Here is a 72089-nt window from a genome sequence, read left to right as displayed (position 1 = left end):
ATATATATATATATATATATGGAACCCTCAACCCTATAAGTGGAGGGTTCCTACAAACTCAACCAGAGGTGGTACCCTCTATATATTAATAAAACGGCAAGGCTATGCTAAATCTAGGCAGGGATTGGCTTGGCTAAGCTGGTCAGGGCTTGGCTAGGGTAGGAAGGACTGGTCATGTTTAAAAGCAAGGCAGGGTTAGGCTAGGCAAGACTAGGTAAGGGTATACTGGGATAGGCTTGGCTACGGTAGGCTAGGAAGAGGTAAACTAGGATAAGCAAGGCTGTGCAAGCACTATGCACAGCTAGAATGAACTATGCTAAGATGGTTTAAGCTGGGCTAGGTTAGGATAAGCTGAGTCATGCAGGGCCCCGATTGACCAGTGGAGTCTAATGGTCTAACCTTCTAGCTAGTTTGCTGACCTAAGAGTGTAAATGCCTAGCCCCTAACCTGAGATATATACAAGAGTTGTTACATTCTTGTACAGCCACTAGTACTCGTAGCGTTTCGGGCAGGTCCCTGGAATACGATCCCCGCCGCGAAGAATCGTTTTTTCATCCGAGTACACATTTTACTGTTGCGTTAAACAGAGGCTACAGTTAAGGAATTGCGCCCAGTAAATCCTCCCCGGCCAGGATACGAACCCATGACATAGCGCTCGCGGAACGCCCGGCGAGTGTCCTACCACTACACCACCTGCTGCAATATTATTATAAAAGAAATATTACTTATTATAATCGTAAATACTAAATACCTGTTGTGTTGATTTAGGGGCGACGACGATCGTGGGATCGGATGCGAGCCACAGGTGGCCTACACCATGCTTTCTAAGGCGTCCATCTCGTAACAAAAACAAATCCGTGTATTCATACACAAACAGAGATCCCGTGGTTATGCGAATACTTGCAATTCTTTTACCTAAAATAATAACAATTAGATTAATAATAATTAACTTAATTTTTACTCAAGATTCACAAAAATCATTAATACTATTTTAAAAGAAAATTTATAAGACATCTAAAAACAGATATACAGACTTTGTGTGATATTTATTTCAACATTATATATTAATAGAATGTTGTAACTATTATTTTTAAATATTAGGTAGTTTCCAGCTACGTATATCGCATATAAACGTTGCAAAAATGTTTTAGACTGAATTAACACATTACACATTTATGGAGTAATTAACAACAAAACAATCTTTATTTTCATTGCAGAACATATATCAGAGCATACTAGTGACTCATACATTTAAAATAGTGTGATTTTTAAACAATTCGGTTGTAAACCCGCAGAACCGCCTACCCGCCAAAGACGTAACATAAGAAATGGTATATAATTCATTATTTTAAATTCCATATATAATCATTAATAATTTTCGGCAGCTATCGAGGTTCTCCATAGGTAAATTCCTGTACTCTAACAAGATGCTACTTGCTGTTTAGCTGTTTAAATTCTTGGAAAATCGTAATGACCAGCGACATAAAATATAACAATGAAATAGTAGCTGGTAACTGTAGGTGAACGAAAAATTAAATTCCAAATTGATTAGATGTTTTCCTAAATATAAAGATCGACCTGAAGGAATTTTATGAATTATGGACTAATTAAACAAAAAAATAGGTAATTTTACTTGAAGAACAGATACCAGAGAATAGTTAGTGAGTACATTTATATTGTATAATGGGAGAAAGCCCCTGGTAGCCGCGAATTAAAATAACCACCTACATTAATTGATAACTAGGAAATAGTATCTGGAAACTTTATCTGAACGAAAACACAATACCAATTTGTTTAGATGTTTTTCTTAATATAAAGATCAACAGTAAGGAATCTTATTCAGTATGGACAAATTAACAAAAAAAAAACGATAATTTTCATTGAGGACCATATATTAGAGCATACTTAGTCACTTATATATTAAAAGTATTGTGTATTTTGAACCATTGGGGTTGTAAACAAACAGAACGGCCTACCCGAAATCGTAACATAAAATGTTGCATATTTTTGCTAATTTATTATTTGATAAATGACTATTATTAATTTACGACAACTATAGAGGTTTCCCATTAGTTAAATTACTGTAGTCTGACTAAATGCTACTACGAAATCTATATAAATCCTGGGAAAGTCACAATGACCAGCGACATTAAAGCATAGAGGGTTAAATAGTAACAGGCAACTGTCGGCGAACGAAAAATTCATTTCCAAATTTATTAGATGTTTTCCTAAATATAAAGATCGATAGGATGAAATTTTCTGGATTATGGCCTAATTAAGGCAAAAATATATATATTTTTACTTGAAGAACAAATATCAGAGCATAGTCAGTGAGTTATAGAATAATAAGAGTGTGGTATTTCATTGTATAACAAGAGATAGTCCATGGAAGCGATAATAGACGTAGTTTTACACAAAATAACGTCCAAAAACAGCCGTAGAGTCAAACGGCAAATGTTGACGTTCTTTTTAAGAGGACAGGTTGCAAGAATAACATGTTTATGTGCGAGAAGAGTCAGGTTGGAAACTGTTTATTCCAGTCATCCCCCTTTGGCTTTGCTCCGTTTTCTGTAGCCAAAGTAAAGATTCCATTTTCTGTGGCATTCAGTTGATTATTGGTGAAAAAGGCATGCTTGCATTTGTATGGTTCTAACCTGTTTATAGATTTTATAGATAATAATAATAATAATAATAATAATAATTTTATTTAGGTAAGGTACATACATAAAGAGATTTTACAAAGTTTGTTGGCTTTATAGATAGAGCTAGTACATACAATGCCTAAAGCCAAAGATATATTTGTTGGGCCTCAATTTTGATTTTAATATGAAAAATAGCATCAAATGTATGTCTATCTTTTGTAATAAACGTTACAAGCATTAACAATACCTGTGATATTTCATAGAATACGAAAAGAAGGCTAAATAGTGGGGCCTCAGCCATATTGTGTTGGGGTTGACACTTCAAACATTAATTTGACACTCGTAAATATACTATGAAAAAAAGCAGTTGAGTGGTTTAAGCAATTTATTATATTTTAGGAATCTGTTCATATTCTGTATTAAATTGCATTTTTTAACATAATAGTTTGCAGCTAATGTGGTGGGGGCCCCAATAACTTCATGTAATGCTTCGACTGGCACTATCTGTTGCTATGAAATGCTTTTTGATATCATGTGTAAAAATTTAAAAGTCGACTCCATCAGTTGCCTTTTATGTCAGTGGTGGTATATCAAGCGCAAAGGTTTTCAGAAAATGTTACACCTCCACCTTTCAAAATGTGAAAAGATGAATTCATTTTGGCATTACTGTCATTACTTTGGAAGTTTTTAATGATAGCACATGCCTAAACAAACTCGCTCGCAAAAACAAACTCATTTTTTTTTTTGGTTCAACTTACACAAATAAACCCAGGGCTTTCACGTTCGCACAAAATACTTAGTCCCCCCTAAACTTAAAACAGTTGCACAATCTTACTTAAACACATTGCTAAACTCTTATACACAAACAAGAACTCAATTTTTAACTTACACAAATAAACACGGGCTTTGCACATTCACACAAAAAAATGCTTAGTCCCCCCTAGACTTGAACACTCACAATCTTATGGTGCTTTAATTGCCAAAGCCTTCCAAACCTGCACTGGGTCGTTAGTCATGCTGCATACATAGAATCAGCAAGAGCCCACCCCAGTCGCTCACGCGGGCAATAGACATGTTTTTCGCCCAACTGTATTTATTTAAAATAATACGTCAGATAGAAAGAGTTTCGCATTGCTATTATACTTACCTTATAAAGCCTCTCTATAAAAATGATATGCCACTGCGTATTATGATTGTTTTATAATAAATATTGCATAAATACTTACGCAATTTCATAAACAAAAAATTATTTTAATGAGCCATGTTTGGATGGCATTGTTATTACAATAAATACATACTTTTAAACTAACTAAAAATATATATCTCTGAGGAAGACTTATTCTTCAGGATATATGCTATTGTTTAAGAGTTTCATTCTGTATAAAAAAGTTGCCAGTATTTTTATAACTCTGGTCACAATTTTTTTTTAAAGGTTTTCCAAGGGAGTAAATCTTGCTTCCTCTCTTTCTCCCACATGTTTCCTCATTTAGACTGGATGCAGAGTAACCTTCGTGCAAGTCCTGACTTAGTTCCCCAACGTCCAAACTATTGGACATTGCAAAAATTTCACTAAATGATGTGGTATTTTAGTTGCCCCCTCTAATTATAGAGATTTTAATCTCTAAACATTTGAGTGCCAAGAACAACTCTTGTGCAGGCCCGCGTTCAGTTCGCGACGTTCAAGCTTTTGCTATAGTAAATGTCTAAAATGAGGCCGTATCTCGCCCTGACCAACTGTTTTTGGCTCAATTGTAACCCATCCAGACGCAGTCTGCTGGATAGAAGGGCAGTGGGCCTGATAAAAAAAAAAAAAAAAAAACATAAATTGTTAGACTAGCTCTTTACATATGCTAGTTGTTTAATTTATTAACTGCTACTAATGCGATGATGATGCAAGAGGAGCCAGTACACATCTACGGATCAACCAATAAAAGCAGCAGTCTTCTAGATGTTACTACTGCTCAGCTTAGCCCCCCACTGGATGGGCGGCAGTGCGCAGGAAAAACAGATAAATTATGACACTAGCTTGCCACTTATCCCACTCTTGATTTTAATTTAGAAAACTGCACTTGCGGTCTTTCTCGTGCCCCATTGTTCATGTGTGACAATGACCATTGGATTTTTTCAAAAACAAGCTCATTAAGATTCCGAAAACTTGCTTTAGCAAAATGAATTGTGTAGGTTCTGACTCTGAGGCCCATTATGCATCGCTGCAGCCCTTTCCGCTATTGCCCGCAAGATGGGATTGATTGATTGATGAAGATTAAGCCACCCAAAAGGTGGTATGGGCATGAATAGCCCGTACGTGGTGGCCCTTTTGAGCCATTACCAGTATCAATAGCTGATACTGGAGATCTGTGGAGGTGCGACTGCACCTTGCGTGGCGATAGATGTCTCCCCCCCCCCCCCCGTGGCAAGATGGGTATAGGGGGGCTGCATTAATAAAATGAATTAAAAACTAACATTCAATTATATATTCTCAAACTTATGGAAAAAAAAAAAACTTTACAATCACATTTGCAAACTTGCACAAATTAATTTTGGCAATTTCGTTTACCCATTATTTGTTTGTTTTTCTTGCTTGAGCCAAAAATGAATTGTTGGGTTCATTACCAGAGTCCATTTCCCTCCGTGGTAACCCTTCCCACTACCCGCCCCACAAGATGGGTATGGGATTCATAATAAATGAACTAAACTAGCATTCAATTATATTCTCAACAAACTTATGCAAACCCCATACAATTACATTAGCAAGCTGACACAAATTCATTGAGCAAGTTTAACTATTCGCTTACTTTGCGTCATTATATAATGGAATATGAAAAAGAAATTCGCAGAATTCAGAGATAACACCATCAATGGAGTCCAAGAAATACGCATGTACTTCATTCATAATGATGCGCTGCCAGGAATCTTAGCAAAGTAACCAAAATATTTGCTTACTGAATGTAGGTGAAGGATGTACATGACTCTCCGGTTAGGCGGTTGTGGAGTGAGACCTGCAACTGCAGACTTCCCATAGTCGTAAAAATGCCTTGCATAGAGACCGTTGCAAGCCTCTTGTTGAATCACTTAGTGGTGCATATATGTGTGTGTGTGTGTGTATGTAGTAGTGACAATCGCATAACGAGCTTTCAAGAGATTGTCACTTGCATAGCTAAACAATATGTAGGGTACAGTTTCCAAACCAATTATGCGGCTCTCGAACCCTTTTTCCCCGCTATATGCGGGAGTTCCCTTTTATTTTCAGCTAAAATATGCATTATATTCAGGGGGTTCGCCGTGTCATAGCACAACCAAAGCCCAATATACTCCCCTAAACTTTCCCTATCCCATCTAAATTTAAAAAATGCATTTCCAATACCCAATATACAGCCAACGCATATTATACAACATCCCCAAGACCATTTCATAAGTGTTAGTGCTGCACCCCTTCAGGTAATTTCATCAAATTAAAGACAATTTTACCTAAAATTTGTTGTGTATGGCACAACCAAAAGCCCAATTTCCCAAAGCTTAAAAAAAAAACAGCCCCAGCTAAATATATTTAAATTTACTTCAGTTTAAAGACAAGTCCACCAAAAGTTATCTCAAATTATAAAAAAAAAACTAAAACTGAATTTAAATGTAACTAATCATATAAGAATCAAAAGCTAAATTTCACTGTCCCTCCCCCTCCCCCACCCACTCAACCCCCACCCCACCCCAGGAATAGGCTTGATTTGTTCAAGCCAAAGTCCAATTCACCCGAGTTTTCTCTATCTCATCTAAAATTAACGTTCATTTCCAATGCCCAGTATCCAGCCACCACATATTCCCCATTCCCAAGACCATTTCATAGTGTTAGTGCTGTGGCCATCTACCTAATTTCATCCCAATTAATGACAATTCCCCATTAAATATTGGGAAAAATATGCCAAATCATATCACAGCCAAAGCCCATTTCACCCAAGTTTCACCTATCCCATACAAATATAATGTGCATTTTCAATATTCAATATCTAGTTGCCCCATGTCACGCCCTATTCCCAAGACTATTTCATAGTAATAGCGCATTGTCCTTCCAGCTATTTCCAAATATCCAGATGTGCTTATATATCATCACTCCTAGGAAACCAGTCCTATCCTAATGCAGCCAAGGCCAAATTTAGCCAAATGTATCCCAATTTACGACAATTTCCACCTAATTTATGGCAATTTATCCCAATTTAATCCAATTTCCACCTAATTTTTTGCCCCAATTTATCCTAATTTAATCCAATTTCCACTAAATTTAGCCGAGTTTGTCCATTTCATAGCGCAACCAAAGCCTAATTTGACCAAGTTTCACCTATCCCATATAAATTTAATGTGCATTTTCAATATCTAATATCCAGGTGCCCTATTCCCAAGACCATTTCACAGTAATAGCACAGTGTCCATCCAGCTATTTCCAAATATCCAGATGTGTTTATATATCTTTAATCCTACGAAACCAGACCTAACCTAACACACAGCTAAGGCCAAATTTATCCCAATTTAATCCAATTTCCCCCTAATTTGATCCAATTTATTCTAATTTAATCCAATTCCCACCAAAATTACCCGAGTTTACCATTTCATGCACAACCAAAGCCCCAATTTGACCAAGTTTCACCTATCCCAATTAAATTTAATGTGCATCTTCAATATCAGGTCGCCCCCAATGTCACAGCCTATTCCCAAAGACCATTTCATAGCAATAGTGCAGTGTTCATCCAGCCATTTTCCAGATGTGTTTATATATCATCAAACCTACCAAAAGCAGACCTAACCCAATACGGCTAAGGCCAAATTTTAACCAAATTTTCCCCAATTTAAGATAATTTCCACCTAATTTGCCACAATTTTATCCAATTTCCACCAAATTTTACCATAGTTCACCTTATCATAGCACAGCCAAAGCCCCAGTTTGTCCAAGTTTCACCCATTCCATATAACTTTTATGTGTATTTCCAGTATCCAATATCCAGTGGTCGATGTCATACTCCATTCCCAGAGACCATTTCATAGTGATAGTGTAGGGTCCGACGAGCCATTTCCAAATATACAGATGCGTTTATCAATCCTACCTAAAAACCAGACCCAACCCTAACATGGCTAAGACCAAATTTAACCAAATGTATCACAATTTAAGACAATTTCTACCTAATTTGCCCCAATTTATCCAAATTTAAGACATTTTCTACCAAATTTACCCGATTTTACGTATTATAGCAAGGCCATTGCTCAATTTTCCCCCCAAGTTTCGCCTATTCCATACACTGCAAATTTAAGGCGCATTTTCAATATGCAGTCCAATATTCTCGACTGTTTTTTTTTTTTATTTGTTAGTTATGGATCTTTGTTAAATATTGTATTTTATATTCTTTGAAAAGTATTTGTTTGGATATTAACCCAACTACCCTGTACCCTAACCTGCGTGGATCTTTGCCGAATATTCCTGTCAATGTTGTTTATGGACTCAACAACCCTGAAGCTAACCTGCTTGACCTGACGTTAATTGTTGCACCTTCTTTTTTGGGGGAAAGTGATGTTTTTGCATCAACCCAACCGCCCTTGCCCATACCTCTGATTCCAAGATCTTGGTTCCATATATGGTATCTTATTCTTGGGGCACAGCCAATCCATCCCAACCTGAGAAAGGGTCCGAGAGAGAAAAATGAGAAAAGAAAAAAGAGAGAAAAATGGCCATTAAACTCATAGTTAATAGAGGTTAGGTTGGGATGGATTGGCTGTGTCCCAAGAATAAGATACCATATATGGAACCAAGATCTTGGTATCAGAAGTATGGGCAAGGGCGGTTGGGTTGATGCAAAAACATCACTTTCCCACCAAAAAAGAAGGTGCAACAATTAACGTCAGGTCAAGGCAGGTTAGCTTCAGAGTTGTTGAGTCCATAAACAACATTGACAGGAATATTCGGCAAAGATCCACGCAGATTAGGGTACAGGGTAGTTGGGTTAATATCCAAACAAATACTTTTCTAAGAATATAAAATACAATATTTAACAAAGATCCATAACTAACAAATAAAAAAAAAACCAGTCGAGAATATTGGACTGCATATTGAAAATGCGCCTTAAATTTGCAGTGTATGGAATAGGCGAAACTTGGGGGGAAAATTGGGCAATGGCCTTGCTATAATACGTAAAATTGGGTAAATTTGGTAGAAAATGTCTTAAATTTGGATAAATTGGGGCAAATTAGGTAGAAATTGTCTTAAATTGTGATACATTTAGTTAAATTTGGTCTTAGCCATGTTAGGGTTGGGTCTGGTTTTTAGGTAGGATTGATAAACGCATCTGTATATTGGAAATGGCTCGTCGGACCCTACACTATCACTATGAAATGGTCTCTGGGAATGGAGTATGACATCGACCACTGGATATTGGATACTGGAAATACACATAAAAGTTATATGGAATGGGTGAAACTTGGACAAACTGGGGCTTTGGCTGTGCTATGATAAGGTGAACTATGGTAAAATTTGGTGGAAATTGGATAAAATTGTGGCAAATTAGGTGAAATTATCTTAAATTGGGGAAAATTTGGTTAAAATTTGGCCTTAGCCGTATTGGGTTAGGTCTGCTTTTGGTAGGTTTGATGATATATAAATACATCTGGAACATGGAAAATGGCTGGATGAACACTGCACTATTACTGTGAAATGGTCTTTGGGAATAGGCTGTGACATTGGGGGCGACCTGATATTGAAGATGCACATTAAATTTAATTGGGATAGGTGAAACTTGGTCAAATTGGGGCTTTGGTTGTGCATGAAATGGTAAACTCGGGTAATTTTGGTGGGAATTGGATTAAATTAGAATAAATTGGATCAAATTAGGGGGAAATTGGATTAAATTGGGATAAATTTGGCCTTAGCTGTGTGTTAGGTTAGGTCTGGTTTCGTAGGATTAAAGATATATAAACACATCTGGATATTTGGAAATAGCTGGATGGACACTGTGCTATTACTGTGAAATGGTCTTGGGAATAGGGCACCTGGATATTAGATATTGAAAATGCACATTAAATTTATATGGGATAGGTGAAACTTGGTCAAATTAGGCTTTGGTTGCGCTATGAAATGGACAAACTCGGCTAAATTTAGTGGAAATTGGATTAAATTAGGATAAATTGGGGCAAAAAATTAGGTGGAAATTGGATTAAATTGGGATAAATTGCCATTAATTAGGTGGAAATTGTCGTAAATTGGGATACATTTGGCTAAATTTGGCCTTGGCTGCATTAGGATAGGACTGGTTTCCTAGGAGTGATGATATATAAGCACATCTGGATATTTGGAAATAGCTGGAAGGACAATGCGCTATTACTATGAAATAGTCTTGGGAATAGGGCGTGACATGGGGCAACTAGATATTGAATATTGAAAATGCACATTATATTTGTACGGGATAGGTGAAACATGGGTGAAATGGGCTTTGGCTGTGATATGATTTGGCATATTTTTCCCAATATTTAATGGGGAATTGTCATTAATTGGGATGAAATTAGGTAGATGGCCACAGCACTAACACTATGAAATGGTCTTGGGAATGGGGAATATGTGGTGGCTGGATACTGGGCATTGGAAATGAACGTTATTTTTAGATGAGATAGAGAAAACTCGGGTGAATTGGACTTTGGCTTGAACAAATCAAGCCTATTCCTGGGGTGGGGTGGGGGTTGAGTGGGTGGGGGAGGGGGAGGGACAGTGAAATTTAGCTTTTGATTCTTATATGATTAGTTACATTTAAATTCAGTTTTAGTTTTTTTTTTATAATTTGAGATAACTTTTGGTGGACTTGTCTTTAAACTGAAGTAAATTTAAATAAATTTAGCTGGGGCTGTTTTTTTTTTAAGCTTTGGGAAATTGGGCTTTTGGTTGTGCCATACACAACAAATTTTAGGTAAAATTGTCTTTAATTTGATGAAATTACCTGAAGGGGTGCAGCACTAACACTTATGAAATGGTCTTGGGGATGTTGTATAATATGCGTTGGCTGTATATTGGGTATTGGAAATGCATTTTTTAAATTTAGATGGGATAGGGAAAGTTTAGGGGAGTATATTGGGCTTTGGTTGTGCTATGACACGGCGAACCCCCTGAATATAATGCATATTTTAGCTGAAAATAAAAGGGAACTCCCGCATATAGCGGGGAAAAAGGGTTCGAGAGCCGCATAATTGGTTTGGAAACTGTACCCTACATATTGTTTAGCTATGCAAGTGACAATCTCTTGAAAGCTCGTTATGCGATTGTCACTACTACATACACACACACACACACATATATGCACCACTAAGTGATTCAACAAGAGGCTTGCAACGGTCTCTATGCAAGGCATTTTTACGACTATGGGAAGTCTGCAGTTGCAGGTCTCACTCCACAACCGCCTAACCGGAGAGTCATGTACATCCTTCACCTACATTCAGTAAGCAAATATTTTGGTTACTTTGCTAAGATTCCTGGCAGCGCATCATTATGAATGAAGTACATGCATATTTCTTGGACTCCATTGATGGTGTTATCTCTGAATTCTGCGAATTTCTTTTTCATATTCCATTATATAATGACGCAAAGTAAGCGAATAGTTAAACTTGCTCAATGAATTTGTGTCAGCTTGCTAATGTAATTGTATGGGGTTTGCATAAGTTTGTTGAGAATATAATTGAATGCTAGTTTAGTTCATTTATTATGAATCCCATACCCATCTTGTGGGGCGGGTAGTGGGAAGGGTTACCACGGAGGGAAATGGACTCTGGTAATGAACCCAACAATTCATTTTTGGCTCAAGCAAGAAAAACAAACAAATAATGGGTAAACGAAATTGCCAAAATTAATTTGTGCAAGTTTGCAAATGTGATTGTAAAGTTTTTTTTTTTTCCATAAGTTTGAGAATATATAATTGAATGTTAGTTTTTAATTCATTTTATTAATGCAGCCCCCCTATACCCATCTTGCCACGGGGGGGGGGGGGGGGGGGGGAGACATCTCTCGCCACGCAAGGTGCAGTCGCACCTCCACAGATCTCCAGTATCAGCTATTGATACTGGTAATGGCTCAAAAGGGCCACCACGTACGGGCTATTCATGCCTGTACCACATTTTGGGTGGGTTAACCTTCATCAATCAATCAATCCCATCTTGCGGGCAATAGCGGAAAGGGCTGCAGCGATGCATAATGGGCCTCAGAGCCTACACAATTCATTTAGCTAAAGCAAGTTTTCAGAATCTTAATGAGCTAGTTTTTTAAAAATCCAATGGTCATTGTCACACATCAACAATTGGGCACGAGAAAGACCGCAAGTGCAGTTTTCTAAATATTAACCAAGACTGGGATATGTGGCGAGCTAGTGTCATAATTTATCTGTTTTTCCTGTGCACTGCCGCCCATCCAGTGGGGGGCTAAGCTGAGCAGTAGTAACATCTAGAAGTCTGCTGCTTTTATTGGTTGATCCGTAGATGTGTACTGGCTCCTCTTGCATCATCATCGCATTAGTAGCAGTTAATAAATTAAACAACTAGCATATGTAAAGAGCTAGTCTAACAATTTTTTTTTTTTATAATTTTATCAGGCCCACTGCCCTTCTATCCAGCAGACTGCGGCTGGATGGGTTACAATTGAGCCAAAAACAGTTGGTCAGGGCGAGATACGTCCTCATTTTAGACATTTACTATAGCAAAAGCTTGAACGTCGGGAACTGAACGCGGGCCTGCACGAGAGTTGTTCTTGGCACTCAAATGTTTAGAGATTAAAATCTCTATAATTAGAGGGGGCAACTAAAATACCGCATCATTTAGTGAAATTTTTGCAATGTCAAATAGTTTGACGTTGGGGAACTAAGTCAGGACTTGCACGAAGGTTACTCTGCATCCAGTCCAAATGAGGAAACACATGGGAGAAAGAGAGGAAGCAAGATTTACTCACTTGGTAAACCTTTAAAAAAAAATTGTGGCCAGAGTTATAAAAATATTGGCAACTTTTTTATACAGAATGAAACTCTTAAACAATAACATATATCCAGAAGAATAAGTCTTCCTCTGAGATATATATTTTTAGTTAGTTCAAAAAGTTCGTATTTATTGTAATAATGATGCCTTCCAAACATGGCTCATTAAAATAATTTTTTGTTTATGAAATCGCGTAAGTATTTATGCAATATTTATTATAAAACAATCATAATACGCAGTGGCATATCATTTTTATAGAGAGGCTTTATAAGGTAAATATAATAGCAATGCGAAACTCTTTCTATCTGACGTATTATTTTAAATAAATACAGTTGGGCGAAAAACATGTCTAATGCCCGCGTGAGCGACTGGGGTGGGCTCTTGCTGTTTCTATGTTTGACTAACGACTCAGTGCAGGTTTGGAAGGCTTTGGCAATTAAAGCACCGTAAGATTGTGAGTGTTCAAGTCTAGGGGGGGACTAAGCATTTTTTTGTGTGAATGTGCAAAGCCCGTGTTTATTTGTGTAAGTTAAAAATTGAGTTTTTGTTTGTGTATAAGAGTTTAGCAATGTGTTTAAGTAAGATTGTGCAACTGTTTAAAGTTTAGGAGGGACTAAGTATTTTGCGCGAATGTGAAAGCCCTGGGTTTATTTGTGTAAGTTGAACCAAAAAAAATGAGTTTGTTTTTGCGAGCGAGTTTGTTTAAGCATGTGCTATCATTAAAAACTTTCAGAGTAATGACAGTAATGCCAAAATGAATTCATCTTTTCACTTTTTGAAAGGTGGAGGTGTAACATTTTCTGAAAACCTTTGCGCTTGATATACCACCACTGACATAAAAAGCAACTGATGGAGTCGACTTTTAAATTTTTACACATGATATCAAAAAGCATTTCATAGCAACAGATAGTGCCAGTCGAAGCGTTACATGAAGTTATTGGGGCCCCCACCACAATAGCTACAAACTATTATGTTAAAAAATACAATTTAATACAGAATATGAACAGATTCCTAATATATAATAAATTGCTTAAACCACTCAACTACTTTCTTTCATAGTATATTTAAGAGTGTCAAATTAATGTTTGAAGTGTCAAACCCAACACAATATGGCTGAGGCCCCACTATTTAGCCTTCTTTTCGTATTCTATGAAATATCACAGGTATTGTTAATGCTTGTAACGTTTATTACAAAAGATAGACATACATTTGATGCTATTTTTCATATTAAAAACAAATTTGAGGCCCGACAAATATATCTATAAAATCTATAAACAGGTTAGAACTATACAAATGCAAGCATGCCTTTTTCACCAATAATCAACTGAATGCCACAGAAAATGGAATCTTTACTTTGGCTACAGAAAACGGAGCAAAGCCAAGGGGGGAAGACTGGAATAAACAGTTTCCAACCTGACTCTTCTCGCACATAAACATGTCTTTCTTGACCTCATTTCAAATTATATAGAGTACTGAAAGCTCATTTTCCATAGCAAATATACTAAGGAACTCATTTTACGACTAGAACGCAAACTAGGACCCCTCATTAAGATTCAAAACACGAGAATTATTGGCTGAACATTTACCCACTATCAAGCACACAGGACTCTTTAAAGCTATCTTAACTTCTTTAAAACCCTAATATGACCCATCTCACATGCAGATCCTGTTCTATGACTCGCCCTTCATGTCAATGTACCCCGCAGTATCATGCAAATTCAAGATAAGGCTTACTACACCTAAATATCCAACTTGGTCTTTATAAGGAATCTTGACCCCCCCCCCCCTTCTATGCTTGACCCCACTCGGGTAATCATAGGTCGAGGGTCCCTATTGCTGATGTCATGTCACGTGACACCCCCGCGACAAATAAGGAAAATTTCACCTGATTGGCCCATGACCCCGGGACAGAAAGAAAATTTTTCTACTCAGCTCCTGATTGGTCAAAAAGTCGCGCCCCGTTTTCACCGCTCACCTCTGACCATTACAGAAATGGTGCTGTGCCAAGGGCTCCCTATACTATTCAGTCATAGCATCATTAAAGTACTCCAAAAACTTCTATATTCGCTTTCAACTGTGTTTTTTGGTTTGAATCTATTGAACATTCACCCTCTGATCCATTCAAAAGTAAGGGCCCCCAAATTGATACCGTAGTACTCTCGTAACACCCCTGGGCCAAATCGTGAATTTTTGCTCATGCTATTAAATACTCCAAAAACGTTTATATGCCTTTCACAAGTGTATTTTTTGGTTTGAATCTATTGAACATGCTCCCACTGATCCATTCATAAGTAGGGGACCCCCTTCTTGATGCCTTAGACTCATCTTAAAAGCACGAGAAAAAACAGGTTAGGATAGGGCACCAGTTCCTCAGGTACATCCTGGGTGGTGGGCCCTGGGTACCCCTGGGGGGGGGGGGAACGGACCACCACCCCATCCAGCCAGCCAGCCAGGTGCGCGCCCAGCGCGTCCTGACCCAACTGCTTGAAAAAGATTAAACGATCTGGCCCCCGGGAGTCGAGTCGGCATGGAAGTGCCCAACCGTTTCTGAAAAAATTTATTCCCCATGTGTCTCCTTTTACACTACTGGTATCAACCAGGTAAGAAAAGTTGTGTCGTCAGCCATCCATCAATCAATGTAAAGACACCAATATGGCAGGCAACCCAGCAAAACTCTACCATCTTAAATCTACTGGAGATAAGAAACAGCCAATGTTGAATCTTGATAACTTCCAGAAGGACTAGATTAAAGGACTCCAGAGCCATGAGAGCACTGCTAGAGTCAACTACGACCACAAAGGAGGAGTAACAGTAAGAAAGCAGTAGACGAAGAGCAGAGAGAATAGCAAAAAGTTCTGCCGTGAAGACGCTAGTCTCTAGAGGCAGGCGACACCCTCTGACCGACACCCAGGCGAGAAACAATGGGCAGAGTTTCTTTCACCCTATGCCCCTGTTACCTAGCAGTAAAATCGGTACCTGGGTGTTAGTCAGCTGTCACGGGCTGCTTCCTGGGGGTGGAGGCCTGGTCGAGGACCGGGCCGCGGGGACACTAAAAAAAAAACCCGAAATCATCTCAAGATAACCTGACACATATAGGTGTGGTCAGGAAAAACAACAATAGTCTACACAGTCTGCAGACTTAGACCCATCGGTGAAGATGGAAATGGAGTGGGAGTGTGAAGCAAAGAATTCAAGGAAAATTCGGGGATTTACAAAATTTAGGAAGGGGGACCCTCAATGGGGTCAAGGGCGGAACAACACGAGGAGAAATATTGGTAATACTAACCGAAAGAGAATGTTGCAGGCGAGACAACCAAACAGAAAGAGGGAGGTGGTGAAGGGAGACAGGAACTACAGGAGGGGCAAAAGTCAATGCACGACATAGGCAAGAGTGAGAGTGTTGTAAGGACCGCGCATGATACCAAAGACAGTAGCGACCACGGCGGTTCTGGAGAGACAGGAAGCCACTGTCAACATACAAGTTGAACGAAAGGCATCAGAGCTGAGGCGCAACCCAGTATGGTGCAAAGCATCAAGACGGCAAAGAATAGAGAAACACTCGAGTAAGCTGGGCAACTATAATTGAGTTTAGACAGTACGAGAGAGGAATGTAAAGAGGAGCGTGCGCCTATCCACTCCCCAAGAAATATAGGACAAAACCTCGAGTAGGTTAAGGGACTTAGAGCATTCAATTTGGAGGTAAGAGATATCGGGTGACCAAGACAAACAAGTGTCAAAGATTAACTACAAAAGTTTAGCAGATCTTTGAACACAAGGGGATGACCATAAAGCAATAAAGAGGGACGAATAACAACTTGCTTCCGTGTAAAAGTCATAGCACAAGTCTTAGTCGCAGAGAACTTGAAGCCATGATTGGTGGCCCAAGACGACACAGCATCAATCGCAAGTTGAAGTCGCCGTTGAAGGAGAGGCAAATCATCACCTTGACAGCAAAGGGTAATATCGTTGACATAGAGAGCGGAGAAGATACCAGAAGGGAGGAAATAAGACCATTGAGGGCATCCAGAAAAAGAGTAGTGCTCAGAACACTACCTTGGGGTACACCTTCGTATTGATGAAGAGAGGGAGGGAGAGTGTGGCACCAAGCCTCACTCTAAAGGCGTGAGGGTTCAGGCGAGAGAGGAAGCTTTGGATGAAGAGAGAGAGATTACCACGAAGGCCAAAAGAACGATGTTGGGACAGGATATGATATCTCCAGGTGGTGTTGTAAGCCTTTTCCAGGTCAAAAAGGACAGCAACAACGGAGGTCTTCACAACAAAAGCAGTATGAATATAGACCTCAAAGTTCACTAAGACATCAGTCATGCTGTGGCACTTGCAAAAATCAAATTGAGAAGGGGAAAAGTGGTGAGAGTGTTCCAAGAACCACATCAGATGAACATTGACAATACGCTCAAAGAGTTTGCAGACAACTCATGAGGGCAATAGGGCGAAAGTCCATAGGAGTAGAGAAAATGGGGACATAGACCGTGCCCCACACCTGTGACAGGTGTGCAGTGGGCACACTTGAGCCAGGTGAGTACAGGAGTCCCGTCTCAAGGGGTGTGAGGTATCACGCTCGCACATGGTCTACATCTCCCGGGGCGTTCTATATGTCTCTGTATTCACCTAATTGTGCTTGCAGGGGATGAGCTCTGCTCTTTCGGTCCGCCTCTCAACTGTTACTAACCAACCAGGTGTGTGATGAATAGGGGTGTAAAGATAGGGGGAGTATGTGTAGCATGTGTGTTTATGTTGAAGTGGAAGTAAAGGTGGTTGTTGAAAGTGTATGTATTTGGAGTGTAGAGTTGTACAGGTGTGTATGCTTAGATGTTAAGCATTGTAGGGTTTAGAGTTGAGCATGCTGGCACCACATGGCAGCACCAGGCCTAGGAGACCAGGTGCGGGAAGTGGAAGGTTTGGTTCGGGTTGTCGAGAAGGGGATGCCCCTGCAGCAGCCTTTGAAGATTACCCCGTGGGGAAACTAATGGGAGAGGGAGGGAGAGAGGTGGGGGGGCAGGTGGTCGAGTATCTGGCGCGTGACGATGGGCGGTGCGCACACCTAGTTGTACTTACTGGGTGATAACAGCGGCCCACCTCCCCTCACACAGGCTCGAGGTGTTAAGAGCTTACACTAACCAAAGAAGGTCTGTTAAGGTCTTCCCTTCGTCAGGTCTCCAGCAGATCACAGCAGTTACTGAGTATTACACAAGAGCATAGACTTGTCAATCTGATGGTAAGGAGTATAGTTAGTTTGTTTTAGTTTAGTTCATTTACTATGCACCCCATACCCATCTTGTGGGCGGTAGCGGAAAGGGTTACAGAGGCACATATTGGGCTCAGGGACTGAACCCCACAATTCATTTAGCTAAGCAAGTTACAATCTTGATGAGCTAGTTACAAAATTCAATATAAGTCGTCACATCAACAATGGGTTCGAGATCGACCTCAAGTACAGGTTCTAAATTAAGCAACTGACATATGTGGAGAGCTAGTGTCACAATTTATGTTTGTCCTGCACACCGCCCCCCACCCAGTGGGCAGCGGTGGATAGGTTACAATCACTCAGTTACTGCCTACAGTTAGCAAACTGGGGATATTTGGCTAAAATTTCTGGTAGCAGATCATTTTGAATTAAATATTTACACATCGCTGGAACATTCGTTATAGAATTGTCTCTAAATTCACGTATCTTTTCGCACTCCATCACATAGTGACGGACGATGTGCGAATAATTTTGTTGACACAGTTTACATTTGGTCAGGTCTACATCAGCAGATAATGAGAATTCCCAGAGATACTTGTAACCGAGTCTAAGCCGAGCAGTAGTAACATCTAGAAGTCTGCTGATTTTATTGGATGATCCATAGATGTGTGGCTCCTCTTGCATGATAGTATTGTGATAGATGGAATTACTGGTGTCAATTTCACTTTGCCTCAGATCTACAAGATCTTGTTGAAGTTCTCGGTGTACTGCTGCTCTCAGATTGCTCATTGACAATCCAAGGTTACACTCAACGGCTCTTTTAAAGGCACATTCTTTGGCTAACTTATGAGCTCTATCATGCATTCGGAGGCCAACATGAGGAGACCTCATGAAATGGACTCTGTCACCATCCTTAATAATTTTGTTGTATTTGTGTCTAGCTTCGGACACGACCATGTTACAGTTATGTCTTAAAGAGTTGAGAGCATTTAAGGATATAAGGAGTCACTGACAATTAATGTATCAAGTTTGGAGACTTGTACACATTTCAGTGCAAGGATCAAGGCAAATAGTTCGGTCTGAAGGGTAGAGGCCCAATTGTTTATACGGACTCCCCACTCAAAGTACAAGCCATCGCCCATTGTCAGAACAACTGCACTTCCAGCTGCACCCGTGGTGCAGTGTAGGGAACCATCAGTGTATATGATTTGAGAGAGAGAATGCTCTGTGGACAGAGCATCAATATGGCTTAAGGCGTTGAGCTTTGCCTCAAAACGAAGCTTGGGCTGATCTCTAATTTGCTTCTTGGGTGGAAAGGGAGGGATTAAAACTGGAAAGGGTGTAACCTCCCACGGTGCAGGAAAGTACCGTTGTTGTTTCTCTTGGTACAAAACATGAACCTGATACATTCTGAATTGAGTTCAGTTTTTGTTATCCATTTGGAACAATGCTGATCTTCAATAAAGACATTCTGGAGGGCTTCTGTGCAAGAATTAGGATGAGTTAGCCTAAGCATTTTTATACCAATTTAACAGTTAATTTCAGTAACACGATCAACAACGCTCAGAATATTAAGTTCCTTTCTCACATTAAGTATCTTTGTGGTACGAGGGCACCCAAGGATTATCCTCAAGGCTTCGTTCTCCAATTTTTCAAGCCCTCCAAGCTTTCTTTCAGGCATCAAAACAAGCAGAAGTGCAGCATAACCCACTAAAGATCTAATGTATGCAAGGTACATCATTTTGACAATTCTGACATTGGCACCATAGCCTGAGTGATAACCTGGCAACAGCATAGAGAGCTCGGAGCCTCTCTTTATACTGACGACAGAGCCTGAATACAACAGGACCATACAGTGGCACCTCAAGGCCAAGGTATTTGAATCTGTTTACATAGTCATGCTGGGAGCCATCAGACAGTTGCATCTTGCGAACAGCTCCTCCCTGCCTGGGTGGGCGCCGATTTAGTATCTTTGTTTTCTCTGCTGAGATAATTAAACCTAGGTCCTGACATGAGTCTAATACAGAGTTAAGAGTGTTCTGCGTGTTAGCATACCCAGTGGTGTGTATCATTATATCATCAGCATAGCTAATGATGTGGATGTTGGGTTTGCTCGGTATAGAGTTTAAAAGCGTGTTTATTAAGATATTAAATAAAGTAGGACTGAGGACACTACCCTGTGGGGTATCTAGTTCAAAGTTTCTTGTTACACTCCTATGCCCCTGGAAAAATACAGATGACTTCCTGTTGGATAAGTAACCCCTGATCCAACAAAGAAGCCGACCACCAATATTCATTCTTGCAAGCTCACTCAAGATAACATGTCTATTTGCAATATCAAAGGCAGACTTAAGATCTAGTTAGGTGGTATGTGACTTTTCAGTGTGCAGAGTAAGAAAGGTGGTGGCTAGGTGTTTTGGGCATTAACAAGCTCCTACACTACAGGCCTCCCACACCTGGCACACACAGTACTTAAACATTATATATCTCAGCGAGGGTGTCTGGTGCATTTTTTTCTGAATATCCAATTTCACCTTATAGAAGTAGAAACACTCCAGCAGGCAGGCAAGAAGTGGTCTGCTAGCCTCATTAGTTTAAGTCAGATGCAGACATAAGACCTGACAACTTCACTAAGCAGTTGGCATGATATTACTGAACTGTATTGGTAAAGGCCCTCTCTCTATTACCACCCCTCCAATATCTCACTTCTGCGCTCTCCCTCCAACACCTGGCAGTCATCATTCACTTGTCAATCCCCCCCCCCTAGGTCGTCAGACCTGACGCATTTCTCCTCAATCACAACATCAATAGTTAGGAAAAGAAATCACATTTATATAATTTTATTCTTTTATTATTCACTAACTTTTTTTTTACATTTTTACAATATTAAATATAAATAAAAATGGAAACGTTCGTTTGTTCAAAATGGCTAATCTCGGAAAGTTCTTCACCAATTGCTTTGAAATTGTCACATAACGTTCCATTCACATCCGAGCTGGTTTTTATATACATACTATATACACATCACATCTGTGACTAAAAAAAAAAAAAATGCCTTTTCTGAAAAACTGTGTTTTTCATGTAAGGGAAATTTTCGAAACTTCTTTACCGATTGCTTTAAAATTTTGATACAACGTTGTATTCGAATAGGCGCGCCTTTTTATATATCTCCTATATCCATGCCTCACCTGGGACAGGAAAAAGCAAAGTTTTTTTTTATAAAAAGTGCCATCTGATGGACATAAGAGTAAGACACACTGTAATCTCTGAAAGTTCTTCACCGATTGCTCTGAAATTTTGACGCAACGTTGCATTCGAATAGGTGCGTCTTTTTATATTCCTACTATATAGATGCCACCTCTGACAGGTAAAAACATGCGTTTTTGAAAAACAGTTCCATCTGTTGCACATAATAGCAACATGCACGCTATACTAAATATGTCATGAATTGCATTTCAATGTTTCCGATTGCATTGATAAATTTTATTTTCATAGATTTTGATTTATTCTACTTTTTATTGAATTACTTTGTGTGACATTGTGTTGGAATTGAGCCGTGTTGTTATCATTTCGTAAGGACAAGTAAAGATGCCACACCTGTGACAAGTAAAACTATGCTTTTCTTGAAAAACAGCGTCATCTATTGCATTTAAGAGAAACACACATGCTATACTAAATATGTTACAATTCCATTTCAGTGTTTCTTATTGTATTGATAAATTGAATTTTCATAGATTTTGATTTATCTTCATATTGATTTAATTATTTTGTATGAATTGTGTTGGAATTGAGCTGTGTTGTTTACCATACTGTTCATTGACCAGACCACACACTAGAAGGTGAAGGGACTGTCCTGGATCATTCTCAAGTCGATTGTGATGAGGGAGGTGATACAGACAATTAACAGGCAAGAGAGAGGTGAGGAGCATGGTAAAAGGTATGAACGGTAAGGTGTAGTAGAGGGGATAGTAGTAGGAATAAGAACTGCAGAAGGCCCATTGGCCCATACGAAGCAGCTCCTACTATACCCACCGAATGACAAGGGAATAGTAATAGGAATAAGAAGAGGATAGCAAGGGAACGTAAGAGAAAACAATAAACAGAAAGAAAAGTTAAGAGAAAGAAAGGTAAATGGAAGGGTAAGCTTGTTACGTCACGTCACGTCAATTTTTACTCCCCTGTGTCTCCCTTTACACTACTAGTTTGTTAGTTTGACTACTAGTAGTTACTAATACTAAGTTTGACTAATTAGTAGTTACAGTACTAGTTTGTTAGAAAGATTAGAGCATTTGAGTATATACTGTGAAAGGGAAGAGTCAACAGCAACAAAGCCAGGACTCAAGTTCATGTTGGGTACGTTGTGTATTAGAGCCGATTCAACAAGATGGCATCTGTGTAGAGTAGAGGCAGGAAAGATTATTTTGGAGGAAGACCAATCAATAGGATGATTAGAATCTCTCACATGACAGAAATGAGCATTGTTAGTGTCTGCAGACTGAACACTTCTCTTGTGTTTTTAAGTCTGTCATTAAGTGTACAGCCAGTTTCGCGAAAGTATTGGAGAGGACAAGACGAACAGGAATTAGAGTAGACACCAGCAGCATTAGAAGCAGGAGGAGCAGTGTGAACTATCTTGCTACGAAGTGTGTTAGTTTGTCGAAAGGCGAGCTTTATGTCAAGAGGACGAAAGGTATTAGTGAAAGTTTTAAGTTCAGGTATGAAGGGAAGGCATAGTACAGTGCTACTAGTGTTGGAAGCGGGTTTAGGGTGAAAGAAATTTTGTTTAGCTTGAGAGTAGGCACAGTTCATGAAACACAAAGGGTAACCAAGGTGAGAGAATGATTTGTAGATAAAGGCAATTTCAGAATCAAGAAACTGAGGGTCGCTGAGGCGTAGAGCGCAGAGGAAGAGAGAGACGAGGACACTTTTCTTAACAGAAGAAGGATGGTAGGAAAAGAAGTGACTGTACATGCCACTATGCATGGGTTTATGGTAGACAGAGAAAGAGAACCCGGACACAGAGCTGTGAACGTGAACATCAAGAAAAGGAAGGAGGGAATTAGATTCCCATTCAACTTTGAAATGGATAGATTGTTAAGAGAGGAGAGGAAAGACTGGAAAAGACTAAGGTCATGAGGCCATAAAGTAAAAAGTCATCAACATAGCGAAGCCAGAGAGAGGGACGAGTATCAATAAAAGGAAGAACAGTTTCAAAGTATTCCATGTAGAAATTTCTCTAAACCTTATCTAAAAAAAAGTTATTTAAAAAAACATTGTCTAAAATCAATTTCTGAAAATATTGGGATGAAACTTTCATGACGCTGAAGCCAATAAGTTGGAGATTTGTTTAACATTTAATATTATTTTTCACGTAATTCAAATACAGGTATATTTTCACCCAGCCCCCAGCTTATACCCCCATTCACAGCCCAGACTGTAGCAGTGTAAGGATTAAGGGTGTCAGGATATATGCTAAAGTAGCTATCCTAACTCTCACTTTTCAGCTTTCTTATAACGTTTTCAAACATTACAGGGGGTTACAGTGTGCAGATGTTTAACATTAGGGGGGGCTGGGTGCATACAGAACTTGCATATACCTGTAGTTAGGTCAGTTTCAACCTCATCTGCTATATACCTCACAATGCTCTACAATATTAAATATTTATCTTTGAAAACATTACCTATTCTATTGGGCCCAGAGGCTTCATGAGAGACATTTGTTACCCTTCTGCACATACATTTTACGTTCACTTAATCCTCTTTATGACTTGATGATATTGAGCCCTGGTGCTATGCCTGGTCTTGGGTAGCCAGCCATCTCTGGGGCTCCTACCATCTTTCCATAGGTGATACAAAAAGATACATCTATTTTGAAATTCCCTACAATATCATTCCAACCCGGCATACTATTTCTAAAATTTGTTTTAAGAGGAATACTCTTTTTTTCCCTGCCCTACCTTGAACTATCATGAGATATAAAAAAGTAATTGAGACAGTTTTGATGCAAATTGCAATGACAAATATTGCAGGCAGTTGCATATGTTTGTATTTGAATATTCGTTAAGTCATTCAAACTTGTAGAGGTCAGCAAAAGTGGCCTTCCCCAGTTTAAATGTGTTCTGTTGAGGTTTCTGTTTCACCAGCACCAGCAACTTTTGAGTGCAGTATAGGTGGCCATGACACGAAGATACCTGGATAGGTTATCATCACTGACAGCCTTATACTCACAGATGTGGCCAGTTAGATCATCATCAATAAGAAAATGATTAATATGAGACCTTCCACACCCATTCCTAGACAGCAAGTTAAATTTAATATTAAATTTATCATTAATAGTAGGATTATATAAATTTTCAGCATTCATGAACAATTTTAAAATTGAATTTGAATTTTGAATTTGAAATGAAGCAGATTCTAGTAGAGTATGCATCTTGCCGAGAAAAACTGGCGTAAATCACCTACCACCGTAGATCACCTACCATCATGATACAAATTAGCAGGTTGAGATATTTTTGATAGTACACCTACATATGCATCTGCAGAGTTGCAATTGCTGGTAAAACAAGGAAATAAACACATGATCAAATACTGCTAAGCACCATTGGAGATAAGTACAGTGGTAGTGCACCCATGATACAGTAGTGACATCAAATCTACAATGCATGTTGTTATGTCACAAGATTACAGGGTGTAATAACTAGGAATTATGACTAAAAATTCTGGGAAACATACGAAAACATTATCACATGGATGAATAAATGAAGTTACATGAAGCTCATGTGCTAATTAAAGCAACACTAATAATTACAGTCAGTGGACAGCGACCTTGTATGTAGAGACAATTGTCAAGCAAGTTACGGTGTATAACACTCCTAGTTACAGTGAATGGATAGTGACCTTGTATGTAGAGACCATTGTCAAATAAGTTCTAGATAATAATTACCAGGTCTTCAGTAAGAGCCAAGTAAGAGTCAATAAGTAAGTGAGCCAGTAAGAGCCACATTATTCTGTCTATAAACAAACTAATGGCATTGCCTAAATAAATAATAACTACACATCATTCACATCCATCAAGAAAATAAATAAATAAAAAAAAAAACATATAGGCTACACTTATACCTGGTAGTACAGACCAATAATGATCATACCAACCAATTAAACAATACTCAAACTTATGCCTCTAAATAATAATTTAAAATCATTAATTTAAAAGCAGTCATTCTTTTATGTAAATAAATTATCAGATTCAGGCATTTGTAAACATATCAAATAAATACTAACAGAAATAAAGCCTTGAATGAAATACTCCACATTATAAAAGAAATTTTGGAGTCAGTCTAATATGAATGCAATGTTCTGGGCAATATAATGCCAGATTCAGGATAATACAACTGTCAGAATTAGGGTAATGTGTTTGCCAGTCAGCTAGCATAATTGTTAGTCAGGCTAGTATAATTGCTAGTAAGGCTAATATAATTGTTAGTCAAGCTAATATAATTGCCAGTCAGACTAATATTGACTGAATTATATTAACTAGTCTGGTTACTATAATTGTCAGTCAGGCTAATATAAATGGCCGAGTCAGGCTAATACAGTGATACCGTAGTTTACGAATTTAATCCGTTCCCAGAGACTACAACAAACTGTTTTCGTGAACCGAAAATTTAAAAAACAAAACAAATTTTCCCATAAGAAATAATGTAAATTTAATTAATCCATTCCACACACCCAAAAATATTAACTTAAAAATACATTTCAAACAGAATACAGTACTAATATTTTGTACTACAGGATATCTTACCTTTACTGAGGATGCTTGTTGGCACATGGCAGACAGTGAGGAGGGGGAGGAGGAGAGGTGTTAGTACAGTGGGGCCTCGACTTACGATCGTAATTCGTTCCCAGAGACAGATCGTAAGTCGAAGCAATTTTTCCCATAAGAAATAAAAGGAATTGAATTAATCCGTTCCCCACCCTCCAAAATATTAACGTACAAATACATTTTATACTGGATACAATTTTATTTTCTAACTACAATACAGTATATACGTTTATCTTACCTTTATGGAGGACTCATGATGTGTATGGAAGATGGTGAGGAGGGGGGAGGAGGAGAGGAGTTACTGTTTGGAAGGAGAGTCCCCCTTCCATTATCACATCAGGCACTGATGACTTCTCTGGGGTACCCTCTCCAACGTCTTGCCTGCATACCACCAGGACCTGGTTGTGATTAACTGCTTGTTTGTCTCACTAAAAAACCTTACCAGAGATTTTTGTTTTTCCATATGTTTTAATTTTTGTCTGTAGTGAGGCGTCACAGTGTCATTAAAAAGGTTAAGGCAACGGCCTACTGCACCATGATTTGGGCGAGTCGTTTCAGCAAAAGTTTGCAATTCTTCCTATGCTGCACACATTTTCTTAATTAAGGAGGAAGGGATATTCTGTCCTGTATCCTCCTCCCCTGAAGAAATTTCCTCAGCTGTCTCTTGTTGTTGTTCCTTGTGAAGTTCTTCGGTGGTCAGTTCTTTGCTGTGTTCTTCCACAAGCTCACAACACTATGAATGCCACTTTCTTTCCTAAATTTCTCAAACCATCCCATGCTCGCCTTAAACTCTTTCGCATTTGCATCACTCGTTCCAGGGGTTTCCTTTAAAAGGTCTTCATGCAATTTCCTTGCTTTTTCACAAATGATGGCCTCTGAAACTCTATCACCCGCTAACTCCTTGCTGTGTATCCAAATTAATAATAACTGTTCAACATCCTCGAGTGTTTGTGTTCTATGTTTCATGATTATTGATATGCCTCTTGCCACTTTAGCACTCATAATGTCCTTTTTCGTAGCAAGTATGGTGGATATCGTTGACTGAGATTTGTTGTACTACCTAGCTAGTTCAACATCCTGCACACCATCTTCATATTTACGAATGATCTCTTGTTTTTGCTCTATGGTCATCGTTACATGGGTTTTCATATGTTGAACCTTACCACCGACTTTCTTGAGACTCATTGCGTGATATATAATAATCAGTTTTATGTTCAAAAAGAAAAAAAAAAAAAAAAAAAAAAAAGCACAAAAACTTAATTTCTTATAGGCATGATCCTCACTAAGCGGGCAGCTCTAGTAAACTGAGGCAGGTTGGCTCACGTGACCAGGAACCATGCGCTCAGTCAACCCAAACGTGTACCAACAAATATCGTTAGTCGACTACACTATCGTAAGTCGAGTCACATTTTTCGATCAAATTTACATTGTAACTCAAAATTATCATAAGTCGGGGCAATTGTAAGTCAAGGTGCCACTGTATTTGGAAGTGGAGTCCCCTTCCATTATAACATCAGGCACTGATGACATTTCTGGGGTACTCTCTCTCTCTTATGTTTTATAGACATACCACTAGGACCTGGTTGTGGCTCACTGCTTTCTTGTCTTACTAAGAATCTGATTAAAGACACTTGTTTTTCTCCACGTTTTAACACTTGTCTGTAGTGAGACATCACATTGTCATTATTAAGATAAATGCAATGGCCTGCTACAGCTTTATTTGGGCGAGTTTTTTTCAGCAAAACTTTGCAGTTCTTCCCATACTGCACACATTTTCTTAATGAGGATGGGATATACTCTTCTACTGCCTCTACTCAAAACTATTTTCTTGGGTTGAACTTTACCACTGACTTTCTTGGGACTTATATCGTGATATATATTAATTACATATTATTATGTTCCAACACCAAAAAAACACAAAAACAATTTAATTCTTCACAAAGAATTCAAGAGCGGTCATCACTAAACAGGACACACTGGTAAACTAAGGAGTGCCAGCAGAACCATGGGCTCATTGACGTGTACATCAACAAACTCGAGAACCAAGGCAAATCTCGAATACCGAGTCAAATTTTACGAAGAAATTGACCTCGTAATGCGAGAAATTTGTAAAGAGGGGCAATTGTCTACCGAGGTTCCATTGTATAATAGCCTGAGTCAGGCCAATATAACTGCCTGAGTCAGGCTAATATAATTGCCGATCAGACAAAAATAACTGCCAGCTAGGCAAAAATAATTGCAAGCCAGGCAAAAATAACTGCAAGTCAGGCAAAAATAATTGCAAGTCAGACAAAAATAGTTGCAAGTCAGGCTAATATAACTGGTCGTCTGGCTAATATAACTAGCCAACAGGTTAATATAGACTAACTATTAAAGTTAGGCAAGAGAAATACAAGTTTCTGACTCGGGCAGTAATAAATGACAGAGCCAGTCTACTATAACTTCTAAAAAGAGATTTATATTTCTAATGAATAACAAAATCCCTAAAAAAAAGGCCTAAAAAAAAAAAAAAAACGATATGGACATAAGTTTGCATATGAATCTGATGAGCTTCTAATTCATTCATTAAAACTAATAAATATTTGAGCTGCCAATAAAAATGTCTCATCTTGAGTACATCTCAAACTGTTTTCTACATCAGCTACAACGTTAAATATTATTACAACAAAAATGTCCACAGCTTAGCTACAGAGATGGTATTACATTTTAGCCACATTTCAAGAGAAAGCAAAGAATTCACATTATTATTCCAATAAATAAGAAGAAAAACTATTTAAACTTTGCTATATCTTTGTAAAAATAGAGAAATATTTCTTTACTTTTTAAAATATTTTAGATTTTTTAGACTGACGGCTTCTTTAGTTCTACATTTGGTCTGTGGGGAGCTTTTAATTTTTACACTAACAACTTTTCTAGTCCTTGCTTGGTCTATGAGGAGCAGAGCATTAAATTAATCTAATATTAATTTATATTAGATTAAAGGTAAGTTAGTGTACTAATATGTGCCTCATTATCCTTTAACATTCTCTTAATCATCTTCCAAACTCAAAGTGTTTGACCTATCACCTGAATGTATCATCTTGTGCATCTTAATATTTCTAAGACAACTGAATTTCACCTTACACTCTGGAAACTCGTGAGGTTTCTCATTTGAATGCACTAACATGTGTTGTATTATAGCTCCACGCTCACTAAATTTTCTGCCACACTCAGCACATTCAAAAGGTCTTCCATCTGCATGGACCATCTTGTGCCTCTTCATGTTTCCAAGCTGACTGAATCTCTTTCCACACTCTGGACACTCATAAGGTTTCTCACCTGAATGCACTAACATATGCAGTATTATAAATCCACGTTCTCTGAATTTGCTGCCACACTCAGCACATTCAAAAGGTCTTTCATCTGCATGCACCATCCTGTGCCTCTTAACAAGTCCATGCTGACTGAATCTCTTTCCACACTCTGGACACTGGTAAGGTTTGTCACCTGAATGCACTAACCTGTGAGTCTTCATGTGTTGAAGCTGACTGAATCTCTTCCAACACTCTGGACACTCATGAAGTTTATCTCCTGAATGCACTAACATGTGAGTTTTCATGTCTCCATGACGACTGAATCTTTTCCCACACACTGGACACTCGTGAGATTTGTGACCTGAATGCACTAACATGTGAGTCTTCATGTGCCCAACCTCCCTGAATCTCTTCCCACACTCTAGACACTCATGATGTTTGTCACCTGAATGCACTAACATGTGCCTCTTCATATGTCCAAGATGACTGAATACCTTCCCACACTCTGAACACTGGTGAGTTTTCATCGTCTTTATGATAGGTACACTTTGGGAAATTTTCTCCGGATGACTGCACGAGTGGTGATGTTGAGAGTCGCGTCACGGTGGTGTCAATTTTTTTTTTACTTTATTTATATATACAAGCTTTCTTACATTCTTGTAAAGCCACTAGCACGCATAGCGTTTCCGGCAGGTCCTTAAAACCTAATTTTTCCCGGGAATACGATCCGCCAAATCCTTTAACAACCAGGTATCCATTCACTGCTGGGTGAATAGACGCTACAGTTAAGGACTAGCGCCCAGTCAATCCTCCCCGGCCAGGATACAAATCCAGGCCAAAGTGCTTGTGAAGCGAAGAGTGAGTTTTACCACTACGTCACGGAGACTGTATGTTGACAGTTAAGCAAGGCTCGAGTGTTGTTTCTTAGAGTTTGACTTGATGTGAGCACTTGGCGATCAATGGTTGTGCACCTTCTTAATGATAGGTGCAGTTTGTGTGAAGGTTTATTGCTCATGTCTGGACACTCACCAGTTGTTGTTGTTGTTGTTTGATTCAGCTAATTAGATCGAAAAGTTTCAAGTAGCACGGGCTATGGTGAGCCCGTAAATGGAGCCTCTTTGGAGCCATTATTTGTATCAATAGCTGATGCTAGAGATCTGGCGATGGATGGTGCAGTGGTAAGACACTCGCCTGGCGTTCCGCGAGCGCTATGTCATGGGTTCGTATCCTGGCCGGGGAGGATTTACTGGGCGCAATTCCTTAACTGTAGCCTCTGTTTAACGCAACAGTAAAATGTGTACTTGGATGAAAAAACGATTCTTCGCGGCAAGGGATCGTATTCCAGGGACCTGCCCGAAACGCTACGCGTACTAGTGGCTGTACAAGAATGTAACAACTCTTGTATATATCTCAAAAAAAAAAAAAAAAAAAAAAAAGGGGTCTTCATGGTGGTTTTCAGCCCTGGAGAGCTTTCTGTACCAGTTATGGAGCTGATGGGGTTAGTGTAGTCTTCTAGGTTTTCCGTTTTTTCTGGCCTCCATGAGTCTAGAACCAAGTAGGTGTCGTATTTGAGGTGCGGCGGTGGAGCTCCTACTAAAATCTCCTCGTCTGAGGAGTCGGTAACCTCAGTAGTTGGCGTTTTCGTATTTCGCCTCGCAGCCTTAGGTAGGCTCAAGTGTCGTGGATTGGTGGTAGAAGCTATTTCTGGAGCGTTGGTGGTGCTGTTAGCATAGCATTTAACAAGACACTCACCAGCTGGTGTTTGTTGTCATAATGTTGACAGATGCCTACCGAAGCGTTCCAATGTTCTTTCATGCGCAACATCTTATTTTTCCTGCATCTTTTTTTATTTGTAAATGGTTTCTACATTTTATACTTAGTGTTTTCTCATGTTTTCAATTGAGAGAATGTGCTTGCAAATTTCTTTTAAATATAATAGCACACGATTAATTATTTTTTTAAGGAAACAGTTCTTCCATGGTGAATGTGTTACGAAGGATACAAGACACTCCGTACATTGACAATATCGCACACTAAAATTTTTACCACTTCGGACACCAGCTTTGGACGTTTCGCATATGTGTATGTGTTCCATATTAAAACGACAATATAATGCTATTAACAATTAAAATCTTCTACTTAACAGGCATATAGTTATTAATGAAGTTTAGTGATGTAATAGACATAATCCGGAGTTGGTAAGGACACCGCCCGCCAGCGTAAACACAACACACCCGAATGCCCACAAACACGATACAACGCACAAAACACAACACTTCTGTCAGTTTTTGGATAAACTCCTTTTATATTTATTATGTGATAGTTATACTTGTATAAAATGAAAACTATTATAGGTAAGGCGCAAAATATTTAATATTAATCAATAAAAAAGAAGTCAGAAGCCACACGCCTGTCTGTACATGTCTTTTGTGTAAAATTATTTTGGGCGTTCATATACTAGTGCGCTAGCTTGCGTTCACAACTGTTCTCGCCTACAAGCATTAATATTAAACAAACGAATTTATTTATTTATTTATATACAAGATACATTTTCTCGAGAGAGTACAAAACATTGGTGTTCTTACATTCTTTTTAAGCCACGTGTGTAGTGTGCCAGTGTGTGGCATACCAGTGTGTAGCGTGCCAGTGAGCAGCGTGCCAGAGTGTATCGTACCAGTGTGTAGTATGCTAAATTGTTGCATGCCTGTGTGTAGCCTGTCCACGTGTAGCGTGCTTGGGTTTAGTGTTCTAGAGTTTAGCGTGTCAGTGTGTAGCGTGTCAGTGTGTAGCGTGCAAGTGTGCAGCGTGCCTGTATGTAGTGTTCAAGTGTGTAACGTGCCAACGTGTAGTGTGCCAACGTGTAACGTGCTTGAGTTTAGTGTGCTAGAGTTTAGCGTGTCAGTGTGTAGCGTGCCGGTGTGCAACATGCCATTCTTTAGCATGTCAGTGTTTAGCGTGCCAGTATGCAGCATGCCAGTGTGCATCATGCCAGTGTGCAGCGTGCCAGTGTGTAGGGAGCCAGTGTGTAGCTTGCCTGTGAGTAGCGCGCAAGCGTGTATCGTGCCAGTGTGTAGCGTGCCAGTGTGTAGCGTGCCAGTGGGTAGCGTGCCAGTGTGTAGCGTGCCAGAGTAAAGCGGGCCAGAGTAAAGCGTGCCAGTGTGTAGCGTGCCAGAGTTAAACGTGCCAGAGTGCAGCGTGCCAGTGTGTAGCATGCCAGTGTGTAGCGTGCCAGAGTAAAGTGTGCCAGAGTATAGCGAGCAAGTGTGCAGCGTGCCAGTGGGCAGCGTGCCAGTGTGTAGCATGCTAGTGTGATGCGTGCCAGGGTGTAGTGTACCATAGGGAGTAGTGTAGGGAGCCGGTCGGCCGAGCGGACAGCACGCTGGACTTGTAATCCTGTGGTCCTGGGTTCGATCCCAGGCGCCGGCGAGAAACAATGGGCAGAGTTTCTTTCACCCTATGCCCCTGTTACCTAGCAGTAAAATAGGTACCTGGGTGTTAGTCAGCTGTCACGGGCTGCTTCCTGGGGGTGGAGGCCTGGTCGAGGACCGGGCCGCGGGGACACTAAAGCCCCGAAATCATCTCAAGATAACCTCAAGATAACCATTGTGAAGCGTGCCAGTGTGCAGCGTGCCAGTGTGCAGCGTATCAGTGTGTAGGATGCCAGTGTTACCTGGTTGATACCTGGTTGATGGGGTTCTGGGAGTTCTTCTACTCCCCAAGCCCGGCCCGAGGCCAGGCTCGACTTGTGAGAGTTTGGTCCACCAGGCTGTTGCTTGAAGCGGCCCGCAGGCCCACATAATACCCACCACAGCCTGGTTGGTCCGGCACTCCTTGGAGGAATAAATCTAGTTTCCTCTTGAAAATGTCCACGGTTGTTCCGGCAATATTTCTTATGCTTGCTGGGAGGACGTTGAACAACCGCGGACCTCTGATGTTTATACAGTGTTCTCTGATTGTGCCTATGGCACCTCTGCTCTTCACTGGTTCTATTCTACATTTTCTTCCATGTCGTTCACTCCAGTACGTTGTTATTTTACTGTGTAGATTTGGTACTTGGCCCTCCAGTATCTTCCAGGTGTATATTATTTGATATCTCTCTCGTCTTCTTTCTAGTGAGTACATTTGGAGGGCTTTGAGACGATCCCAATAATTTAGGTGCTTTATTGCGTCTATGCGTGCCGTATATGTTCTCTGTATTCCCTCTATTTCAGCAATCTCTCCTGCTCTGAAGGGAGAAGTGAGTACTGAGCAGTACTCAAGACGGGACAACACAAGTGACTTGAAGAGTACAACCATTGTGATGTGATCCCTGGATTTGAAAGTTCTCGTAATCCATCCTATCATTTTTCTGGCTGTCGCAATATTTGCTTGGTTATGATCCTTAAACGTTAGGTCGTCAGACATTATTATTCCCAAATCCTTTACATGCTGTTTTCCTACTATGGGTACATTTGATTGTGTTTTGTACTCTGTATTATGTTTAAGGTCCTCATTTTTACCGTACCTGAGTACTTGAAATTTATCACTGTTAAACATCATGTTATTTTCTGATGCCCAGTCGAAAACTTTATTAATATCAGCTTGAAGTTTTTCAATGTCCTCAGCCGAGGTAATTTTCATACTGATTTTTGTGTCATCTGCAAAGGATGATACGAAGCTGTGACTTGTATTTTTGTCTATATCTGATATGAGAATAAGGAAAAGCAGCGGTGCAAGGACTGTACCCTGAGGTACAGAGCTTTTCACTGCACTTGGACTAGATTTTATATGGTTGACAGTTACTCGCTGAGTCCTGTTTGACAGAAAACTGAGTATCCAGCGTCCTACTTTACCGGTTATTCCTATTGACTTCATTTTGTGTGCTATCACGCCATGGTCACATTTATCGAAAGCCTTTGCGAAGTCCGTGTATATCACATCAGCATTCTGTTTCTCTTCTAATGCCTCAGTGACTTTGTCGTAGTGCTCAAGTAGCTGTGAGAGGCACGATCTTCCCGCTCGAAATCCATGTTGGCCTGGGTTGTGAAGGTCATTGGTCTCCATGAAATTGGTGACCTGACTCCTAATCACTCTCTCAAATACTTTTATGATGTGCGATGTTAGTGCAACTGGTCTATAATTTTTTGCCAATGCTTTGCTCCCTCCCTTGTGTAGAGGGGCTATGTCTGCTACTTTAAGTGCATCTGGTATCTCCCCCGTGTCCAAGCTCTTCCTCCACACTATACTGAGTGCCTGTGCTACCGGCACTTTGCATTTCTTTATAAATATTGAATTCCATGAGTCTGGACCTGGGGCCGAGTGCATGGGCATGTTTTCAATTTCTTTTTCAAAATTTAGTGCGCTCGTGTTTATATCAGTTATATTTACAGGGGTTTGAATATCCCGCATAAAGAAATTGTCTGGATCTTCCACCTTCATGTTGTTTATTGGAGTGCTAAACATGTCCTCATACTGCTTTTTTAGGATTTCACTAATTTCTTTGTCATCCTCCGTGTATGAACCTTCACTTGTACGAATAGGTCCAATACTGGCAGTGGTTTTTGCTTTTGATTTCGCATATGAGAAGAAATATTTTGGATTTTTCTTTATTTCCTGAATTGCTTTCTGTTCTAACTGCCTTTCTTCAGTTTCATATGAGTGTTTCAATTTCCGCTCGATTTCTTCAATCTCCCTATTTAAATTATTCCTTCTTTGACGGGAAATTCGTGTCTGCATAAGCAGTTCCGTTATTTTTTTTCCTGCGTTCTCTTTCTACGTTAGATCTCTTTCTGGCTTTCCTCAAAGGAACATGTTTCAGACAGACTTGATACGCTTCTGAAGTCAGTTTTTCTATTCCTTCTGTAGGACTTGTATTATTTAGAACAGTTCCCCATGGAATGTTTGTAAGTTCCCTGTTTATTATCTCCCAGTCTATCCTTTTATTATTAAAATTGAATTTACTGAATAGCCCCTCTCGCTTTATCAACGTTTTAGGTCTATTCTGAGTATTGATGGTCGTTTGCACTTCAATGAGTTTGTGATCTGAGTATGTGGTATCTGATATCGTAATGTCTCTGATAATGTCTTCATTGTTCGTAAAGACCAGATCTAGAATATTTTCATTTCTTGTTGGCTCCTTTATCTGCTGATTGAGTGAAAATTTGTCACAGAATCTGAGTAGTTCTCTAATCTGTTGATGGTTAGGTCCTGATAGATTTCCTGGTATAATATTATTGTTTGCTATTTTCCACCTGAGACTAGGCAAGTTGAAGTCGCCTAGGAAGATAATATCAGGTATCGGGTTCTCCAAATTATCAAGGCTATTCTCTATTTTGTTTATCTGTTCTGTGAATTCCTCAGCCGTTGCATCTGGCGGTTTGTATATTAGTATAATCACTAAATTTATTTTCTCTATTTTTAATCCCAGTACCTCTACCACCTCATTTGTAACGTTTAGGAGCTCCGAGCATACAAGGTCTTCCCTAATATACAGACCCACTCCTCCATGTGACCTAATTTTCCTATCACACCTGTATAGGTTATATCCTGGAATCCAGATCTCACTGTCCAACAATTCCCCTGCATGGGTTTCTGTGAAAGCTCCAAATACTGCATTTGACTCCGTGAGGAGGCCATTTATGAACTGTACTTTGTTGTTTGTTCTTGTTTTCAGTCCTTGTATGTTGGCAAAGATGAATGAGGTTACTCTATTAGTGATAGTTTGAATGGGAGACTTTTTCGGCAAGCCCATTATTCGTGGACATAATGAGTTTGTTCTGACCAGTACTGATTGTTGTAGGGCAGTTTTCTGTCGTAGTTGTAGTTCCCTTTCGGTGGGTAATTGTATCTGTAATTCTGGAATGCAAGTGGATCTGGCATCCAGTTCCATACACTCTCCATGCTGCTCCTTTTGAATTCTCTGCCGGTCTGGTATAAAAAATTTATCGAGTTTCCTCCAAATTCATTATCCTGCTTGCCACTCTTCATGTAGCGTTCCGTGCCTTTCACGTGAAAGTGTGGGCAGCTAAGGTCATAGCATTTTCTGTCCTCCAGTGAGGTTTGGCACATGTCAGGATGGAAAAACCTACATATTGATCCAAATCGACACTCACCTTTCCTAAGCATATTTAAACATTTTTTGGGATGTTGGTAACTGCATTCTAATCCTTTCTTATTACCAGCATATCTATGTCTGCATATGCCCTTTGCATAAGTCTGTCCTTCTGTTCTGAATTGCTCTATCGGGAACCGTCGTAGTGTCTGTACCTATCGAGCTGTCAGTGCTGTCTGGTACACTTTCTAGTTTACTGTCATCTACATCCTGGCCTACTGAGTCAGAGTTTACAACTTCCTGAGCTTCAGCCTCAGTTCCATCCCTGACTATAGCCTCCGCCCCTTGTATATTAGAATTGTTGTTCCTTTCCCACTCCTTCTGGATGGCTGGTAGGCTTCCAATGAATGATGTTTTCCGATCATGCGTCATGTTATCTAGAAGGTTTTTTAGGATATTCCAAGCTGGCAGGTCATTTTTACACACCCAGAGCAAGTGACCAGCTCTCAGTGCCGTAGTGTTACTCACTCCTGTACAAGCTGAATGGAATCTAGTCTTACAGATATAACATTCAATTCCCGTTACCTTCGTCTTTAAGAAGTTGTTACAGTGGCCACAAATTTGTTTATTTACTCCCATATTGCCTTGTTTTGTTGTATATATCTATATATTTATAATATTATATGTATATTGTATATTTGTAACAATATATATGTATATATATTTATATGTTTAATATTTATAATATTATATGTATACCGTATATTTGTAATATTATATATGTTATTTTGTTCAAACTTTATGGCAGGCACTTAGCGTAGGTAGCGAGGCTGGTCCCCCGGTCGGTACAGGTGACCTCTTGTGGCCCAGGTTGATGTCACCAGTTTCCAGTTTCCCGATTTATAACCACTGATGCCGCCTCTTGCCACTATTTTATATTTCTAGTGTGTAGCATGTCAGTGTACAGCTTGCCAGTGTGTAACTTGTCAGTGTTTATCATGCCAGTGTGCAGCGTGCCAGTGTGCAGCGTGCCAGTGTGCAGCGTGTCAGTGTGTAGCATGCCAGTGTGCACCATGTCAGTGTGTAGAATGCCAGTGTGTAACATACCAGTGTAAAGCTTGCCAGTCTTTAGTGTGCCAGTGTGTAGCGTGCCAGTGTGCAGCTTGCCAGTGTGTAGCGTGTCAGTGTTTATCATGCCAGAGTGCAGTGTGCCAGTGTGCAACGTGTCAGTGTGTAGCATGCCAGTTCGTAGCATGTCAGTGTGTAGAATGCCAGTGTGTAACATACCAGTGTAAAGCTTGCTAGTCTTTAGTGTGCCAGTGTGCAGCTTGCCAGTGTGTTGCATGCCAGTGTGCAGCGAGGCAGTGTACAGCTTGCCAGTGAGTAGCATGCCAGTGTGTAGCATGCCAGTGTGCAGCTTGCCATTGTGTAGCATGCCTGTATACAGCATGCCAGTGTGTAGAGTGATAGTGGCAGTGTGCTTGAGTGTTTCGTGCCAGTGTGTAGGGAGTCAGTGTGTAGCGCACCAGAGTGTAGCGTGCCAGGGTGTAGCGTGCCAGTGTGTAGCGTGCCAGTGTGTAGTGTGCCAGTGTGTAGTGTGCTTGTGTGTTTCGTGCTAGTGTGTAGGGAGTCAGTGTGTAGCGCGCCAGTGTGTAGCGTGCCAGTGTGTCACATGGCAGTGTGTAGCATGCTAGTGTGATGTGTGACAGTGTGTAGGGTGCCAGTGTGCAGCGTGCCAGTGTGTAGCGTGCCAGTGTGAAGCGTGCCAGTGAGTAGCGTACCAGTGTGTTGCATGCCAGTGTGTAGTGTGCCAACGTGTTGCGTGCTTGAGTTCAGTGTACTAGAGTTTAGCGTGTCAGTGTGCAGCATGCCAATGTTAGCGTGTCAGTGCTTAACGTGCCAGTGTGCAGCATGCCAGTGTTTAGCGTGTCAGTGCTTAACGTGCCAGTGTGCAGCATGCCAGTGTGCAGCGTGCTAGTGTCCAGGGTTCTAGTGGGTAGCGTGTCAGTGTGTAGCGTCCCAGTGTGTAGCGTCCCAGTGTGTAGCGTCCCAGTGTGTAGCGCCCCACAGTAAAGCGTGCCAGAGTGCAGCGTGCCAGTGTGTAGCATGCCAGTGTTTAGCGTCCCAGTGTGTAGCGTGTCAGTGTGTAGCGTGCCAGAGTAAAGAGTGCCAGAGTAAAGCGTGCCAGTGTGTAGCGCACCAGTGTGTGGCGTGCCAGTGTGTAGCGTGCCAGTGTGTGGCATGCCAGTGTGTTGCGTGCCAGTGAGCAGCGTGCCAGAGTGTAGCGTGCCAGTGTGCAGCGTGCCAGTGTGTAGCGTGCCAGTGTGTGGCGTGCCAGTGTGTAGCGTGCCAGTGTGTGGCATGCCAGTGTGTTGCGTGCCAGTGTGTTGCTTGCCAGTGTGTAGCGTGCCAGTGTGTTGCTTGCCAGTGTGTTGCGTGCCAGTGAGCAGCGTGCCAGAGTGTAGCGTGCCAGTGTGTAGTGTGCTAGATTGTTGCATGCCTGTGTGTAGCCTGTCCACGTGTAGCGTGCTTGGGTTTAGTGTTCTAGAGTTTAGCGTGTCAGTGTGTAGCGTGCCTGTGTGTAGCGTGCAAGTGTGCAGCGTGCCTGTATGTAGTGTTCAAGTGTGTAACGTGCCAACGTGTAGCGTGCCAACGTGTAACGTGCTTGAGTTTAGTGTGCTAGAGTTTAGCGTGTCAGTGTGTAGCGTGCCAGTGTGCAGCATGCCATTGTTTAGCGTGTCAGTGCTTAGCGTGTCAGTGCTTAGCGTGCCAGTGTGTAGCGTGCCTGTGTGTAGCGTGCCAGTGTGTAGCGTGCCAGTGGGTAGCGTGCCAGTGTGTAGCGTGCCAGAGTACAGCAGGCCAGATTAAAGCGAGCCAGTGTGTAGCATGCTAGTGTGATGCGTGCCAGTGTGTAGTGTGCCAGTGTGCAGCGTTCTAGTGTGTAGCGTGCCAGTGTGTAGTGTGCCAGTGTGCAGCGTTCTAGTGTGTAGCGTGCCAGTGTGTAGTGTGCCAGTGTGCAGCGTTCTAGTGTGTAGCGTGCCAGTGTGTAGCGTGCCAGTGTTTAGCGTGCCAGTGTGCAGCATTCCAGTGTGCAGCATGCCAGTGTGCAGCATGCCAGTGTGCAGCATGCCAATGTGCAGCATGCCAGTGTTTAGCGTGCCAGTGTGCAGCATTCCAGTGTGCAGCATGCCAGTGTGCAGCATGCCAGTGTGCAGGATGCCAATGTGCAGCATGCCAGTGTTTAGCGTGCCAGTGTGCAGCATGCCAGTGTGCAGCATGCCAGTGTGCAGCAAGCCAGTGTGCAGCATGCCAATGTGCAGCATGCCAGTGTTTAGCGTGCCAGTGTGCAGCATGCCAGTGTGCAGCATGCCAGTGTGCAGCATGCCAGTGTGCAGCATGCCAGTGTGCAGCATGCCAATGTGCAGCATGCCAGTGTTTAGCGTGCCAGTGTGCAGCATTCCAGTGTGCAGCATGCCAGTGTGCAGCATGCCAGTGTGCAGCATGCCAGTGTGCAGCATGCAAGTGTGCAGGGTGCTAGTGGGCAGCGTGCTAGTGTGCAGCGTGCTTGAGTGTTTCGTGCCAGTGTGTGGGGAGTCAGTGTGTAGCGTGCCAGTGTGTAGCGTGCCAGTGTGTAGCGTGCCAGTGTGTAGCGTGCCAGTGTGTAGCGTACCAGTGTGCAGCATGCCAGTGTGCAGCATGCCAGTGTGTAGCATGCCAGTGTGCAGCATGCCAGTGTGTAGCATGCCAGTGTGCAGCATGCCAGTGTGCAGCATGCTAGTGTGCAGCATGCCAGTGTTTAGCGTGCCAGTGTGTAGAATGCCACTCTGCAGCGTTTAAGTGTGTAGCGTTCCTGTGTGCAGAATGCCACTTTGCAGTTTATCAGTGTGTAGCGTACCAGCGTAAAGGGTGTCAGTATGTCAGCTTGCCAGTGTGTTGCGTACCAGTGTGCAGGTTGTCAGTATGTTAGCGTGCCAGTGAGTTGGGTGTCAGAATGGAGTGTACTAGTGTGTAGGGTGTCAATATATAGCATGCCAGTGTGAAGGGTTTTAATATGTAGCGTACTAATGTGTTGGGTGTCAGTATGTAGCATACTAGTGTGTAGGTTGTTAGTATGTAAGTGTTGTCAGTGTGTAGGGTGCCAGTATGTAAGGGTGTCAGTGTGTAGGGTGTCAATACATATATAGTGCTAGTGTTTAGCGTACTAGTGTTTAGGATGTCAATGTGTAGCCTACCAGTGTATAGGATGTCAGTACCTAGAGTGCTAGTGTGTAGTGTGCCAGTGTGGAGAGTGATGGAATGTAGAATACGGGTTTAAGAGTTTGTGGTGGATGGTGTGTTGTGAGGAGTCCTGTAGGATAGCGTGACTGATACCAATTTTTGCAATTCACTTCATAAACAATAATCATGACTATGTGACTGCATGCTATGTTCCAAACTCGTAAATAATTAACATTATGATTGAGTTCAAATGCTTTACGCAAATCTCTTGAGGGAATTGTTGGCAGTGGCTGAGAAACAGAGGGGTTTATGGCGAGTCACTTACTTATATTTGAACCATTAAACTCAGTTGCCAGCAAATATTGTATTAAGAAATGCTTTCAATGTCATGTACTGCTTATTGCATTCCCTAAATTATTCCATCGGGAAAGATATGAAAGGCAAGAAACTATTCCCCATGGAAATACAAGCATATAGAATAATACATTGGTCTTGAATTCCAAGTTTAATTCTCGGAAAGTGACAATTTTTCAATTTTAAATATGAACCAAAAAAATGGATATTGGACAAAAACGCACACTTATGTATTTATGAATTTAATATAAAGATTTACACAAAGTCTTTCTTTCGCCTTTTACTATGTCGCCTTCGATATGTGGTTAGAACGAAACTTGCATCTCAGTGACTAATGCTGGCTGCTACATGATGATGATGATGATAATGAAAATACAAGACAATATTCCCATTAAGCGAGCGGGAAAGTGGTTATAGATAACGAGTAGTTAGTGAGAGGAAGCGTTGTAGTTGTAGAAACTAGTGCCAGGCCTTGACCCAGCTGCATTTCCGGTAAACGTGCTCCTAACACCTTGACTTACTGGGCGATGAGGCTCGGTCCTATGGGAATGGGGCGCTAGAATATAGACTGTGGTCTTCTGGTAGTTGAAATCTTCTGACATGGTGGTGGATGTGGTACCAAGGAAATTTTCTTATGGACAGATTTAACATTCCATAAGAAAAAAATTGGAAAAATATATAAATTCAGGAAAACTTGGCCTATAAGGCAAATTAGGCCTTGCTTTGTAGGCCAAGAACGACGTTCAGGCTACTAGGTGCAACATATATATATATATATATATATATATATATATATATATATATATATATATATATATATATATATATATTATTAAATATGACCGAAAAAGTAAGATTAATAATTCTAACACGAATTTTCTCAATCTTTCGTACATTACGCTTTACTGTTGGAGGTAAATCAAAAATCAATTCTCCAAAATTCATTTTTATTTCTAGTCTGACGCGACACGGGCGCGTTTCGTAAAACTTAATACATTTTCAAAGACTTTAGTTCACAAATACACAACTGAATAGAACTTACATATCTCCGATTTTATATCTACATTTGAGTGAGGTGGAAGGGGTGATGTGGCATTAACACAAGACAGAACAAAATGTGGTATTAATAGGGTATTAATTTCATCAACACAAGACAGAACAAGAGTATTAATAGGGTATTAATTTCATCAACACAAGACAGAACACGAAACAATGGATATTGAATAGAAGTGTTTGTAGAAAGCCTATTGGTCCATATTTCTTGATGCTTCTATATTGAAGCAGACTCCGCTCCAATATAGAAGCATCAAGAAATATGGACCAATAGGCTTTCTACAAACACTTCTAATCAATATCCATTGTTTCGTGTTCTGTCTTGTGTTGATGAAATTAATACCCTATTAATACTCTTGTTCTGTCTTGTGTTGATGAAATTAATACCCTATTAATACCACATTTTGTTCTGTCTTGTGTTAATGCCACATCACCCCTTCCACCTCACTCAAATGTAGATATAAAATCGGAGATATGTAAGTTCTATTCAGTTGTGTATTTGTGAACTAAAGTCTTTGAAAATGTAATAAGTTTTACGAAACGCGCCCGTGTCGCGTCAGACTAGAAATAAAAATGAATTTTGGAGAATTGATTTTTGATTTACCTCCAACAGTGAAGCGTAATGTACGAAAGATTGAGAAAATTCGTGTTAGAATTATTAATCTTACTTTTTCGGTCATATTTAATAATATATGTCTACAGGAAAGACTGCTACCAAAATATACTAATATATATATATATATATATATATATATATATATATATATATATATATATATATATATATATATATATATATATATATATATATATATATGTCGTACCTAGTAGCCAGAATGCACTTCTCAGCCTACTATGCAAGGCCCGATTTGCCTAATAAGTCAAGTTTTCATGAATTAATATATTTTCTGTAATTTTTTTCTGATGAAATGATAAAGCTACCCATTTCATTATGTGTGAGGTCAATTTTATTTTATTGGAGTTAAAATTAACGTAGATATATGACCGAACCTAACCAACCCTACCTAACCTAACCTAACCTATCTTAATAGGTTAGGTTAGGTTAGGTGGCCGAAAAAGTTAGGTTAGGTTAGGTTAGGTAGGTTAGGCAGTCGAAAAACAATAAATTCATGAAAACTTGGCTTATTAGGCAAATCGGGCCTTGCATTGTAGGCTGAGAAGTGCGTTCTGGCTACTAGGTACGACATATATATATATATATATATATATATATATATATATATATATATATATATATATATATATATATATATATATATGTCGTACCTAGTAGCCAGAATGCACTTCTCGGTCTTCTATGCAAGGCCCGATTTGCCTATTAAGCCAAGTTTTCCTGAAATAATATATTTTCTCTATTTTTTTCTTTTTTCTTATAAAATGATAAAGCTACCCATTTAATTATGTATGAGGTCAATTTTTTTTTATTGGAGTTAATATTAACGTAGATATATGACCGAACCTAACCAACCCTACCTAACCTAACCTAACCTATCTTTATAGGTTAGGTTAGGTTAGGTAGCCGAAAAAGTTAGGTTAGGTTAGGTTAGGTAAGTTAGGTAGTCGAATAACAATTAACTCATGAAAACTTGGCTTATTAAGAAAATCGGGCCTTGCATAGTAGGCTGAGAAGTGCGTTCTGGCTACTAGGTACGACGTATATATATATATATATATATATATATATATATATATATATATATATATATATATATATATATATATATATATATATATACATATATATATATATATATATATGTCGTACCTAGTAGCCAGAACTCACTTCTCAGCCTACTATTCAAGGCCCGATTTGCCTAATAAGCCAAGTTTTCCTGAATTAATATATTTACTATAATTTTTTTCTTATGAAATGATAAAGCAACCCTTTTCTCTATGTATGAGGTCAATTTTTTTTTATTGGAGTTAAAATTAACGTAGATATATGACCGAACCTAACCAACCCTACCTAACCTAACCTAACCTATATTTATAGGTAAGGTTAGGTTAGGAAGCCAAAAAAAGCTAGGTTAGGTTAGGTTAGGTAGGTTAGGTAGACGAAAAAACATTAATTCATGAAAACTTGGCTTATTAGGCAAATCGGGCCTTGAATAGTAGGCTGAGAAGTGCGTTCTGGCTATTAGGTACGACATATATATATATATATATATATATATATATATATATATATATATATATATATATATATATATATATATATATATACATATATATATATATATATATATATATATCTGAGGTCTACAAAGCAGCCCTTTCTTTTCCACCTGGGTCAGCAGGCGGCTTTACAGGGTTAAAACCTCAACACATCAAGCAAATGTTAAATCCTGCGGTTGGTGATGCTGCACAAGATCTTCTTATGGAACTCACAAGGTTCGTCAACATGTGCCTGGCTGGTGATATACCTGAGGTCATCAGGCCTCTCTTTTTTGGTGCCTCCCTCTGTGCTCTCAAAAAGAAGGACGAAGGAATCAGGCCAATCGCTGTTGGCAACACTCTCCGACGCCTGATTGCCAAGGCTGCTACAAGGGTTGTCAGCCAGCAAGCGGCTGAATTGCTGAAACCAATCCAGCTAGGATTTGGAATCCCCCAAGGCTGTGAAGCGGCTGCCCATGCAGCACGAGCATACATCACCAACATTTCTGATGAAAAGGCCCTGCTCAAACTGGACTTTAAGAATGTCTTCAACATGGTCAGAAGAGATGCAGTACTTTGTGCCGTACATCGACATTTCCGGCCCCTCTACCCGTTCATACTATCGTGCTACAGTGGTGAGTCAAAACTGCTCTTTGGTGAACATGAAATCAGATCATGTGAAGGTGTTCAGCAAGGTGATCCTCTTGCTCCCCTTCTTTTCTGCTTAGTCTTAAAAGAAATCACCGAAAGCTTGTCCAGCGAGTTCAACATCTGGTTTTTGGATGATGGCACTATAGCTGGCACCGTAGACCATCTCTTGGCAGATATCAGGAAAATAAAGGAGCAAGAAGTAAGCCTGGGTCTTGTCCTGAACCCTTCCAAGTGTGAAGTAGTCTCTTCCAACCCAGACATCGTAGCTAGAATAAGGTCTGCCTTGCCTGGAGCCCATGTCATTAGGGCCGAGAACAGCACCCTCCTTGGAGCCCCCCTCGGGTCTAACGCCATTGAGGAGATCCTTGACAAGAAAATCGCAGACCTTCGGAGGATGAAAGACAGAATAGGTGACATCGATGCCCACGATGCTTTTTATCTCCTCACCAAATGCCTATCCCTTCCGAGGCTAACCCACTTTCTGAGGTGCACCCCATCTTACGACAGCCGAAAGCTTGAAGAGTATGACCTCTTACTGAAGACCATGCTGGAAAAAGTCGTTAACCTCTCCCTCAACGAATGCCAGTGGAAACAAGCCACTCTTCCTGTTAGGCTCGGTGGCTTGGGTGTCCGCACTGCTACCCAAATTGCTGTCCCAGCCTTCCTGTCTTCCTCCTCAGCATCAGATGACCTGGTTAAGGAAATTCTACCTGACAAAGAAGCCACAGCTTTGCTGGAGGCAGCAACAACCCCCAGTGATCGTGCACGCCTCACAGCTTTGCAGGCTCCCCATGCAGGGGACTTCCTTTTGGCAGTCCCTATGTCTGCGACAGGCACACGTCTTGATCCGCAGGAGCTCCGTATTGCAGTCGCTCTCCGTCTTGCTGCCCCTATCCACACTGTTCATAGGTGTATTTGCGGCGAGGCAGATGCTGACGAATATGGACTGCATGGCCTGCACTGTGGAAAATCTGGTGGTTGGCACACTAGACACGACGAAGTCAATGACATCATTAAAAGAAGCCTTGCCTCTGCTCAGTGTCCAGCGGAGAGAGAGCCCCGCAACCTACTGAACCGTGACTCTGTTAGCTTTGCCGGCCGACCAGACGGGATCACACTGCGACCGTGGAAGGGTGGCAGACAGTTGGCATGGGACTATACTTGTGTATCCACCCTGGCAACCACATACATCAACCTCTCTACCGGCACAGCAGGAGCCGCGGCGACACGCAGAGAAAGAGACAAGTCAGCCAAGTACAGGCAATTAGATCATCGGTACAACTTCGTTCCAATAGAGTCTGAGACCCTAGGCCCATGGGGAGAGAGTGCAAGAAGGTTTCTTAAGGATCTTGGTTCCAAGCTCTTTGACACCACAAGAGACCCTAGAGCAGCAAGTTTTCTCTTTCAGCGCCTCAGTGTCGCGATCCAGAGGGGAAATGCTTGCTGCATCCTCCGTTCATGCCCGGCGTCGGAGGAGTTCGAGGAAATCTACAGCCTCTAGGAAGCGAACTTTTTTGTGTGTCCTCTTAATGTTGATTTTTTGTATAAAATCAGATATGTAACTGTATAACCTTGCATAATGAACTGTGTGCTTTTCTCCTACCACCCCCATCCTTTTTTTTTTTTTTTTTTTTTTTTTCTTTATTGTGTATTTAAAGGTTACAAAACATACAAGACAAATGCCTAAAGGTTATGGATCTCTTGAAGCTCCTCCGCGTCTGGACAGGAACCGAGGACACAGCAAGCATTTCCCCTCTGGATCGCCACACTGAGACGCTGAAACAAACAACTGGAAGCCCTTGGGTCTCTGGTGACGTCAATGAGCTTGGAACCCAATTCCTTGAGAATGGTGGGAATATATATATATATATATATATATATATATATATATATATATATATATATATATATATATGCGAACAAGCCTGAATGGTCCCCAGGACATTATGCAACTGAAAACTCACACCCCAGAAGTGACTCGAACCCATATTTCCAGGAGCAACGCAACTGGTATGTACAAGACGCCTTAATCCACTTGACCATCACGACCGGACTAATGAGGTGATAGCCGAGGCCATTTGAACCACCCCACCACCGGCACTCGGATAGTAATCTTGGGCATAGCATTTTACCAAATCACCTCATTCTTTGGGGCACACGTGAGGAACACAAATGCGAACAAGCCTGATTGGTCCCCAGGACAATATGCAACTGAAAACTCACACCCCAGAAGTGACTCAAACCCATACTCCCAGGAGCAACGCAACTGGTATGTACAAGACGCCTTAATCCACTTGACCATCACGACTGGACTAATGAGGTGATAGCCGAGGCTATTTGAACCACCCCATCGCCGGCACTCGGATAGTAATCTTGGGCATAGCATTTTACCAAATCACCTCATTCTTTGGGGCACACGTGAGGAACACAAATGCGAACAAGCCTGAATGGTCCCCAGGACAATATGCAACTGAAAACTCACACCCCAGAAGTGACTCGAGTGCCGGCGGTGGGGTGGTTCAAATAGCCTCGGCTATCACCTCATTAGTCCGGTCGTGATGGTCAAGTGGATTAAGGCGTCTTGTACATACCAGTTGCGTTGCTCCTGGGAGTATAGGTTCGAGTCACTTCTGGGGTGTGAGTTTTCAGTTGCATATTGTCCTGGGGACCATTCAGGCTTGTTCGCATTTATGTTCCTCACGTGTGCCCCAAAGAATGAGGTGATTTGGTAAAATGCTATGCCCAAGATTACTATCCGAGTGCCGGTGGTGGGGTGGTTCAAATAGCCTCGGCTCTCACCTCATTAGTCCGGTCGTGATGGTCAAGTGGATTAAGGCGTCTTGTACATACCAGTTGCGTTGCTCCTGGGAGTATGGGTTCGAGTCACTTCTGGGGTGTGAGTTTTCAGTTTGATATATATATATATATATATATATATATATATATATATATATATATATATATATATATATATATATATATATATATATATACATATATATATATATATATATATATATATATATATATATATATATATATATATATATATATATATGTCGTACCTAGTAGCCAGAACGCACTACTCAGCCTTCTATGCAAGGCCCTATTTGCCTAATAAGCCAAGTTTTCATGAATTAATTGTTTTTCAACTACCTAACCTACCTAACCTATCCTAACCTAACTTTTTTGGCTACCTAACCTAACCTAACCTATAAAGATAGGTTAGGTTAGGTTAGGTAGGGTTGGTTAGGTTCGGTCATATATCTACGTTAATTTTAACTCCAATGAAAAAAAATTCACTTCATATATAATGAAATGGGTAGCTTTATCATTTCGTAAGAAAAAAGTTAGAGAAATATTATAATTCATGAAAACTTGGCTTATTAGGCAAATCGGGCCATGCATAGTATGCCGAGAAGTGCATTCTGGCTACTAGGTACGACATATATATATATATATATATATATATATATATATATATATATATATATATATATATATATATATATATATATATATATATATGTCGTACTTAATAGCCAGAATGCACTTCTATGCCTACTATTCAAGGCCCGATTTGCCTAATAAGCCAAGTTTTCATGAATTAATATATTTTCTCAAATTTTTTTCTTATGAAATGATAAAGCTACCCATTTCATTATGTATGAGGTCAATTATTTTTATTGGAGTTAAAAATAACGTAAATATATGACCGAACCTAACCAACCCTACCTAACCTAACCTAACCTATCTTTATAGGTTAGGTTAGGTTAGGTAGCCGAAAAAGTTAGGTTAGGTTAGGTTAGGTAGGTTAGGTAGTCGAAAAACAATTAATTCATGAAAACTTGGCTTACTAGGCAAATCGGGCCTTGAATAGTAGGCATAGAAGTGCGTTCTGGCTATTAGGTACGACATATATATATATATATATATATATATATATATATATATATATATATATATATATATATATATGTCGTACCTAGTAGCCAGAACGCACTTCTCAGCCTACTATACATGGCCCGATTTGCCTAATAAGCCAAGTTTTCATGAATTAATTGTTTTTCGACTACCTAACCTACCTAACCTAACCTAACCTGACGTTTTCGGCTACCTAACCTAACCTAACCTATAAAGATCGGTTAGGTTAGGTTAGGTAGGGTTGGTTAGGTTCTGTCATATATCTACGTTAATTTTAACTCCAATAAAAACAAATTGACCTCATACATAATGAAATGGGTGGCTTTATCATTTCATATGAAAAAAATTAGAGAAAATATATTAATTCAAGAAAACTTGGTTTATTAGGCAAATCGGGCCTTGCATTGTAGGCTGAGAAGTGCGTTCTGGCTACTAGGTACGACATATATATATATATATATATATATATATATATATATATATATATATTGTGACGATAATCTCCTTCAAGAGATTGAGCCTGCTCTTCCCTCCAAAATTACGTCTTCACAATTATATAAAAAGACTATGGAAGAAATGTCCAACAACGACAACAACACCAGCAAGGCTTGCAAGGGTGAGCAGAAACGTATGCAACCAGCCACCTGTTCGAACTCCAACCACCAAACTACCCGTTGATCGCTACGGCTCCGCTGATTGGTCGCCGGTCTGGCTGCACCTGCACTCGCCCCCAATACTACCTGATGTCTGGGGTCGCCCCAACATCAGTCCTCAGAATGTTCCGTGCTTTCGTAGCCAGCACACCTCCCAGCTAGACTCTAGAGTGTACTGAGAGAGGTGGTGGCTTTAAGCCAATATTCCAGCACCTCCCACTTACTGTTGTATTGCACTTCTTGTTATTTTGCCTTAACGTAACTTTTCATTTTGTCATTTAAGAATTCTTATTATTTTGATTCATTGATTTTATTATAAGAATTTGTTTGTGCATTATTTTCATGTTTTGATTTATTTAACGTCATTAAAATTTCATTGTTAAAGTTTTACTTGTGTTTTGTGTGTCTTCTCCTTACCTTACCACAGACGAAGTTCCAGTTTTTCTATTTTTTTTTATAACTATGTGACGAGGCCATACCCCTAGCCTTAAACAGCCGAACACCAACGCGTTACCGTCACAAGTTTTATGGGGGCCTGTCCGGGAGCTTCACTCAGGTACTGGTGCCAAGTGGTAATTTATGGTAAGCGTATTTAACTTTGTTAACGTAGCTTTACTATTTTTCATTCAATTTCATTTTTTATAAGGTGCGGTGTATTGTGCATTACGAGAGTAACATATAGTGAAGGTGAGACAACTTTGGATTACGTGGTGACTGTAGGCCTCAGTCATACTCTTAATTGGTCATCTCTCCCTCCATGTTATTACTCGTATTTACCATCTATGTCCCTTGAATATTTCTCATTCTGACAGATCATCATATTGGTACCCTGGTACTGTGGTCTGCCCCGGGTCAAGAGTACCCAATCTTCTGCAATCTGACTGTAGGAGGACAAAGAGGGCCATAGTTCCTCTAGCTCGAACTTTAGTTGCTGAATTGGGACCTCAGCAGCAGTTCTCGTCACCAGTTGACACCTCGCACCCCTACACGTCAGTCAGAGATGATGATACATACAACGGTAGGGAATTAGCTTATTTTTTCAGAGCACAAAAGTTCGCTAATTCTGTAAGTATCATATTAAATTCAGTAGGAAAAACTTGCTTTATGTCCTATAGAGACTTGGCAAGGTATGCCTACATCCTTGGACTACCAATTTTACTTTTGAAGCATTTAACTGTTTCATTTGTTTTCGAAACTCTGTTTCATTTGTTAGTAGGATTTTCTTGCCCTTATTCTCTTACATGAGTACCGGGTACAAGATTTCCTGCGCCCTTGATTTAATTTAATCATTTAATATCTTTCACTTAACGTTAATTGTTAAAGATCACACAGGATAGGTACCAGTTGCCACGTTGTCCTGTTTCTGACATTTCATTATTGAACATTCGTGTACCTTTATTTGCTAATTTCACCATGTTTCGTCTCCAAACTTTCCGTGCAAATCCAGCAGGTGAAATAGGGACTTTAAGTCGTGCCAAGAGGACTGAACTACAAACTCTTGCACATGAGTATCAACTAGAAGTTCCCTACCAAGCCAACAAAAATGACCTACACAACCTGTTGCTGGATTACTATTTAGAGCAAGGTAAGATAGACTCTGAAACTCGTGAAACTTACTATATTGCAGATAAAACTGATTTGGCAACGCTGAAACTCAAACTAGAGCTGGCCAAGATTGAACGTGAGCAGCAAAGGGAAGCCCTCGAACAACAAGAACGAGCTGCTGCCATACGAAGAGAGGAACAAGAACGAGAAATCACCCTCAGAGAACGTGAAGCTGCCTTGAGGAGAGAAGAACACGAACGTGGACTCGCCCTCCAGGAACGTGAGGTTGCACTACTCCAGGAGCGGGAACGAGTACAGCTTGAAACCAAACGACGCGAGTTGGAGATGCAACGCGAACATGACAAGCAACAAGCGACTCTGGCTCTAGAGTGTCGTCAACGGGAATACACGTTGGAAACTTCACACCTCGCTCAACGCCAGCAAGCTACTGCCAATCTTCCCGTCAGTTTTAATATATCACATGCAAGTAAGTTAATGCCATCCTTTGTAGAAGCAGAAGTTGATGTGTTTTTCACCACCTTTGAAACCCTTGCTAATCAACTCAGTTGGCCTGTCGACCGATGGGCCACACTTCTCAGAGTCCATCTTACAGGTAGAGCTGCAGTCACACTCAGTACTTTGGCGTCTGAGAATGACTACTACACTCTGAAACAAGCAGTGTTGGACGCCTACCTACTTTCCACCGAAAGTTATAGAAGGAAATTCCGTGACCACCTGAAGGCAAGTACCACTACCTTCCTCGAGTTTGCTAACACGAAACGGAGGTATTTCATGAAATGGCTGGAAGCAGCACATGTCTCTACTTTTACAGAACTCGTCAACCTGATGCTTGTTGAAGAATTCTTGAGACGTGTGCCGCCTCCTGTCCGCCTCTACTTAGCAGATAAAGAAGAAACCGACTACCTGAAGTGTGCTAAGTCGGCTGACACTTACAGCCTCATCCACCGGCTGACACCTGAACCATCCTCCAGTAAGAAGTCATGGTACAGTTACGAGAAGGTGAGCCCCGATCAAGCTGGTTCACAACTGTACTGCAAATATTGTAGACTCTATGGACATACCATAGACAAGTGTGGTAAGTCTCAATACAAGGGAACCACTGACCAACAACGACCCAAACCAACTCCTCCTAAGTCCGGTAAGCCTGTGATGAATGTTGGTGTTGATGTTAATGATCTTTCTCTTTTCAGTAACCACCTGTATACTGGAACTGTCTCTGCCAACGGTTCAAATCCGGAGGGACGTTTCAAATTGAAGATCTTGAGGGACACAGCGGCTCTACAATCGATCATCTTGAAGTCTGCTGTGCCCAACATAGTCTACACCGGGGAAACAGTCTTCATCACTGACCTCACTGCTACCACTCCATACCCTCTCGCCAGAGTCCACCTGGATTGTCCCTACGTGAACGGGGAAGTCCAAGTCGCCGTCAGGGAAAAGCCTTTTCCCATGCCTGGAGTGCAACTTCTCCTAGGCAACGACTTGGCAGAAGACCTGCAACCAACCAACCTGATCGTCATGGACAAACCCCAGGTGTGTAACTCTGTGCCAAGTAACCCTATTCTTGAGTATGTTCCAGCAGAGGTTCAAGAGAGTGATGATGTTTCTCCTCCGGTTCTCGTGACCACCCGTGCACAAGCCGCACGTCCACAGCCAGCCGACTCTACTGCTACCGCTGTCCCTCAAGACCCTCAGAAACTACCCCCGCATCTGACCAAGTTGGAGTTCCGTAAGTTGCAGAGGGAAGATCTTACTTTAACACCATTGTTTTTCCAGGCTGAGACTCAACCCGACAGTATTCCTGGGTTCTTCCTAGAGAACGACTTGCTCTACCGCAGATATAGACCCAGTAAACTGAAGGAGGAGGACGATTGGGCCAACACCGAACAACTTGTGATTCCCACCAGCCTGCGGCCCACTATTCTACACCTGGCCCATGGAGCATTCTCCCACTACGGCTTCAACAAGACTTACCATGGGATTCGCCAAGACTACTACTGGCCAGGTATGGTAAACAACGTCAAACAGTACGTAAAACAGTGTCATACATGTCAGAGGGCAGGCAAACCGAACGTCTCCATTCCCAGAGCACCACTGATTCCCATACAGGTGCCTGCGGAACCTTTCCACAGACTCATAATAGACTGTGTTGGTCCTTTACCTCGGACCAGTTCAGGTAACGCCTACATCCTAACCATCCTGTGTCCTACCACCAGATTTCCCATAGCAGTTCCAGTGAAGAACATCACGGCTGCTACGGTTATCAAACATCTATTGAAGATCTTCACTCAATACGGATTTCCCAGGGAGATTCAAAGTGACTGTGGCACCAACTTCACCAGTGATCTCTTCAAAAGGACACTGGAGGAGTTCAACATCAAACAGGTATTGTCCAGCCCCTATCATCCTGCTTCACAGGGTTCTCTTGAACGTAGTCATCAGACCATCAAAGCACTCTTGAAAAAGTTTTGTAGTGAAACCTCAAAGGATTGGGATAAGCAGATTGACCTAATAATGTGTATTTTCAGAAGTCTCCCCAATGAGTCCCTAGGAGTATCTCCTTATGAGATGCTCTACGGCCGTAAGTGCCGTACTCCCCTTAAGGCTTTCAAAGACTCTCTCAGAGATGCCACCTTCAGTGAGCATCAGAATGTGCCCCAGTTTCTTCAAAACCTTCAACACATTCTAGAGAGAGTCCACCGCTTTGCTCATGATAATCTATTGAAAGCCCAGGTGAGAATGAAGACTCATTACGACCAGACCAGCAAAGTAAGAAAATTCAAGCCGGGAGACTTCGTCCTTGCTTATTTCCCTATCCCAGGTTCACCTCTACAAAACAGATTTTCAGGACCCTACTGCGTCAAAGAGTGCAGGAATAATAATAATTATGTGATAGAGACTCCAGATAGGCGGCGGAAGACCCAGCTGTGCCACGTCAACCTCCTGAAGCAATATAATGGTACTCCTCCCACTGTCTTGATTAATTGTTCTACCTTCACAGAACCCTACATCCACAGTGAGACCATCCCGGCTTCTTCTCCCGAAAGCACTGACAAGGAGTCGGCGCTTTCTAATTCCAAAATCCTTAATGATCTTCCCAAATGCTTTCAGGATAATACTCGTGCTCCTATGCCCTCTTCTAATTCCACTCTCACCTCGTCAGATAAGCCCTACATCCTCCATGTCGACGCCAATGGTACCGACGATGGTGGTGTCGTGATGCAGCAACGAGGCGAGAAGAATACACCTGTCAGCGACTACTGCTACAAGGAACGACGGAACAATTGGCAAGGAGCTACTCTTCCTCATCCTGAAGCTTCAGCACTTCACTCCACACCTGAAAAGTGCTCGGTCCACCATCAATACGGACCACACCACCCTACACCTCCTGCAGCACGCCCACTTCTCATCTCAACGTCTTCTACTATGGGCTTGCTAACTGCAGAAATTCAACCTGGAGACACGCTATACCAAGAGTCTGACAACATCTTAGCCCATGATCTCTCCAGAGTTTATGAAGTAGAAGCCACTCCATCCATTACTCCACCACATAACGACGTACTTCTTCCAGAACCGCAGGCTTCGGGGGAGAGTTGTGACGATAATCTCCTTCAAGAGATTGAGCCTGCTCTTCCCTCCAAAATTACGTCTTCACAATTATATAAAAAGACTATGGAAGAAATGTCCAACAACGACAACAACACCAGCAAGGCTTGCAAGGGTGAGCAGAAACGTATGCAACCAGCCACCTGTTCGAACTCCAACCACCAAACTACCCGTTGATCGCTACGGCTCCGCTGATTGGTCGCCGGTCTGGCTGCACCTGCACTCGCCCCCAATACTACCTGATGTCTGGGGTCGCCCCAACATCAGTCCTCAGAATGTTCCGTGCTTTCGTAGCCAGCACACCTCCCAGCTAGACTCTAGAGTGTACTGAGAGAGGTGGTGGCTTTAAGCCAATATTCCAGCACCTCCCACTTACTGTTGTATTGCACTTCTTGTTATTTTGCCTTAACGTAACTTTTCATTTTGTCATTTAAGAATTCTTATTATTTTGATTCATTGATTTTATTATAAGAATTTGTTTGTGCATTATTTTCATGTTTTGATTTATTTAACGTCATTAAAATTTCATTGTTAAAGTTTTACTTGTGTTTTGTGTGTCTTCTCCTTACCTTACCACAGACGAAGTTCCAGTTTTTCTATTTTTTTTTATAACTATGTGACGAGGCCATACCCCTAGCCTTAAACAGCCGAACACCAACGCGTTACCGTCACAATATATATATATATATATACATATGTCGTACCTAGTAGCCAGAACGCACTTCTCTGCCTAATATGCAAGGCCCGATTTGCCTAATAAGCTAAGTTTTCATGAATTAATTGTTTTTCGACTACCTAACCTACCTAACCTAACCTAACCTAACTTTTTCGGCCACCTAACCTAACCTAACCTATAAAGATAGGTTAGGTTAGGTTAGGTAGGGTTGGTTAGGTTCGGTCATATATCTACGTTAATTTTTACTCCAATAAAAAAAATTAACCTCATACATAATGAAATGGGTAGCTTTATCAATTCATAAGAAAAAAAATAGAGAAAATATATTAATTCATGAAAACTTGGCTTATTAGGCAAATCGGGCCTTGCATAGTAGGCTGAGAAGTGAGTTCTGGCTACTAGGTACGACATATATATATATATATATATATATATATATATATATATATATATATATATATATATATAAATATATATATATATATATATATATATATATATATATATAAATATATATATATATATATATAAATATATATATATATATATATATATATATATATATATATATATATATATATATATATATATGTGTGTGTGTGTGTGTGTATGCGAACAAGCCTGAATGGTCCCCAGGACTATATGCAACTGAAAACTCACACCCCAGAAGTGACTTGAACCCATACTGCCTGGAACAACGCAACTGGTATTTACAGGACGCCTTAATCCACTTGACCATCACGACCGGACAAAAGGAAGTGACAGCCGAAGCTATATGAACCACTTCCCTGCCGGCACTCGGATGGTTATCTTGGGCATAGCATTTTATCAAATCACCTCATTCTTTGGGGCACACGTGAGGAACACAAATGCGAACAAGCCTGAATGGTCCCCAGGACTATATGCAACTGAAATCTCACACCATAGAAGTGACACGAACCCATACTGCCAGGAGCAACGCAACTGGTATTTACAAGACGCCTTATTCCGCTTGACCATCACGACCAGACAAAAGGAAGTGATAGCCGAAGCTATATGAACCACTTCCTCGCCGTCACTCGGATGGTTATCTTGGGCATAGCATTTTATCAAATCACCTCATTCTTTGGGGCACACGTGAGGAACACAAATGCGAACAAGCCTGAATGGTCCCCAGGACTATATGCAACTGAAAACTCACACCCCAGAAGTGACTCGAACCCATACTGCCAAGAGTATACTGGTATATACAAGTATATATACCTGTATATACAAGCAACTGGTATATACAGGACGCCTTAATCCGCTTGACTATCACGACCGGACAAAAGGAAGTGTGAGCCGAAGCTATATGAATCACTTCCCCGCCGGCACTCGGATGGTTATCTTAGGCATAGCATTTTATCAAATCACCTCATTCTTTGGGGCACACGTGAGGAACACAAATGCGAACAAGCCTGAATGGTCCCCAGGACTATATGCAACTGAAAAATCACACCCCAGAAGTGACTTGAACCCATACTGCCAGGAGCAACGCAACTGGTATTTACAGGACGCCTTAATTCGCTTGACCATCACGACCGGACATATAGATAATGAAGCGGAAATAATGAAGCTGCAACTGGAGGCACAGCTGAAGTGGGAAGATCAAGAACGAGAGGCACAGCTGAGACGGGAAGAGCGTGAGCACGAAGCGCAGCTGAAGCGTGAAGAACGGGAAGCACAGCTGAAGCGTGAAGAACGGGAAGCACAGCTGAAGCGTGAAGAACAAAAACAAGAGGCACAGCTGAAGCGCGAAGAACGAGAAGCTGAAGCACAGCTGAGACGTGAAGAAGCACAGCTGAGACGGGAGGAGCGCGAGCTGGAAGCCAAGCTGAAACAGCAAGCGATTGAAACTAACAGAGAGGTTGAGTTGAAGTGGGCTTAGCTAGGGCTAGCCCTACCTGCACCCCCACAGCAAGAAGACCGCCGAGTGCGAGAGAGAGATTTACCGGTCTTTGTGCCCAATGAAGCTGAGGGCTTCTTTGACCACTTCGAGAGGGTCGCTACCTTGAAGAAGTGGCCGAAAGCAGAGTGGGTGGAGCTGGTCCAGGGCAGGCTCACAGGTGAAGCTCGCGAGGCCTACAACATGCTTGACCTCAATGAATGCACCAACTATGATGCTGTGAAGAGAGCAGTGCTCCACTCTTTCAAGCTGACGCCAGAATGTTATAGGAAAAGATTTAGAGAATGTACCCGTTCGCCAGGTAAATCTTATGCAGAGACGGCGAGGGACACGGAGAGAAAATTCCTGAAGTGGTTGGAATCTGAAGGGAATAAGTCAGCTGAGGATATCAAACGGCTCATGGTCATGGAGAAATTTATGTCTGTGCTCTCTCCTGAGATCAGGATTAGAGTCAAGGAGGCGGACATAAAGGACCTGAGGGCTGCTGCTGACAGAGCTGACATGTTGGAGGAAGCCTTGCGACCACGCAGAGAGGGACAGCACCGACCGCCAGTGTATTCCGGATATGGGAGCAGTTTCAGGAAGACGGACGGATGGAGGACAGGAACGAGTTCTCCCAAGTCCCACCTCTCGAGTGGAGACGGTAGGGGATTGAAGAGTTCTGTGGAACCGGCAAAGAAGTCCCTAGCTGAGAGTGCAGGAGTTGTTGCTGTGACGATAGATGCTACGAAGGAGACGACGGAAGGCGCGAGGAAGACCCACGGAGCGACTGCCTCTAGAGGCGTTGCCAGGGCGAGCGGTGGTGGAAGGTCACCGCCAACGAGGGTCCGCTGCTACAACTGTGGAGGACTTGAACACATCTCGTGGGAATGCAGACGCCCTAAGCAGATGGGGAACGTTCCTTTCGTTCGGGTGGAGGACCAGATGGCCGAGAGGGTACGGGATGAGCCAGTACCAAGTGGGGAGAAAAGAGTTCACCCGTTCGTGTGTGAGGGGACCGTAAGGATGGCGGATGCAGACCCCATTCCTGTGAAGATATTGAGAGACACTGGGGCTGATTTTACCCTGGTGAGTTGAACCCTGTTCCCCGAGGGTTATGAGAGTACCAGTGTGAGGGGGGGGGGGGGCAGATGTTACCACTGTGGGAGGCCCAGTGAGGATGCCCCTGCACAAGGTGACTTTAGATTCTGATTATGGCTGCCAGACCCGAGTGGTAGGGGTCTGTGCCTCGATGCCCAAGATGGAGGCGCAAGTCATCCTTGGGAATGACGCCTGTGGAGGATGTGTCCTCCCTAACCTCGTGAGAAGTGAGGAGTGCTTGGAGCACTATATAGCGAAAGGCACAGTGTTAGACGCCTGTGGGAACGAGAAGGAAATCGCCGAGGTGGCGTTCCCTGTGTGTGCTGTGATCCCAGGACGGTGCAACGAACACGAAGTGAGTGGATCTGATGGGGCTGAAGAAGAGTCGTCTGACAGCCTGGGAGTCGATCACCTCTTCGTGGAACCCGGAGGACAAGTGGAGGGCGATGACAATCTGGATGGTGAGCTACAGGTGACCCTCGCCAGTTCTCTTTTAGTGGACCGCACTCGTCTGGGGGAGTTACAGCAGGTGGAGTTCCCAGATTGGATTCAGGAGGCCAAAGGAGGACGTGTTGGTCCCGGGAGGGCCACCCATTTCTATATGCAGGACGGAATGATGAAAGAGCAATGGACGCCAGGAGTGACCGTGGGAACAGTCAACGAATACATAAGGAGCGTCTCGCATTGGCGGCAGGAATGCTGGTTGGAAATTAGGCTCATCAGAGGGAAGGACAACGGGGTAGCGGATGCCCTGTCCCGAGTACACTAAACCGATTTTAAGGGGAGGGGTATGTGACGGTGTTCCCCCTCTTATATTTCTCCCACGCCAGCTATAAGACTCATATCCTCTTTACCCGAACGTTCTCTACGTTCCGGGGAACAATTTGACATATGTGGGAGCATTAGGTGTTCTCGCGTTGGCGAGAAATTCGCAAAAGAAGAGTGTTTTGGCCAGTGGTTTAGGCCCTTTAGGACGCCAAGATGGCGCTGGCCCCTACGTTTTGCCGCCAAAACGTTATGACGTCAGTGGCACCAGATTGGTCAAGAACAGTGATGCGGAACAGGGACCCAATGAGAAACACCCCTGGCAAGTATGACGTCACGAGTGCAGGAGGGTCCAGACGGCGTCGGCCGTGGCGTCCAGGAGTTTGATACGGCACGTCAAGGAGGTCGGACGTGCGATAGGGGATCCTGTCAGTTTGACAGGATCCCCCATCTCCGGTGGATTTACGCATCACCAGTGGTCTGCCAGCACCTGGTGAGGTCTTCCTATATTCCATGTGTTGGACCGAAGTAGGAATTGACGAGAAATGAGCAGCAAGTGCTCCAGTGACAGGTGCAGCGCAGGAGTGAAATCTAGGCAATGACGTCTGGGACGTCTGATAGCTTCACCAGTCGGTTGATGATGTAGCGGCTGGGCCAATCCATCTTGAGGGAAGAGTTTGACACGACATGTCGAGGAGGTCGGACGTGCGATAGGGGGTCCTGTCAGTCTGACAGTTTTGCCCCGTTACAGTGGATTTACACGTCATCCAGCAGTCTGCAAGCACCCTGTGAGGTCTTCCTGTATTCCATGTGTTGGACTGAAAAAGGAATTGACGAGAATTGAGCAGCAAGTGCTCCAGTGACAGGTGCATTGCAAGAAGTGAAGTCTGAGCAGTGACGTCTGGGACGACTGTGCAGTTTCACCAGTTTAGATGACGACGTAGTGGCTGGGCAAATCCACTGAGAGGCAGGAGAAGAACGAAAACTAGCTGGGAATCAGGACGACTGCAGCCGAAAGAAAGGTCTGCAGGCCTATTCGTGAGGAGAAGTCGACGGCCAGGAGACCGACTCCAACCCGTGAAGAAGTTTTGGAGGAGTACTGGCCTGCAGAGGATAGAGCATGATGAAGACGCGTTTTTGGGTGTTGAAGAGGTTCCTGGAGAGAGCATCAGTGTGTGTGTGGGGGCGTTCCCTACAACGAGTCGAGAGCCGGGACCAGGAGCTTCAATTCAACTCTCAACAGAGGGCGAGTCCACATCATTGAGGTGGAAGAAGGTAATTCAGTTTTCCCACCCCATTCCCCTTTAATCAGCTATTTAGCCAGAGTATCTATGTCATGAGCAGGCTCACCAATGTCTATGTCATAGTAAGGCACAGTTGTACAGAGATATGCTGTAGAGAGCTCTCGCGAAATATATATGTGGTGTGTGAGTGTACCTGTGATTTATCGAAGAGTTTGCTGTGTCGAGGACATTTACATTCATGTGACATTAATATTATAAGTTTGGGTCCGAGAATATATATACATAAATGTACCATTTATTAGTATAAGGCCGTGTGCCCAGTATTGACTCATTATTACTAATAGTGATGAAATTATATATATATATATATATATATATATATATTTTATTAAATATGACCGAAAAAGTAAGATTAATAATTCTAACACGAATTTTCTCAATCTTTCGTACATTATGCTTCACTGTTGGAGGTAAATCAAAAATCACTTCTCCAAAATTCATTTTTATTTCTAGTCTGACGCGACACGGGCGCGTTTCGTAAAACTTATTACATTTTCAAAGACTTCACAAATACACAACTGATTAGAACTTGCGTTTCCCTGATTTTATATCTACATTTGAGTGAGGTGGGAAGGGTGATGTGGCATTACATTTGAGTAAGGTGGGAAGGATGATGTGGCATTAGAGGATATTAATAGGGTATTAAAAGTATCAACACAAGACAGAACACGAAACAATGGATATTGAATAGAAGTGTTTGTAGAAAGCCTATTGGTCCATATTTCTTGATGCTTCTATATTGGAGCGGAGTCTTGAGGTGGGTAGAATATAGTTGTGCAATAATTGGCTGTTGATTGCTGGTGTTGACTTCTTGATGTGTAGTGCCTCGCAAACGTCTAGCCGCCTGCTATCGCTGTATCTATCGATGATTTCTGTGTTGTTTACTAGGATTTCTCTGGCGATGGTTTGGTTATGGGAAGAGATTATATGTTCCTTAATGGAGCCCTGTTGTTTATGCATCGTTAAACGCCTAGAAAGAGATGTTGTTGTCTTGCCTATATACTGGGTTTTTTGGAGCTTACAGTCCCCAAGTGGGCATTTGAAGGCATAGACGACGTTAGTCTCTTTTAAAGCGTTCTGTTTCGTGTCTGGAGAGTTTCTCATGAGTAGGCTGGCCGTTTTTCTGGTTTTATAGTAAATCGTCAGTTGTATCCTCTGATTTTTGTCTGTAGGGATAACGTTTCTATTAACAATATCTTTCAGGACCCTTTCCTCTGTTTTATGAGCTGTGGAAAAGAAGTTCCTGTAAAATAGTCTAATAGGGGGTATAGGTGTTGTGTTAGTTGTCTCTTATGTGTTATGTTGTGTTATGTTGTTATGTTGCTGTGTTATGTTGACGACATTTTTACACAGGTACCTGATGTCAGACATCTGCAGGAGCTGAAGGAGGCATTTGAGCAGAGTTCCGTGCTGCGTTTCACTTACGAGACGGAAAAGGATGGGAAGCTGCCTTTTCTAGATGTAACAGTCATGGAAAAGGGCGGAGGTTTCCACACTGCAGTCTACACAAAGGAAACAAACATAGGAATGTGCCTAAATGCCAACAGCGACTGCCCTGACAGGTACAAGAGGAGTGTTGTTAACGCATACGTCGACCGTGCTCTCAGCCACAGCTCAGAATGGAAGCAAGTCGACGAAGAACTCTGTAGGGTAAGGCAGGTTCTAGTCAATAACGGCTTCTCCAATGGTTTCATCGAAGACATCATAAGAAGGAAAGTGAAAAGCCATGCAACCTCCGAAGAGACAACTAACACAACACCTATACCCCCTATTAGACTATTTTACAGGAACTTCTTTTCCACAGCTCATAAAACAGAGGAAAGGGTCCTGAAAGATATTGTTAATAGAAACGTTATCCCTACAGACAAAAATCAGAGGATACAACTGACGATTTACTATAAAACCAGAAAAACGGCCAGCCTACTCATGAGAAACTCTCCAGACACGAAACAGAACGCTTTAAAAGAGACTAACGTCGTCTATGCCTTCAAATGCCCACTTGGGGACTGTAAGCTCCAAAAAACCCAGTATATAGGCAAGACAACAACATCTCTTTCTAGGCGTTTAACGATGCATAAACAACAGGGCTCCATTAAGGAACATATAATCTCTTCCCATAACCAAACCATCGCCAGAGAAATCCTAGTAAACAACACAGAAATCATCGATAGATACAGCGATAGCAGGCGGCTAGACGTTTGCGAGGCACTACACATCAAGAAGTCAACACCAGCAATCAACAGCCAATTATTGCACAACTATATTCTACCCACCTCAAGACTCCGCTCCAATATAGAAGCATCAAGAAATATGGACCAATAGGCTTTCTACAAACACTTCTATTCAATATCCATTGTTTCGTGTTCTGTCTTGTGTTGATACTTTTAATACCCTATTAATATCCTCTAATGCCACATCATCCTTCCCACCTTACTCAAATGTAATGCCACATCACCCTTCCCACCTCACTCAAATGTAGATATAAAATCAGGGAAACGCAAGTTCTAATCAGTTGTGTATTTGTGAAGTCTTTGAAAATGTAATAAGTTTTACGAAACGCGCCCGTGTCGCGTCAGACTAGAAATAAAAATGAATTTTGGAGAAGTGATTTTTGATTTACCTCCAACAGTGAAGCATAATGTACGAAAGATTGAGAAAATTCGTGTTAGAATTATTAATCTTACTTTTTCGGTCATATTTAATAAAATATGTCTACAGGAAAGACTGCTACCAAAATATACTAATATATATATATATATATATATATATATATATATATATATATATATATATATATATATATATATATATATATATATATATATATATATATATGTCGTACCTAGTAGTCAGAACGCACTTTTCGGCCTACTATGCAAGGCCCGATTTGCCTAATGAGCCAAGTTTTCATGAATTAATATATTTTCTCAATTTTTTTTCTTATGAAATGATAGAGCTACCCATTTCATTATGTATGAAGTCAATTTTTTTTTATTGGAGTTAAAATTAACATAGATATATGACGGAACCTAACCAACCCTGCCTAACCTAACCTAACCTATCTTTATAGGTTAGGTTAGGTTAGGTAGCCGAAAAAGTTAGGTTAGGTTAGGTTAGGTAGGTTAGGTAGTCAAAAAACAATTAATTCATGAAAACTTGGCTTATTAGGCAAATTGGGCCTTGCATTGTAGGCTGAGAAGTGCGTTCTGGCTACTAGGTACGACATATATATATATATATATATATATATATATATATATATATATATATATATATATATATATATATATATATATATATATATATATATATATATATATATATATATATATATTGTGGTGGGAAAGTGTTCTAAAGTTGTATACTTAACTCTCGTGTTTAGGAGAGTTGTGCCTTAAGCAGAGACACTGTGTCTTCCCATATTAACAGGGACTTGATGAAATTAACGTATAAATGACCCCTCACTTGCTCTGGTGCTCTTGGGAGGTGTTGATCTTTGGGGTATTTAAATACTCCGAAATTACCATCTCTTTTAAGGGTCTGAGCGGGTGGTGGAGCAGGTTAAGGCGTACCTGTTATGCCAGTTGCTGGAAGGCTTCTGTGCTGGCTAGGGTTCGAGTCTCCTGGTGGGAAAGTGTTCTAAAGTTGTATACTTAACTCTCGTGTTTAGGAGAGTTGTGCCTTAAGCAGAGACACTGTGTCTTCCCATATTAACAGGGACTTGATGAAATTAACGTATAAATGACCCCTCACTTGCTCTGGTGCTCTTGGGAGGTGTTGATCTTTGGGGTATTTAAATACTCCAAAATTACCATCTCTTTTAAGGGTCTGAGCGGGTGGTGGAGCGGGTTAAGGCGTACCTGTTATGCCAGTTGCTGGAAGGCTTCTGTGCTGGCTAGGGTTCGAGTCTCTATATATATATATACAACTTTAGAACACTTTCCCACCAGGAGACTCGAACCCCAGCCAGCACAGAAGCCTTCCAGCAACTGGCATAACAGGTACGCCTTAACCCGCTCCACCACCCGCTCAGACCCTTAAAAGAGATGGTAATTTCGGAGTATTTAAATACCCCAAAGATCAACACCTCCCAGTGTTCTAAAGTTGTATACTTAACTCTCGTGTTTAGGAGAGTTGTGCCTTAAGCAGAGACACTGTGTCTTCCCATATTAACAGGGACTTGATGAAATTAACGTATAAATGACCCCTCACTTGCTCTGGTGCTCTTGGGAGGTGTTGATCTTTGGGGTATTTAAATACTCCGAAATTACCATCTCTTTTAAGGGTCTGAGCGGGTGGTGGAGCGGGTTAAGGCGTACCTGTTATGCCAGTTGCTGGAAGGCTTCTGTGCTGGCTAGGGTTCGAGTCTCCTGGTGGGAAAGTGTTCTAAAGTTGTATACTTAACTCTCGTGTTTAGGAGAGTTGTGCCTTAAGCAGAGACACTGTGTCTTCCCATATTAACAGGGACTTGATGAAATTAACATATAAATGACCCCTCACTTGCTCTGGTGCTCTTGGGAGGTGTTGATCTTTGGGGTATTTAAATACTCCGAAATTACCATCTCTTTTAAGGGTCTGAGCGGGTGGTGGAGCGGGTTAAGGCGTACCTGTTATGCCAGTTGCTGGAAGGCTTCTGTGCTGGCTAGGGTTCGAGTCTCCTGGTGGGAAAGTGTTCTAAAGTTGTATACTTAACTCTCGTGTTTAGGAGAGTTGTGCCTTAAGCAGAGACACTGTGTCTTCCCATATTAACAGGGACTTGATGAAATTAACGTATAAATGACCCCTCACTTGCTCTGGTGCTCTTGGGAGGTGTTGATCTTTGGGGTATTTAAATACTCCGAAATTACCATCTCTTTTAAGGGTCTGAGCGGGTGGTGGAGCAGGTTAAGGCGTACCTGTTATGCCAGTTGCTGGAAGGCTTCTGTGCTGGCTAGGGTTCGAGTCTCCTGGTGGGAAAGTGTTCTAAAGTTGTATACTTAACTCTCGTGTTTAGGAGAGTTGTGCCATATGTATATATATATATGTATATATATATATATATATATATATATATGTATATATATATATGTATATATATATGTATATATATATATATATATATATATATATATATATATATATATATATATATATATATATATATATATATATATATATATATATATATTGTGACGGAGTTCCCCCCCCCCCTTATAATTCTCCCACGCCTGCAGTAAGAGTCATGTCTACTTATCTCAAGCGTTCTCTACGTTGCAGGCTACAATTTGATATATGGGAGAGAGTGAAGTGTTCTCGGAGAGCCGAGAAATTTGTGAAATAATAATATTTTGGCCTGTGGTTTAGGCCCTTTAGGGAGCCAAGATGGCGCTTGCCTCCCTGATCTCCCGCCAAAACCGTGTGACGTCAGTGGCACCGGATTGGTCACCGACAGCAATGTGGCACCGGGAGCCAATGAAAACCTCCCTTGGCAAAAGTGACGTCACGAAGGAAGGGGTCCGGCCCGCGAGCCGGGCTGGCGCCAACAGTCAGACACGACACGTCATAGAGGTCGGACGTGCGACGGTTGGTCCTGTCAGTTGGACAGTTGTTTCCCGCTCCCGTGGATTTACGCGTCACCTGAAGTCCGCCAGTACTCTGAGAAGTCTTCCCTAGTTCGTGTGTTGAACCAGAAGAGGGAATGGACGGTTATTTGAGCAACAAGTGCTCCAGTCAGGTACTGTGCCAGTAGCAGTGAAGCCGTGCAGTGACGTATGTGGCGTCTGTGGCAATTCACCAGTTCGTGACAGCGTAGTGGCAGACAGAGCCACTGGGTAGCTGAGGAAGAGAGGACTATTTGGGGAAACCGGACGACTGTAGCTGAGACGTAGGCGACAGCCGTTGCTGGGAGAAGACGACGGCCAGGAGACCGACTCCAACCTTCAAGAAGTTAAGAAGGAGGACGGACCTGCAGTGAGGAGGCACGGAGACGACGTGCTAAGCGGTGGGACGACGAGAGGCTCTGGTAGGACACGACGACGTGTAGTGTGGGGGCGTTCCCGACACGAGGACCAGGAGCTACATCTCGACTCTCATCGGAGGATAGGGTGAAGTAGGTGTTTCTAGTTCCCTCCCCATTCCCCTTTAGTTAGCTATGTTATTCGGCTATATTATCTAGCCTGAGGATTTTATATGTCGTGAGCAAGTCTCACCCATGTCACGGTAAAGCACCAGTGTGCTAGACAGTACTATCAAGAGTACTTGTAATATTCATGTTGATTATTGGTGTGTACAGGCACCAGGAACAAGTGATAAATTTACTGTGTTGTGTATATCTTTCTATAGATTTTGATATGAACATATAGTGGTAAATTATATATAATATTATGCCAGTATTTGAAAGTTAGGCTGTGTGCCCAGAAATCATTTATTTTCCATGTATTGATATTTGATGTATCTACATTATATATGCTATGTTTATGCAGTGATAAGTCATTTGTGTGTACAGTGAATTATTGCGTTATCGCCCACGAGAGAAAGTACTGAAAACTCCAGTGTTAATATTTCATAATATATTGTTGGATGAATAACAGTGTAAGACCATTACAGTGAGTCATTGTAGCATTGATTGTAGAAAAGACTGTTTGAGCCTGAGTACAGTGTAACCAAGTGATAGGTGATATTGTAGCCAATATCGTGTGTGCGAGTTCATAGTAATATTGGAGAATTTAAAGAAACAGCGCGCGTAAACCTAGAAAACAAGCAAAGAGTTTCGTCACGCGGGCCAGGCGATCAGCTGTTCTTGACACTTGATGAGGAGGGGGAGGTGTTGCCATCTAGTGATCGCAGACTATTCGTGGGAATTACCGGCCGCGTCAGGATAAATTGATTTATTTGTTATTGTTTGGCCTTGTGACATCTTTCATACATTTTAAGTAAAATACAAAATTACCTTTGTGTTTTTATCATTCCCTCCATTGATCTTGTGGCTATATTATACTGAAAGCGTTGAGTGATAACAATAAGTACCTGCCTGATTCCTGATCTTTTGAGTGTGACCTTGCCAAGGCTACCACTAATTCCACCAGTCCACTGATGGTGTTACTGGCCACCTAAAACACCAGTTGGCGACCTTGTGGTTTACCGTAGAGCCCGATTGTTGGGGAGGGCACACGACAGTCAAGTGAACGAGTCGTGTTCTCACTCTTTCTTAATAAGAGGCCGTTAAGATTGACTGGGAGACTCTCCTGGCGTGCAGTGGCGCCGTGAGGATCGAGTGAAGACCCGCAGGGCTACGGTGAGTGACCTTGAGCATAACTACTGCTCACCCCAGAGTAAGGGTAGAGAATAATAGAGAGGTGAAACCCCAACAATATATATATATATATATATATATATATATATATATATATATATATATATATATATATATATATATATATATATATATATATATGACAATGTCAGACCACGGAGGAAAAATGAAACAGGAAATTTCCTTAAGTACTTTCGTATATTAAATACATCTTCAGAAGGGCCTTCAGAAGATGTATTTAATATACGAAAGTACTTAAGGAAATTTCCTGTTTCATTTTTCCTCCGTGGTCTGACATTGTCACATTCTTAATCACGTGTTTATTTTCGTGATATACACACACATATATATATATATATATATATATATATATATATATATATATATATATATATATATATATATATATATATATATATATATGACAATGTCAGACCACGAAGGAAAAATGAAACAGGAAATTTCCTTAAGTACTTTCGTATATTAAATACATCTTCAGAAGGTCTGAAGGTCACCTTCTGAAGATGTATTTAATATACGAAAGTACTTAAGGAAATTTCCTGTTTCATTTTTCCTTCGTGGTCTGACATTGTCACATTCTTAATCACGTGTTTATTTTCGTGATATACACACACACATATATATATATATATATATATATATATATATATATATATATATATATATATATATATATATATATATATATATATATATATATATATATGTCGTACCTAGTAGCCAGAACGCACTTCTCGGCTTACTATGCAAGGCCCGATTTGCCTAATAAGCCAAGTTTTCCTGAATTAATATATTTTCTTTAATTTTTTTCTTATGAAATGATAAAGCTACCCATTTCATTATGTATGAGGTCAATTTTTTTTTTGGAGTTAAAATTAACGTAGATATATGACCGAACCTAACCAACCCTACCTAACCTAACCTAACGTATCTTTATAGGTTAGGTTAGGTTAGGTAGCCGAAAAAGTTACGCTAGGTTAGGTTAGGTAGGTTAGGAAGTCGAAAACACATTAATTCGTGAAAACTTGGCTTATTAGGCAAATCGGGCCTTGCATAGTAGGCTGAGAAGTGCGTTCTGGCTATTAGGTACGACATATATATATATACATATATATATATATATATATATACATATATATATATATATATATATATATATATATATATATATATATATATATATATATATATATATATATATATATATATAATTTCATCACTATTAGTAATAATGAGTCAATACTGGGCACACGGCCTTATACTAATAAATGGTACATTTATGTATATATATTCTCGGACCCAAACTTATAATATTAATGTCACATGAATGTAAATGTCCTCGACACAGCAAACTCTTCGATAAATCACAGGTACACTCACACACCACATATATATTTCGCGAGAGCTCTCTACAGCATATCTCTGTACAACTGTGCCTTACTATGACATAGACATTGGTGAGCCTGCTCATGACATAGATACTCTGGCTAAATAGCTGATTAAAGGGGAATGGGGTGGGAAAACTGAATTACCTTCTTCCACCTCAATGATGTGGACTCGCCCTCTGTTGAGAGTTGAATTGAAGCTCCTGGTTCCGGCTCTCGACTCGTTGTAGGGAACGCCCCCACACACACACTGATGCTCTCTCCAGGAACCTCTTCAACACCCAAAAACGCGTCTTCATCATGCTCTATCCTCTACAGGCCAGTACTCCTCCAAAACTTCTTCAAGGGTTGGAGTTGGTCTCCTGGCCGTCGACTTCTCCTCACGAATACGTCTGCAGACCTTTCTTTCGGCTGCAGTCGTCCTGATTCCCAGCTAGTTTTCGTTCTTCTCCTGCCTCTCAGTGGATTTGCCCAGCCACTACGTCGTCATCTAAACTGGTGAAACTGCACAGTCGTCCCAGACGTCACTGCTCAGACTTCACTTCTTGCAATGCACCTGTCACTGGAGCACTTGCTGCTCAATTCTCGTCAATTCCTTTTTCAGTCCAACACATGGAATACAGGAAGACCTCACAGGGTGCTTGCAGACTGCTGGATGACGTGTAAATCCACTGGAATGGGGCAAAACTGTAAGACTGACAGGACCCCCTATCGCACGTCCGACCTCCTCGACATGTCGTGTCAAACTCTTCCCTCAAGGTGGATTGGCCCAGCCGCTACATCATCAACCGACTGGTGAAGCTATCAGACGTCCCAGACGTCACTGCCTAGATTTCACTCCTGCGCTGCACCTATCACTGGAGCACTTGCTGCTCATTTCTCGTCAATTCCTGCTTCGGTCCAACACATGGAATATAGGAAGACCTCACCAGGTGCTGGCAGACCACTGGTGATGCGTAAATCCACCGGAGATGGGGGATCCTGTCAAACTGACAGGATCATTGGGATCCTCAGCTTCATTGGGCACAAAGACCGGTAAATCTCTCTCTCGCACTCGGCGGTCTTCTTGCTGTGGGGGTGCAGGTAGGGCTAGCCCTAGCTAAGCCCACTTCAACTCAACCTCTCTGTTAGTTTCAATCGCTTGCTGTTTCAGCTTGGCTTCCAGCTCGCGCTCCTCCCGTCTCAGCTGTGCTTCTTCACGTCTCAGCTGTGCTTCAGCTTCTCGTTCTTCGCGCTTCAGCTGTGCCTCTTGTTTTTGTTCTTCACGCTTCAGCTGTGCTTCCCATTCTTCACGCTTCAGCTGTGCTTCCCATTCTTCACGCTTCAGCTGTGCTTCCCATTCTTCACGCTTCAGCTGCGCTTCGTGCTCACGCTCTTCCCGTCTCAGCTGTGCCTCTCGTTCTTGATCTTCCCGCTTCAGCTGTGCCTCCAGTTGCAGCTTCATTATTTTCCGCTTCATTATCTATATGTCCGGTCGTGATGGTCAAGCGAATTAAGGCGTCCTGTAAATACCAGTTGCGTTGCTCTTGGCAGTATGGGTTCAAGTCACTTCTGGGGTGTGATTTTTCAGTTGCATATAGTCCTGGGGACCATTCAGGCTTGTTTGCATTTGTGTTCCTCACGTGTGCCCCAAAGAATGAGGTGATTTGATAAAATGCTATGCCTAAGATAACCATCCGAGTGCCGGCGGGAAAGTGATTCATATAGCTTCGGCTAACACTTCCTTTTGTCCGGTCGTGATGGTCAAGCGGATTAAGGTGTCCTGTAAATACCAGTTGCGTTGCTCTTGGCAGTATGGGTTCGAGTCACTTCTGGGGTGTGAGTTTTCAGTTGCATATAGTCCTGGGGACCATTCAGGCTTGTTCGCATTTGTGTTCCTCACGTGTGCCCCAAAGAATGAGGTGATTTGATAAAATACTATGCCCAAGATAACCATCCGAGTGACGGCGAGGAAGTGGTTCATATAGCTTCGGCTATCACTTCCTATTGTCCGGTCGTGATGGTCAAGCGGATTAAGGCATCCTGTAAATACCAGTTGCGTTGCTCCTGGCAGTATGGGTTCAAGTCACTTCTGGGGTGTGAGTTTTCAGTTGCATATAGTCCTGGGGACCATTCAGGCTTGTTCGCTTACACACACACACACACACACACACACACACACAGACACACACACACACACACACATATATATATATATATATATATATATATATATATATATATATATATATATATATATGTATGGGATATATATATGGGACCAAGCAACGCTCCCAGTTAGACTCGGGGGAATAGGTATTCGCAAGGCGACACAGTTAGCATTGCCAGCATTCTTATCTTCGACCAGTGCAACAGGTGAATTAGTTAAGGAAATACTACCGGAACACCTAAGAGACTTCATTGGGATTCATGATCCCAAATTCGCGGAAGGAGCCGGTCAGTGGGACACTCTCGGCAACTCTCATCCTCGACCGACTTTTCCAAATGACTGCAAACAGTCCAAATGGGATAGCCCCATAGTGGAGAACATCGCCACATCATTGCTGGAGGCAGCTTCCAGGAAGGACAAAGCGCGTCTTCTAGCTGTGCAAGCGCCCCATGCCGGGGACTTCCTGTTGGCAGTCCCTAATTCCGCCTTGGGCACCCGCCTGGACCATCGGACCCTAAGTATTGGTGTTGCTCTGCGCCTTGCCGCCCCTATCTCCACCGAGCATCGGTGTATTTGCGGCCATGCACGGGCAGACCAATATGGCAGCCATGGTCTCATCTGTCGTAAGACACAAGGAAAGATTGCCAGACATGAAGCAGTCAATGACATCATCAAGAGAAGTTTGGCTTCAGCTGGATGCCCAGCACAAAGGGAACCTCAGTTGTGCAGACCTGACAACAGCCAAAAACGCCCAGATGGAGTCACCCTGCAGCCGTGGAGGGAAGGTAAACAGGTCGTGTGGGACTACACGTGTGCATCCACATTGGCTGATACCTATCGTCCTTACAGCGCAGCTGAGGGAGGCAGGGCGGCCACCTTCAGGGAGACCCAGAAAACTAACAAGTACAGGGACCTAGAACGTTGTTACAGGTTCGTGCCAATAGGCTCTGAGACTCTGGGCGCCTGGGGTAAATGTGCACTTAAGTTCCTGAAGGAGCTGGGCGAGGAACTCATTGGGAAGACTAGAGACCCAAGAGCGGCCAGTTTTATGTTTCAGCGCCTCAGTGTCGCTGTTCAGAGGGGAAATGCGTGTTGTATCTTGGGTACGCACCCGACCCCCGAGGAACTGGACGAGGTCTTCGAACACTGATTGGTATATTGTTGTATAAGTGTGTGTTTTCTGTAAACTGTAGCATTGCAATAAAATCAAATAAAAAAAAATAAAAAAAATAATAGGGGTGGTAGGAGAGGAAAAGATTAAAGTATTCAGTGAGAATCCACAAGGTCTTCTCTGAACACTATTTATTTTCTTCTTCGAGGATGTGG

At 41.5% G+C, this 72089-nt stretch overlaps 6 protein-coding genes and 1 long non-coding RNA gene across 7 annotated transcripts in view; 1 reads left to right on the top strand and 6 right to left on the bottom strand.

The window, feature by feature from the left end:
• LOC138371516 (uncharacterized) overlaps positions 1 to 906 on the bottom strand; it is a 7338-nt gene extending 6432 nt beyond the window's left edge. Inside the window, exon 1 of the long non-coding RNA XR_011230525.1 lies at positions 752 to 906. This is a non-coding gene — a long non-coding RNA (uncharacterized lncRNA). The remainder of the gene's footprint in view (positions 1 to 751) is intronic.
• Positions 907 to 31760: 30854 nt separating this feature from the next.
• LOC138371737 (uncharacterized PPE family protein PPE21-like) lies at positions 31761 to 32240 on the bottom strand. The gene has a single exon (XM_069336759.1). It carries the CDS (start codon positions 32238 to 32240, stop codon positions 31761 to 31763), a length of 480 nt encoding a protein of 159 aa, XP_069192860.1.
• Positions 32241 to 36896: 4656 nt separating this feature from the next.
• LOC138371736 (uncharacterized PPE family protein PPE21-like) lies at positions 36897 to 37403 on the bottom strand. Its single transcript, XM_069336758.1, has one exon. The coding sequence runs from the start codon at positions 37401 to 37403 to the stop codon at positions 36897 to 36899; it is 507 nt and encodes a 168-aa protein (XP_069192859.1).
• A 412-nt stretch (positions 37404 to 37815) lies between these two features.
• Positions 37816 to 38466, bottom strand: LOC138371735 (uncharacterized PPE family protein PPE21-like). Its single transcript, XM_069336757.1, has one exon. The coding sequence runs from the start codon at positions 38464 to 38466 to the stop codon at positions 37816 to 37818; it is 651 nt and encodes a 216-aa protein (XP_069192858.1).
• Positions 38467 to 38832: 366 nt separating this feature from the next.
• On the bottom strand, positions 38833 to 39741 carry LOC123752338 (uncharacterized PPE family protein PPE21-like). The gene has a single exon (XM_045734394.2). The coding sequence runs from the start codon at positions 39739 to 39741 to the stop codon at positions 38833 to 38835; it is 909 nt and encodes a 302-aa protein (XP_045590350.1).
• Positions 39742 to 56432: 16691 nt separating this feature from the next.
• Positions 56433 to 57845, top strand: LOC138371734 (trichohyalin-like). The gene is made up of 2 exons (XM_069336756.1): positions 56433 to 56729; positions 56781 to 57845. The coding sequence occupies exons 1-2, from the start codon at positions 56433 to 56435 to the stop codon at positions 57843 to 57845; spliced, it is 1362 nt and encodes a 453-aa protein (XP_069192857.1).
• Positions 57846 to 69713: 11868 nt separating this feature from the next.
• LOC138371733 (uncharacterized) lies at positions 69714 to 70073 on the bottom strand. Its single transcript, XM_069336755.1, has one exon. It carries the CDS (start codon positions 70071 to 70073, stop codon positions 69714 to 69716), a length of 360 nt encoding a protein of 119 aa, XP_069192856.1.
• Positions 70074 to 72089: the final 2016 nt, after the last annotated feature.

The sequence above is a fragment of the Procambarus clarkii genome, chromosome 36 (assembly GCF_040958095.1).
Source record: "Procambarus clarkii isolate CNS0578487 chromosome 36, FALCON_Pclarkii_2.0, whole genome shotgun sequence".
Lineage (NCBI taxonomy): Eukaryota > Metazoa > Arthropoda > Malacostraca > Decapoda > Cambaridae > Procambarus > Procambarus clarkii.
Note: the sequence above shows the minus strand (reverse complement) of the source record. Positions and strands in the feature narration are given on the sequence as shown.

Excerpts from the sequence above, each read along its gene's own strand:
- LOC138371734 (XM_069336756.1), top strand. The coding sequence starts at position 56,433 with ATGAAGCTGCAACTGGAGGCACAGCTGAAGTGGGAAGATCAAGAACGA. Across the intron at positions 56,730-56,780 it reads CGATTGAAACTAACAGAGAG|CAAGAAGACCGCCGAGTGCG; the intron begins GTTGAGTTGAAG and ends GCACCCCCACAG.
- LOC138371736 (XM_069336758.1), bottom strand. The coding sequence starts at position 37,403 with ATGCTACACAATGGCAAGCTGCACACTGGCATGCTACACACTGGCATG.
- LOC123752338 (XM_045734394.2), bottom strand. The coding sequence starts at position 39,741 with ATGCTGCACACTGGCATGCTGCACACTGGCATGCTACACACTGGCATG.
- LOC138371735 (XM_069336757.1), bottom strand. The coding sequence starts at position 38,466 with ATGCAACAATCTAGCACACTACACACTGGCACGCTACACTCTGGCACG.
- LOC138371733 (XM_069336755.1), bottom strand. The coding sequence starts at position 70,073 with ATGAAGCGGAAAATAATGAAGCTGCAACTGGAGGCACAGCTGAAGCGG.
- LOC138371737 (XM_069336759.1), bottom strand. The coding sequence starts at position 32,240 with ATGCTACACACTGGCACGCTGCCCACTGGCACGCTGCACACTTGCTCG.